The sequence below is a fragment of the Ambystoma mexicanum genome, chromosome 1p, assembly GCF_040938575.1.
Source record: "Ambystoma mexicanum isolate Mex_15411 chromosome 1p, UKY_AmexF1_1, whole genome shotgun sequence".
In the NCBI taxonomy this organism is placed as follows: domain Eukaryota; kingdom Metazoa; phylum Chordata; class Amphibia; order Caudata; family Ambystomatidae; genus Ambystoma; species Ambystoma mexicanum.
In genome coordinates, this window is record NC_090921.1 from 1,340,299,208 (window position 1) to 1,340,371,296 (window position 72,089).

The 72,089-nt window shown below is 47.0% G+C and overlaps 1 protein-coding gene across 1 annotated transcript; it reads right to left on the minus strand.

Annotated features, from left to right (window-relative positions):
* Positions 1–9,445: 9,445 nt before the first annotated feature.
* On the minus strand, positions 9,446–57,414 carry C1PH19orf85 (chromosome 1p C19orf85 homolog). The gene is made up of 3 exons (XM_069649573.1): positions 57,308–57,414; positions 30,818–31,073; positions 9,446–11,401 (listed from the first exon to the last, which is right to left on the minus strand). The coding sequence occupies exons 2-3, from the start codon at positions 31,018–31,020 to the stop codon at positions 10,351–10,353; spliced, it is 1,254 nt and encodes a 417-aa protein (XP_069505674.1). The 5' UTR covers positions 31,021–31,073; positions 57,308–57,414; the 3' UTR covers positions 9,446–10,350.
* Positions 57,415–72,089: the final 14,675 nt, after the last annotated feature.

A 72,089-nucleotide genomic window follows, 5' to 3' on the forward strand; every position in this document is an offset into this window, starting at 1 on the left:
ACATGTGCGTACGTAGAAATGTGCCCATGCCCCCTGACGCAGAACTGCAAGCACCTGAAGATGGTCATGATGAGGGTGGGGATGTGGCAGCACCTCAAGGAGTCTGCGAGGCACAGGAGGGCCGTGAAATTCGTCAGCATCTCATAGATGCATGCTTCTAGCACTCACGCCTGGTGGCTGATACATGGACACGGGACTCGTGGCACTGTGTGTGTCTGGTACATGCACGATATGGACTGTACGCCTATGATGGCCTAGTACACAAAGATCATTGTCCACACATCTCATTGTTTGATCGTGCATTGTTTATGGCATATGTGATATCATGTTGAACACCCTATCGACCCGCCACCCAAGTGAGCCCAACACACCCCCTCCACCCTCCTACCTCCCCCCCGAACACCAGTGTCCAAAGATGCTCATTGTCAGTGGGCAGTCGCTATTGCAAGCCCCCTCTGCGGGTATCAGGGGCACCCCTGCCTGTGGAGCGCAGGTTCCTCCCAGATCTACGTTGGGGGCTGCCCTGGACGGAACTTGCAACGGATGATGTCTCTGCCTGCTCACGTCCATGCATGTCCCTAAGGGTTTGTGAGAGCTCAGTGAGCACACGGCGCACTGCGGCAAGTTCGGCACATACGTCTTTGGACGTCGCATGCAGTTCCCCCCTCAGGCTCTCGGTGCTTCTCTCCATTTGGACTCTCAGGCTCTCGGTGCTACTCTCCATTTGGACTCTCAGGCTCTCGGTGCTACTCTCCATTTGGACTCTCAGGCTCTTGGTGCTACTCTCCATTTGTGCCCTAAGTGTCTCAGTTGATGTTTCTATGTCTGCCTTAGTGCCCCCACATCCATCGGCATGGTCCTTGAGGAGCGTGGCCAGTTGCTGCTGTTGCACGATTAACTGGTCGAGGGACTGTTGCCTCTGCTGGGCCATGGCCATTTGCGGTGGTGTCACAGAGGGGCTGTTCGCCTCATGTTGCCCTGCCACAGGGCTTGTGGGGGATGGCCAGTCGTCGTCTTGTGGGTGCCCCTGCGTGGTATCCTCATGGTGTACGGGATGGAACAGACAGGGGGATTGGGACAGGTCATGGATGGATCTGACTTCGACATCCCCGTCTTCTGTGTCGGAGCATGCTGCCATTAATGGGGTGTCACCTATGGTGCTGCTGCCACCAGAGGCAGTACCTTCTGTGGCATCCATTGGGGGGACCTGTGGTGGTGCTGTTGTGGGCATGCTGGCTGCTGGGGTGCCTGTTGATGTTCCCTCCTGTGTGCTGCCACTTGATATGTGCTGCTGCCGTGTCTTGATGCGTGCAGCTGAGGTGGAGGGTCTTTGGCCGTCGGTCTTGGCTCTCTTTGCAGGTGTGCTGGTAGGGGTGTCCTGGAGCTCGTCGTTTGGATCGGACCCTGTGGTGGAGTAAAGGAGGGCGAGCGTTATTAATGGGTCTGTGGGAATTGGAATGGCAATGTATCACATGCATTGGGGTGGTACCTGAGGGTGATTTGGGTCGGGGCCTTGGAGGTGCTTTCATTTGTGTGTGGAGTGAGGGTGCAGTTGTTTTGCAGCCTGCAGTTAGGGTGTGCCTGCTGCACGTGTAGTGGGTGTTTTTGGGGTTTTTAATTATTTATGTATTTATTGTGGTTTTAAAGTGCGCTATCAGGCCAATGTGTGTGGACGTTCTCCTGGCCATGTGTTGCTGTTGCGCTATGTGGACACATGTGAGTCACATGATTGGACATTGTGGATGTGGCATGGTTTTATTTGGGCCACCTACCTGATTCTCCGGATGTCTGCACTCCTTTCTCCATCCCTCCGACTCCCTCTATGCTCTCCATTCCAATGGTGGAGGCACAGATTTCTTCCCAGGGGGTCAACTTGATGGGTGATTCCGACCCTCCCCCGGTGGCTGTGGCAATGTTGCGGTTGGCAGAAAGTATGCTACGGACGCGTATCCGCAGGTCGTCCCACCGCTTCCTGCATTGCTGTGGGTTGCGGGGTGCGGTCCCCACCGCACTTACCCGCTGTGCCACCAGGGCCCATATGGCCTTCTTGTTCGCTAGTGCCGTCCTGGTCATTTGCGTGGAGAAGACGGCGGCGGCATTCTCCTGGAGGGTCTCTGTGAGTACGGTGAGTTCCTCACGGGAGAAGTGGACCTGCCGCTTGCGGTCGCACGCTTTCTTCGCTACTTTTCCCATTTTTCTTGGTTTCACTAGGGTGGATGACGGGTTGGGATGTGTCTCAGGGTGGTGTTTTTAGTGGTTGTGTGTATTTTGTGGTTTTATAGGTGTACGGGGTGTTGTTTCCCGTTCCGGGCCCATGTTTTTACTTCCGTTTCCGTATATTTACGGTCGCCGTACTTTCCGGTTGGCGCTCACTGCGGTGTCCGCTATGATGGGTGGCGGTATTGCACCTAGGGCGCCGTACGGCGGCGGTGTGGGCCGTTTTGGGGTCATTTCTGCCATCGCAGACTTTGCACTTCCGCCATGGCGTGGTGCTCGTGCCCGATGGGTCGGAATGGGCCGCACTTTGCTCCATCGTGCAATGGCGGAAACGCTATTTACGCTGTGGCGGTCCGGTCAGTCGCTTTCCGCCAGGGTCGTAATGAGGGCCATTGACATTTTGGGAGATGTGATTGATCCTGACTATAGAGGGACTGTTTCGGTACTCTTACATAACACTGGTGCATCTGCAGTACCATTAACCAAATATGACCGAATTGCACAATTGATTTGTGAGCAAGCAGTTGTTCCCCTAGTGGTTGAAAGTAAGCAGGCCCCAGACACTACACTGACGGGGGAAGGAGGCTTCGGTAGCTCGGGAAAAAAGGTGTGGGTTCACCATCCAAACAAAAAACCTGAGGCTGGGGAAGTGTTAAGTCAAGGTGTTGGAAGAACTTGTGTTGTACTTTTGCAAAATTCTGACATGCGTGTTTATATTCCCGCTACTAGGCTCACACCACAAACGTAGAGCAGTATGCAGGGGATGGGATTTACCTTGCTGTGGGTGCTCCTGGCCTGCCAAGCAAACACTTTCTCTGTAAAGAATGGGTTGATGCAAGACGCTACATGGACTCTGAGAATTGCATGCACTACACCTGATGCTCCAGTCCTGCGTGATAACTACAACCGCACCGTAACCTGTGAGAAAAGCGCTACAAATGAGTATCCACATGGAACTGCAAAAGTGATAAATTGGCATATTGTCGGACACCTTTTGTCTCATATGACTGGTGCTTATGAAATCTTAGGCCTAAACGTATCAGTGAATGGATCCAATAATTTGTTTGATGTTTCATATTTCTTCTGTCCCAAGAACTGCAGCGAGTGTACTCGCCAAGATTTTTTGGACTATAACTTGACCAAATGCATTTCATACAATTGTGCGTTGAAACAGCCACTGCCGGATGGTAGTATGGTGTTCATATCTAAAACTGATATTGTATATGGCAGGCTTCCCACTTGGAGAATGGTTTTCTTCAAGTCACACAAAGTAGAAACTGTAAACATGCTAGATTTTCCAATAGTTAGACAACACTTAAACTGCAGACACGTGATGCACGCGTCTATCATGACAGAGGTGCACTTAGACATAGATTTATCACGAGGCAATGTTTCCTTAGTACTACCAAGCTGCTACAAATGGAGTCAATTTCTATGGCCCATCGCCAAATTGCGCGTAGCTAAGGGGTTAGATTCATGGATTGCGGGGGCAGCAGGGGTGGGGACGGGGCTTTAAATGCTTTTGACATAGAAACTGTGCGCAATAAGTTAGCCACTATGGGTACTGATGCCAGCGCCGCTATAAAACTCCTGGCCCAGTGGGGCCCATTGATAAGCCCTACCCTGCGCAACAGTGCTACAAGTATTGGCAACCAATGGAAATGGCAGGATTTTAGCTATGAAGACATTTTTTCTGCCATTGGGCAGGTCAACAAGACTGCTAAAGACACATGATGCATTTTATGGCAAACTTTGTTAAATCAGCAGGTGTTGGCTTTCCGCTCCGAATGGGGGCGACTATCCTTAACCCACTGGCACACAGAGCTACAGTTACCAGCAAACATATGGATTAAACCGCTTGCTTTTGATTGCATGAATAACACATGCCATGCTTTAATGCAAGTTAGTAGAACCGCTTATGCTTTAGAAATATGGTGTCCTTTTATAGTATTGCCTATGAAAATAAATGGTTCTTGATGGGTGCCGCAAATACGAGGGTAATGATTAGACAGCCAAAACCACATCATCCACAGTCACACCTGCATGCCCTGGGATCAGGGGTGGGTGTGTCCCCAAACGGGGAGGATTCCTGACCCATGCATGCATCCCGTAGCAGGGGAGTGCACCTGGATGCACTACCACATTAATGGGACTGACATTTTCCAAATAGATCAGCATAAAGCTTGCGTAGTTACTAATCATTCCTTGCTTATTAACAATTACAGGTTATTAGGGAATCCTCAAGTATTTTGCGTAGATCAGGTTGTGACTATCTTAGACATTGTTACTCATACCTTATATTCATTAACCCAGTGGTCTCACACTACTTTGCATGCCGAGCTCACGTATTTGCTTAACTGGACGCTACCCTATGGGGTGATTACTGCCCGGCTTCAAGCTATTAGACAATTTGCCCAAACTGCTTGGAAAGATTTCCAGACGCTAGCTACCTCAGTTATTTCTGCAGAGTGCAAGCTGATAATAGACAGGGACCAATGAATCAAAACTGCTGACCATCTGAAATCAGTTACTACTCACCACTGGTGGGATGTATTCACTGGATGGTCTCCCTCCTCCACTAAGCTGCTTAATATAATGCTGCATCCATTGCTGTGGCTGCTGATTTCCCTAACATTAATTCTTATCATTTTCATTGGGCTCTTGTGCAGAATGTCCTTCCTTTCTACTAGAATGACTGCGCTAGAAAAACGCTTAATCGGCCTACAGCACACCGTACATGCTTCTAAATCATGGAACTGAGTCAGCATTTTCAGGCCTCACTTCGAAAGGGGTGGAATGTCGTGATAAGCTTCTAGGCGTTTGCAGTAACCTGCACTTGCACTAACCTACTGAGCTATCTTGAGTATACTAGAGCTTATTCGAAGCGTGGAGGAAAATGCTGAAATAAGCCAGGCCTCTCGAACTGGGTGAGCCCACATGCTTGTAAGGGGTTAACTGCGAAGGCCCTTCATGAAGACATAAACATCTAGCCTTTGCAAGAAGCTCTACGCAGCCCTTGGGATCCAGGCACAGCTTTGCACAGCCTTGCTCGTCTTCGCTCTGCGAGTCAGGTGCACTGATAATGCAGGAATGCCAGACCTTCCCCAAAACAACGTGCACGAAGCCTGGGAGCCAAGACTGGCTGTTTCCAGTCTTGTAACTTTCCAGGCGAAAACATGTTTAGTGCCCGAAAGGATGAGCCCAGAAGCTTCTCGAAGAGCTGGTACGTCATAGTAATTGACGTGCAGCCCCTAATTAGAGAACTATACCTGGGCCAGTGAGGGAGGGACTCATCCTGGGCTGTTTGGTGAAATGCGCGCACGAAGAGAAACAGTGCCTGGACGACCAGCCGTGCACTATCTGGGCCGAGAATCCTAGCATCACATCCCCGCTCTGGTGTAGGACTGTGGGGGGCTTGGCCAGTCCTCCCCTCCTCTCTCGAGGAGTGCCGGGCACCTGTAGCGGCGAGGGTCCCGGGTGTGATCTGATCTAATCATCTACATTTTCTAGGAGCGTAAGAGAAATAATTGCATATTCATCTATGACTGACAATTGGTATTATTCAGCTTACACTTTTATTCCCATATTACTGTAAATTGCTGCTTAGTCCTCACTAGACATTATAGAAATAAATGCAAGCATCGTATAGTCTGTGTGATTGGTGTTTCTTCCAGACTGAGTTCATCGTGCTTCGTATAAACTTACTTGTGTGGGAAGGTGATTAGGAGTGATTATAGCACCAAGGGCTGGCCCCTAGGGAGGGTACGGGATTCCCCTTTTAACTAAACCCGCTAAGGACGCCTGGTCTGACCAGGTGTTCCTTAGCGGGTCCCGCAGCAGTCCTCGTAATAGGGCAGCCCGTAATGAACAGTGCCGGTCCTGTACCGGCACCGTTCATTACGTGGCCACCTGCCTCCTAATGAGGCCCACTGTCTTCTCTGGGTGGTAAGGGATCTTGGCCCCGGTCTCTCGAAAATATTCCACCACTCTTCCCAGGTTCCCCTACTCCGTAGTGACTCTAAGGCCCTGTTTGTCTTAAAGGGCATGAATATAGTTACATCTGGAGAGTTTGCAGAGCTTGGTGGCTAGGAGTGTGTTGGCCAGGTTGCCTTTCGCATCGATATGTTGCTTTGTGTGGCGGATTGTCTGGGCCGCTTTCTCAGTCAAAGGACCCTAAAGCACATTTCTTGTTAATCGAAGGTCTCTCAGGGATTTCCTTGAGTTCTTGCATTTATGGGCCTGCTCCAGGCGTCCATCCTCCTTCTCCATGAGGATTCTTTGGGTATTTTTCACCCATAAATATGCTGCTGCCTGACCGCTGATTGCTCCCCTGAGGACTGCCTTCCCCGCATCCCAGACTATGCACTGGTCTAGGCCCTCAGCATAATTCTGAGTGAAATAATTACTCAATGTTTCTGTTATGTGAGCTTTCATTCTTATATCCCTCAGGCAGAAGTCATTCCGCCGCCTGGGTTCTCGCTGTTGGGGCAAGGGCACTCCCAAGTCTAGGGACATCTGTAATGGGGCATGGTCTGAGAGGCCTCTTGGAAGAAACTCTATTTCTGTCACCTTAGGGATAAGGGTATTGGACCCCTATAAACTGCTGAAAAGAATGTGTAGTCCCACTCTCCGGGATGGAAGAATCTCAATGTCTCTATCATGGAGTGATCTTGCAGTATCTTTGCTATGGCTAGGAAGTTGTGCTTAACTATAGCCTTCATGGTAGAATCTACTACACAGTTAAAATCCCCACCTATAATCATATTCCCTTCAGTGAAACACGCCATAACCTGAGAAAAGGTCTCTAGGAAGGGTGTAATGTTTGTTTATGGTTGAAATAAAAGGGGGTCTACGTTGGGGCTCACAAAATTCACCCCTGGTTTCCTGTTGGAGGGGTTAGAGCCAGTAAAGTTAAGAGAACTCAGGTGATAGAACATCTGCTGTTTAAATGGAAGGTTTAAATCATTTTTCTAATTTGCCGGTTGTCTGGGGTCTCTCTTTTTGCAGTTGGTCTCTGGGGAAAGGGCGGTAAGCGGTCCCTCTCTAGCCTGGGGGTAAGGAGCATACACAAACACCAGGACAGGACAAGAACATCAGGGCTACACAATCACCTCCGGCTAGTACCACCTTGTCCTCTTATATCCAAATACCTCCTGATGTTACCACTTCCTCTCTCATCCAAACACTGCATGATGTTACCACTACTGCCTCTTCTCCAACCACCTCCTGATGTTGAGACCACGTCCACCTATGATCTACTACCTCCTCTTCTCCTTCTCCAACCATGACCTAATGTTACTGCCACCTCCTTATTTTTCAATTCGCCTCCACAGTTCGCTCCACCTTCTCTGTGCACCCCCTTCCCAAGCCACTCTACTCCAAACCTCTCATGCCAGTTCCTTCTTGAAACTCCCACACCAACATGTGGAAGCCATGCCTTGGCCAGCTCCTTCATCAGGTCAGGTCACGTTCTGTAGGCAATCAGGAGACAATGATGATAGGCCAAGGGCAATATGGGGGGGGGTCCCTTGTTCACCCTCCCTTGGTCTCCCCAGCTGAGAAGGCTTAACACTCCCTGTAGACTGACCTAAAGTCCCACGAGAAAAAACAAATGTTTTGCTTCATTGACCATTTGGTAAGCAAGAGCGGTTTTCCAGAAACTTTAAAAACTCACCCGGTTTCAGTAAATCAACATCCCACTGCGGCGAAGCACACAATTGAAAAGCCTAGAGAGATGGTACCCTCTCCCTGAGCTCCCCTATGGTATACAATGTGGCTAGTTATTGTTTTTCTGGTAGCCTTACTACCTGCAAACTATGCAAACTTACTTGTCCCTTGTCGTCTGGTTTTCCTTCATGGGAGACACAAACTTGCAATCTCTCTGGGGAGGACAGACACTCCTTTCACATTCATGACTGCTTGGAGGATTGTCAAAGCAATGTTTCCTTCTTGAACAGCATGTTCAAGAAACAAGGAAGAAGGAATGGGTAAAAAATGGCAGACATGTGAATATTGCCCTATGCATTTCGGACACAGAGTCCTTCGTCAGGGCCCTTTGTTCTCGTCGGATCAAAATTAAACATAAGATCTTCTACACAATTGAATTCATCACCTATATTACGATTGTTTCACGTGTGCCATTTGGCCACTTTGATGAATTAAAATATTTGGACGATCTTATGGTTAATTTCGATCATGCAAGAGCAAAGGGCCCTGACGAAGCACTCTGTGTCCGAAATGAATAGGCCAATATTCGCATTTGCTAATAACTTCATTCATTACTAAATAAAACCTTTATTCGTTTTCAACTGGAATAACAATTTATTCAGAGAATAACAACAGTCGCCACAAATCTATGAGATCTTGACGATTAAGACAACAAACCCTTGGCGGGTAATAGGGTGTGTGGCCCACACCAAGGCTAATATGCCTTGGTCTTTCTTTCTTCGACCTATGTGATGAGCCATGCTAAAGGGCTGGGGCGGTGATAGGAGTCCCCACACACCTGCACTGGGCCCCACAACACAGAACGGGCAGAGCCACCTGGTCTTTATGGCTACCCGACCCTCTTAGCGATTTAACAAACAAACACTAACAATAATAATGGCACTAGGCTAAGATAGTGGCGGTTAGGGCAAAGCAAACAGTAGTACCCTCCTCAGTTTCTAGATTTTTTGTAGCATTAGGCGTTTCGGGTCCTTACCAAAACCGGTCAGAGAGCAATGTGCAACACAGCTCTCATTCCACTTCAAGAAAAGGGAGATCTGAACAAGTGAATAAAATGGAACATAAAAAAACTAAATTTAGATGAAACTATACAAATGTTCTGTATTATTTAATTTTCTTTTTTAGCCTCAATGAAGGATCTTAAAGGGAAACCTTAGAGTCAAAATGTGCATGCAGGGAGAATAAATAACCTATAAAGAGAATATATTCCAAGTGAGATTATCTCAAAATTGTTACTACATAAATATTGCTAAATGCCATTATAAAGAATAAAACAAGTTAATTATTATTTTCAGAATCCAAAAATATGATACTGGAGAAATACAGTTACATTTTCATCAATAGTTTTAAGTAAGATAGATAGCTTATGAATCTAGATGAAATGATTGATTTTAAGGTAAAAAGTGAACCAACATAGCAATTAACTAAATGTATTCTATTTGTGGTAAATAGAATCAACAACTTCATTGTTTTTATTTTGGATTTGTGAAATTAACCAGCAGCTTATGTTTGAGAGTATAATTGAAATACAAAAGAAACATTTAAATAATGTGATACCCAGCCTACATGGCTGGAGGAAGCGATTCAGTGGGACACACAAACCAGCGACACAGATGTTGGATGAGTCATACAATAAAGGATATACACATTTTATCTGCTTATTTTACAAGTTGATCAATTAAGGAAACATAATTAATTGAATGTAAAACAGGTTTGCATTTGAATCGTCACTTCGTTGTCAGCAGGGAAACCTAAAAACATTTGAAACAAACCCAGCAATGGAATGTGAGCTATCATGCTGTCCTCATGGTCTTCACATAAAGGAAACATCAGAAAACAGGTTTCGTTAACAATAGATGTTTGTGTGTAAGAGCACAAAATGAATCAGGATTTATGATTGTTCTTGATCTTATAGCTCTCGTCAACAAAAATAACTTTCCACATGCTTTTTATGAAACCCCCTCACTATATCATCTGCCTTTTACTTGCTTTTCCAGAAAGTTAGTTCATAGTGATGCTGCCGTGTCCAATGGTAAGTCATTATGTGATATTGTCTACGTTCCAAATAGTTTTCCTATTTCTTAGGCTACAGATCTTTCTCCACCAATCCAGATGCTAATATGAACTTAATGTATGCTAATCAGACTTCCCTCTATTCCTCATGGTTGTTTTTATGATTACTAACAGGTCCCCCCTTTGTACTTTCAAAAAGACCTAAATATGAAAATATATTTAACATAAAGCGCTGTTTTGGGGCAAAGTACTACATTGAAATGATTGATGTAAATGCTATTTAAATCCCTGTGTAACAGGGTGAAACAAAGCATTAATGAGATTCTTGAAGTTTGACTTTATAGTTCCTATTTAACACCTGCTAGCATAGCCTAATGGATCTATAAAACCTCATCACCATGATCCCACTGAAAGGTAGTCGTCGTAAATCATGCAATTGGAATTCTCTGACCTTGTGGAGTTTGGTATTTCAGGATTCACACTTGCATTATACAAATAAAAACCATTGCTAGCCAACTCATCAGAGCTTCGCCCATTTTCAGCCCTCAGCCCATCAGCCTGTGTTAAGTCACTATTTTGCATGGAGAAGAATTGATCCACTTCTGTGGGATTCGGAGAACCCTGGCAAGCCTGCCAAGAGGAGCTGATAGCCTGGAGGCCACAGTCATTTCTTTTGTGGTGTGCAGGTGAAGGCTCTGAGAGGGTAGACTCTCTGCTCACCTCTTGGTAAAATAATCCCTCTCCTGTGTTCTGGGAGCATGCCTCCACACTGCTGCGAAAGGTGTGAAGATCCAACATCATGCCAGGAAGCAGGGTGTAGGGTAATGGGGTTGTGCAGTTTGGATGCAGGGCGTTTTTGGCTGCGCAACAGTCGGATGCAGTCTCTCTCACAGAACAGGATAGAGGAACCTCTGGCACTTGTAGAATTGCAATGTCATGAACCTCTGGCACCCAAGCCACCAAGCTATCTCTGCAGAGGACAAAGTCTGAGACTTCCTGATGCACGGTATTCTGGGCCATCCCAGACAAACACTGATTTATCGGGGAGAACAATGCACATGCCTGAGGGACAACCAACTCAGAGTCTATGATATCGTCAAAAAGGTTCTCAGCCGTGTCCACCTCATCAGGTCCATCTGCCAAGTTATCTAAGGTGATGCCTATGACAGAACCTGCATCTGGGACATAGTAGGCCTCGGCCACCCCTAGGAAGGTACTGTTTTCAGTCAATGTAGCCAGCTCCATGCTGTTAATTGAATCAGATATCACGCATGGAGGAGGACTCTGCTCCTTCTCCAATGCAACTGAGCAGGCAATGCGGGTCCTGGCGGAGCAAGGCTGTCTCAGGGTTTCACATGCCTCTGGACTTTTGTCAGTTTCAGCCTTCTGGGACAATATGGTGGTTGCAAGCTGCTGTGTGGCGGCCTCGATTTCTGCATACTTCCTACAGGGAGGAGAGAAAATTAGAAAGTGCAAAACATGCTACAATAATAAAACCATTGGAAGACTGGAGCAGCATGAACTTTCTCCTATCAGTGTCCTGTAGCGACAGAACGCGAGTGTGTGAACAACTCTAGAGTGAGATTTTGCAACAGCTAATCACATTTCTGGGAGTATAAAGTAAGTATTTGGCTTTTACTGTTAACAGCTGGTCTAGTGGGCGACTCCTTAATATTCCTTTTTGTTGTTACAAGTCTTAATTCTGAAAATCAAATACTATAATCTCCTCATAATGTCGCAATTCCTCGGAGTTGACGGTATAAAGCCTATGCCGTTAAAGTTGCATTGTATCAGGAAATAACTCTGTGAATCTGCGCCAATTTGTTTTAGTAAGTTTTACTCCTTTTCTTCTGAGCGCTAATTCACTCGCGTTGGGGCCAGCAATGCCAACGCGAGTGAATTAGTGGTCAGAAGAAAAGGAGTATGGGAGCCCAGTATAAGACAAACCAGAGCAACACAATCAGCGGATATATTATGAATCTCTGGAGTATATCAGAGTAGCCCAAATTTGAGAAAGGCTCTATTGAGCCGAAACACGTGTCATACAGGGCGGTTTGATTTAATTTTGACCCAATAAAAAAACCACAAAACTTACTGAAACAAATTGGCGCAAAGGCACAGAGTTATTTCCTGATACAATGCACTTTTATGGGAAAGCAACCAAAAGACAAATGGAAAAATGTAAACATTGAGAACAAGCAGGGTTTATAGATGAAGACATAGAGTCAAAAATAGAGAGTGGGAGCTCGAAAGACATGTACAACTAGATAGAGACAGTAGGAGAAAATAAGAGACAGGAAAATGAACATAAGGAGCAAGAGAGTCTGATTTAGAGAATGGGCCTCATTACGACCCAGGCGGTAAGGGTTTTACGGCAGCGTAAACAGCGCCGACCCTTACCGCCTGATTCCGAGGTCCCTTAGCGCCATGGAGGATTTAACACCTGCTTTTAGCAGGTGTTAAAATCCATGGCGCTAAGGGACCTTGTTGTTAATTACGCCACCGTCATTTACGGTGGCGTAATTAACGCCTTCCCCACTCCCATTATGCCCTATGGGGCAAAAATGGGAATGGGGAAGGGTAAATGGGGATTGGGGACTTACCGCCCGCCAACCTCGGAATGGGGCGGTAAATCCGCCAACCACCATGGCGTAAACGTAGTTTACGCCATGGTGGTAAAGGTACGACCCAGGCGGTAACTTACCGCCTGGGTCGTAATGAGGCCCAATGACAGGGAGGTGCAGACATAGAGGTATCACAGTAGAGACCGAAATTGATGGTAACAATATAGGGTAAGAAACCTAGATTCAGGCAGAAATGCAGGCAGAGAGTATGAGGGAGATAGACATGGAGAAAAGGAGAGAGAGCTTCCTCTGCTTAACAGCACCATCCAAAACAGAAGAAAGAACTGAGACAAACGGCAACAGCAGAGAGAAGGCAGGGCTCTTCAGGGGCCATGTTCACTTATCTCACCCCATAGCCACTCATTATATTTCTATTACATTGTGAGAGGCCTGTGGAGGATCACTTGCTGGGAACACTCCTTCCCACCTAACCAATAAGTGCTAGATTTGGGGCAGGTGAAAGGAAGGAAGCGGACTGAAGCATAGGTGCTGTTCTTCACTATCTACATGTGGCACTTAACACCTGTATTGGGATCCCACCTCTGTGTGCCATCTGCAGCATCCAGCATTTAGGCAACTAGATTTACTGGGGATAATGCTGCATGCGTAACCCTCGGATAAAGGGGGTGTCTTTTCAGGCAAGTAAGGGTGTGGGGCTGAAAGGAGTATGTGAATGCTGCCACATGGACAATAACACAGTATGTGGACATTTGAGATAACATCTGGGTGTATGATACCAGAACATAAGAATATGATGGCAGCACCTTTGCATATGCTGATTGTGGGAATGCCGTAACAGTGAACCTGCCATATGGCTGTGCACATATGGCTTTGCATATGCATATGATGGCTACACAGGTTAATGTTTTGAAATCGAAAATGTAAAGCTTCCTTGAAACCAACAATACGTTTCGTAATCACAAATCCAAAGGTATAGAAACAAACAACAGGGTCGGTTACTGAGGTTAGTATAGGTGGGAGGGGATAGTAAGAATAAGACCAAAAGGTAGCGGGAGAACACCCCTGGTGAAAACAATAGGAAGGGGCAGTGTATTCAGTGCACACAATGCACTGGTGCACACCTGGCGCATGATGGATGCACTCCTGCCAGAACCATAGTTAATGTAGAGTTGGTAGTAGAACAACTATTTTCTCTGCGCTATTAAGACTGTTTGCTATTTTATTCATTTTACACTTATAATATGTTTTGTATTAAATTCCTCTGGGGAGCAGGGGTTCAAGGGGTGAATTGCAGTGGTACTTAGGGTACCACTGTAATTTTGGTGAATTAATGCTTGCACACCCAATCCAAAAACACTGCTACAGGCTGGTGGCTCCCAGGCTCAAGATGCATTTCACAGAGTGGCACTAAATTCACAGCATTGTAAATAATACATGTTGTATTACCCAAATTTGGGCCTCATTGTGACTTTGGTGGATAACAGTAAAACGTGACATTTTGAATACCTATAGCTTTTGAAATACCACCTGATAAATTGGTATGACATAGAAGGGAGGTTTACGACGGTACGGCCCAATGGCGAGGTCTATAAGACTATTAGAACCCATGGGCAAACACGCAAAAGGTTGATGTAAAAATATATATTTTTAAAATATTTGTTTTTTGGGGGGGGCTTAAATATTCTACGTGGAATATTTAAGTTTATAAAAAACATGAAAAACAGCATACATGACAAAAAGCTAATTGAACCCATGGCTAAAGAGAAAAGAGTTCATTTAAAATTATATATTTTTTTACTATTACATAGTGTTTTTGGGGACTTCAATTCTTATTTAAAGTCAATTATTTATTTCATTCATCCTGGAACCTGGAGCTCACGAGAGGTGTGGGGTGGGGGGGCGCGAGAGAGAGGGGGAGTGAGGGGCGACAGTGGGGATTACGTGGGCACAGAAAGAGGTGAGTGAGGTGGTGGGAGATATGATATGATATGATATTTTATTTGTATCACGCTCGTACACAAGTGTTTCAGAGCACGACAAGGCAATGGAGGGAAAAGAGGGGAGAACAAAACAACGATCTTACTAGGCCCTGTGACATTGAGAACGTGCAAGTGCATGGGAAAGGGAAATGGGAAAAGTGCATGGAAGGGGGAGAGTGGAAAGTGCGGAGCAGAGGATAACAGGTAAATAATAATAAATACAAATAAATAGATAATGAAGCAATAACAGGGGTAGTGCGGTCAGCGAGTGGCAAGAGCTGTGTTTACGGCAGCAGAACAATAAGTGCATAAAAGAAGAAAAATGGGGTGTGGGGGACTGTGGGGGTCACAGATACAGTCCCCAGTGCGAGGGGTGGCTGGGAGGCAGTGCAGAAGGGTGGCAGGGTGAGCCAGTACCTGGGCCCGGGGACAGAAGATGGCAAGGTGCACAGTGCCAAGAGAGCTGATCAGCAGGGCAGAGGGGAAGCAAAGGCAGATGCAAAGAGGAAGGTCTTGAGGTGCTTCCGGAACCGGAGATGGTTCTCCTCAAGTTTTACAGTGGCAGGGAGGCTATTCCAGAGAGAGGCCCCAGCCGAAGACAGAGATCTCCCCCAGCTCGTTTCTTTGACAAAAGACTGACCCTGAGGGAGTTAGAGGTACAGGAGCGAAGGGCTCGCGAGGGTAGGTATTTGCGGAGGGATAGCTGAAGGTATTTTGGGCCCAGGCCCCAGAAAGCCTTGTGGACAATGCAGAGGGTTTTAAATGTAATGCTTGCATCCACTGGGAGCCAATGGAGAGATATCAGAGCTGGAGAGATACGATCTGAGGGCTTGAGGCCAAGGACTAGTCTTGCAGTCCTGTTCTGGATTAGTTGAAGAGGGCGAAGAGTAGAGGCAGGTAACGCCTGTTACAATAGTCCAACCTAGAGAGAACCAGAGCTTGGGAGACAGTGAGCTTCTGGGGCAAGGAGAGGAAAGGAAGAGTACCTCTGAGGAGGTGCAGTACGAAGTTTGACTTTTTAGAGACCTCCGAGATGTGGGAGGAGAAGGAAAGTGTGGAGTCAAAGATGACCCCGAGGTTCTTAGCCTCGCAGGTGGGGATGGGAGGAGGGCCAAGCGAGGCTGGCCAGAGAGAGAGAGGGAAAAGGATGGAGAAGGTGTGCCGATGAGGAAGATCTCAGTCTTGCTGGCATTCAGGCAAAGATCATTGGCAGCACACCAATCTTGAATGGCTGTTAGGCAATCCGAGATGAGAGAGGGAGAGGAGGTGGCCGAGGGCAGCCTGAAAATGAGTTGAGTGTCTTCAGCGTAGCACTGGAAATGTGAGCATAGTGTGGCAATGCAGTGGGTGAGAGTTGCCAGGTATTGGTTAAAAAGCCAGGGCGAGAGGTTAGACCCCTGGGGAACACCACAGGTAGAGAGGGGATACAGAGTAAGGAGTGGGTGAGCACAGAGAGGAGCGAGTTAGCGAAGAAGCGAGTCAGGTGATGAGAGAGTGGATACTCAGTGAGTGGGCACACAGAGGGTCAGTAAAAGGGCACCGCAGGGGGTTGATAGCATGTCTGCAGAGTGAGGAGTTAGCAGGTGTGAGTGTGCGACAGAGCACAGAGAGGGGTGACCGGAGGAGTACAGGGGAAGGCAAGCGAGGACCACAGAAGAGTGAGGGATGGCAGAGAAAGGATAGTTGAGGGGGTGGGGGGCGAGTGAGTGCACAGTGAGGTGGGAGGGGACACAGGGAAGGTAAGTGAGGGAGCACAGCCTGAGGTGAGTGCTCGGGCTCACAGAATGGAGGGAGTGAGGGACAAGTAAATGGGTCCCTCTTTGACTTCACTGCGACCCCCAGCCATCATGCATTTGAACACAATGAAAAAGCATGGTATTTGTTGAGAAATGTTATTTTTTTTAAAAGCCACTAGTGGGGGGTGAAGCACTGTTGGTACTCGACTTTCCAAGTTACAAAAAAGCAAAGGCCAAATTTGCGGGCTATAATGAAACGCCGAGCTATACCGGTTCTTATAGCCCGCAAATTAACCAATGGGAAAGGGTTAGTCACCCGCCCACGGTTCTAATAGACATTTCCATCACTGCAGATTCTAGGGCACGTTGCTGGTGTCCAGTCAAAGGATCGAATGAAAAGGATCGAATGACAAAAGGTTTGAGTCAAAAGGACTGAAAAAAAGGTCAAAGGCCTTTTTTTAAATGTATATATTGTTTTGCCTTCCGTATAGGTAAAAAAGTGGTTTTTACACTAAAAACAGGGGAATGGGGACCCCCCCAAAAAAAATACAAAAAAACATTTGACCCTTTTTTTCAGTCCTTTTGACTCAAACCTTTTGTCATTCGATCCTTTTCATTCGATCCTTTAACCTATAACCCACGTTGCTCTGTGCTTGCACTCGTATTTAGCTACTGGACATGTGATCTTTTATGAGAAATCCTAATCCTGACGTGTGACAGAATGCCATCTGCATGTGTAGGCAAACCAAGCTTTTTTGATTTTTGTAACACGAAATGATGCTGGTAAATCTGCCTCAGAAAGTGAGCTCTGCCAAGCAAGCCACACTTTCATAACATTTCATGCTGAAAAAGTATAGTACACACATATATTTCTGCTGGAACTGTCTACTGACAGCCACAGCAGCTGCCATGCAGTTTGGCTCGCAAGCGGTTAGCGCCAGGAAACAAAGCCCAGAGAGGTGCCTTTGTTCCTGGGCTGCTATGGGACTCTGTATGGGGTCGAAAGGCTTTCTTGTACACAGACTGTGCTAGAACCCAAAATTCCAGCAGCCAGAGGAGACTGCTGTTAACTGTGGGCACCCCTGATCCAATTAAATATCACAGTACATTTGCAAGGTATCCTCTACCCCCGTGAAGCTCCCTTTGTTCTCTTTGGGAAGGATTGACAACTTCCCAGGAGGACAGGACATAGCTCCTGGCAGTTAGGTGATAACCAGTGCTTCAAAAGCAACCCTGCCAGTACAATGGGAAACTCACACCAGGGAGTTAATTACTGGAGTCTCTTTGATGCACGGTAGACAGGGCAGGGGGAATTTAGAGCAGCCCAGGATATGAACTGCTGTCAAGAGAGGGTATTCACCATCCCCACTTCCTGCAGACAAGGCACTATGAGGGGGGGCATCTGGCAAGTCTCTCGATAAAGCAGCAAGGATTGGGCCCTCAAAGAAGGCTTACAGTGGACCAATCTGCTTTGGCAGAATGAGTATATAGGAGGGTGCGATTGCCCTGCCCCCCGACCCCCACAGGCAAACCACAACCCACCCCAATGAACCATATGACCCCCCATCCCCTAATGACATATCCAACTGAGTCCGCCCTCCCCCACGGGCAACCCCCAACCCGCCTTCAGGATCACCCCTCACCCATAACCATAAACCAGAGCCACTGCTTTGCTCGGGGCGCTAGAGCCCGACAAAGCCTGCGAGGCCCCACCATCCATAGGTCGTACACACATTTCCAAAGCAACCTGAAGATCAAAGAAGCCAGTGGCGCCCCCTGCCTTATTCAACCAACCTATTTTGCCATTCTACTGCAGCTGCCATGCGCCCCGCCTCTGGGTTCCATCCAGCTCCACCGACCCCGATCCCCAGCGCAATCATGGGGCCTTGGATTACTGCAGGGAGGACGTCCACCACTCCCATCCAAAAAGGAGCTTGCCGCCTCCGGAGAGGTGAAAAATATTGTATTCTCATCAAGCTGAATGAGGAACAACATGGATTATGGGATGCTACAATCGCTAAGGCGTCTTTTCACCCCTGCAAAGGACCGTCTTGAAGCCTGCACTGTTGCTGAGAAATCGGGATAGATCTGGATTTTATCTCTGTCGTACTGAAGATCTCCTTTCAGTCTGGTCAAATAATTGATCGTGTCCTGCTCCCTATAGTTCAGGAGGTGAGCAATGATGGGGCGGGGAGCCGCCCCAGGTATTGGTCGAGCAGCCGGTATATGGTGGGCCCCCTCCACCAAAAACATTCAGAAAGCTTGGATCCTCCAAAGATCTCCTTGCACAGAGTTTCAACAAATTCCTCCATCTTGAGCTGCGCCTGTCGTTCTCTGATGCCCACCAAGCGGATATTGTTCCTGCTGGCTCTTCCTTCCAGGTCCTCATTCTTGGCAGTCACCAATTTCATCTGCACCTCGAGGGTGGACACCCTTGTGTGAAGTGATGCTGATCCATCCTCCAGCCTGAACACTCTCTGTTCAACTTCATCTAGGCGGTCGTTGCGCTTATCCAGCCAGTGCGGTAACAGGTCGACCTTGGAGAAAAGTGAGTCCAATTTGGAGTCCAGCCCTCCAATTCCCACCTTGAGATCTAACAGTATTTCCCTTATGCCCAATTTCTTTCGGCATTCGGGTGGCTCCACCCACCATCGCCTCCATTGGTTCCGGCATCTCCACCTGTTGTTGCGGCCTGGGTGTCCTGGAGGAGGGCCCCCCCCCTCAAAAGTAAGCTTCCGCTGTGTTTTATCGGGTTTAACCATGTTAGGGGAAGCCCACCACAAACCCCCGAAATCTAATGAGGTGTATCCAGTCAGAGATTCCAGCTTCAGAGGGTCAACGGTCCTGCACAGGGCCCCACGTCACTCAGGGTCAATAAAGTAAATCCGAGCAAGAGACAACGCCGACGCTCTACTCAGAGCTCCCACTGCACAATGTGAATCTGCCAAGGTAGACGTGGGACATGATAGGTGGAAACATGAGACCTTGGGGAACTCTGCAATTAATATGGTGTAGTTATGGGGTAAAGGGGGTCCTGTGGTGGAATTGATCCCCCTGCGGGAAAGAAGGTAATTCAGTGTAGCACAACTCCTCTTATTTCAGTGCCTTCTAGTCCCCTTGGGAGGAATTTGTGTCTGATGGTGCCAGGTCCTAGCAAGATGTCTGGGAGGATAAATGGACCCTCTGAGCTATTTGCATTGGCCTTTTAAGTGACCCAGATCAAGCAGAGGCATGCTGGGTCCCATGAAGTAGGCTTGTTGTTTTGCATGATCCCAGAGTATGCGGTATAGGAGTTGTAACAGAACTGCTCCAATAAACAGTATTTTGAAAGTCCACTATCAAGGAACAGTGATCGCACAGTCAGCCGGTTCCTCACACTGGTTGAATCGTGGCCTCCAGTCCCAGCTGAACCAAAACCCGGGCTTTGTACTTCAGGTCTAGACAGTGCCCCAAGCTGCACTAGACCGCTTTGTCTGCCAGTGTGTGTTCTGGGCAGTAACCTCCCACGCAGTCTCATTGCTCATCCATACCCCCCTGAATCACTGATATCCGAGAGGAAAGGGGGCAGGGGGAGAGGGGGACCGCCGCCTCACCTGGTGATCCTTGCTATCCCGTTCTGCGGTCCGGACAATCCGGCAGCTCCAGATGGGGTTTCTGGCACCAGGAGTGGGCTCCGAATTGCCTCCGCCCCTGGGCTCCATGGCACTGCGCGACGGCGCCTCTCCGCTGCTGTCTGCCAGATGATCCTGCTCTTTGTGAAAGAGCCGGCGGGACCACCTGCACGCTCTCCACAGGTACAACCAGAGCGCTCCCCCAGCCCGGGGGTGGCACCACCCTGTCACCCCACGAGTGGGGGAGGTCAGTCACAGGGCCTGCACCTGTAGCGGCCCTCCAACTCCACCGCCCGGCTGAGCTATGGCTGCGTCAACGGATCAGCTGTGCACGTGTTCCTCGGCTACAGAGTTCAGCACAATTCAGGGGGGGGGCGCACCCCACCCTCCACCCTCGCCAGGTCATGCTGCCTCAATGCAGCTATTGTCTAGGATTATTGGAGACCTCGCAGGAGCTAGATAGGAGTCCGCCATCTTGGTTGGGCTCTCTATCACCACCCCAAGAAGGTGTACATAAAGCTGGGGAAGGGAGCTGGGTGCTTGTTAAAAGAACTATTCAACAATCTGTAAAGCTAAGACTGTTGAAGCTGAGAGAGAAGCAGCCTAGAAGCCAAAGCAGATTATATTGGTAGCTGTAAGACAGACAGAAGAGGCAAGGCGGTTGTCCCTTTCTTACGGCATAGGAAGGAAGAGTGCCTTGCCTACATGTGGAGGTTGAAGAGCCTTGTCTTTAAGTTGCCTAATGAATCCCCAAAGTATCAAGTTGCAGCAGAGCAAGCAGAACTGTGGTTGTCTATAATATTGTCAGAGAACATTGTATTGAAGGTGGTTGAAGCAGTAGTACACTGTGAAGAAGCCTGCGTTCAAAGTGCCATTAGCAGAAGGGAGTTGTTCGGAGGAAAGCAACCGCCTTAGTTATACCAAAGACGCTGCAGACGTTACAAAAAGATGCACAGTTCTTGAAGCAGAAGTGGTACTTTTGTTTTGAACTTTGTTGAGTCTATCCTGGAAGAAGGTTATCCAGGATTACCTTTTGACCTGTTTCTATCTGGAAATTGGAAAGGGGACTTTTCAACAAATGGAGAAAGAACTGTTACCAGTGGATTCGTATTTGGGTGAACTTATTTTTCTTTTGGAACTGTACTGATTCAATTATTTACTTTCTTTGTGAGAGGTTGACTTTGGACATTCATGGGAAGGGGATCTACCCAGGACAAGTGCAAGTCATCCAAGTCACTGGTTATTTATGTTGTTTATGATTTACTTTGAATGTTTTGTTGTTTAGTGTGAGGGCCAGTTTGGTGTATGCTATGAGATTTTCCCTTAGAACCTAGATTAGGTAGGGAACTCCCTGGTAGAGTAGGCTTAGTTAGGTTTTCTTTGCATTTTCTTTCATTCATAAAATGTCAAAAACAGAGAAAACTACAAGCAGTTGTCTGCCTCGAATTACAGACCCCTCACAGTGTGGATTGGTCAGCGGCTGTCTACCTATGGACTTACTGTATGTACTTACCTTCCATGTTAATGCTGCACCAGCAGACAATGAAGCTTACTTTTACATTGATTCCTGGGTTCCTGTGTCCTCTGTAACTTCCAAGACCTCATTACGTCACTGGCAATGTGGTGGTTTTCGGTTCTGGAGAGGAAAAGTGCTGAGGTTGGGGGGAGCAGCAAAGATTTGGACAACCACTGCCACCCAAGGAACTGTCTACATCTGCCAGTAAGGGTATTTTTTCTGGTGCACCGAGCATTCATGTTGTGTGTCTATTGGAGACACTCAGGCTCTGAGAAGCGCATTGTGCTGTGTTTTTTGTGTGCTCTCTCAAACAGTGGCTAAGTGAGCTCGGTAGCCTTTGTCAGGATTTCAACCCCCTGCGGCAGTAGCAGCCATGGAAAGAAGTTTTTTTCCAATTCAGGTGTTCCACTTTGGGAGTACGCATTTGGGGTGCCTGGCAGCACATGGAAGAAACCTGTAGCAGCCACAGAATTAGGGTTTTCTCTTATGGTTAGTGCGCCTTGGAAATCCCCAGTTTGGTGCGCCCCATGGCATGCATGGCGGGTCCTGGAGAGGAAGTTGAGTGGCTGGGGACAGATCAGGGAATACTACTCTCACTTTGCAGTGACAGACCGAGGAGGAAATGTACTCCATGGAGTGTTGTGGGCACAAGTGATGACATCACAACCAGTTTCCCGGGTGGGTCACTGTGGTTCAAGAGGAGGAGCATGGAGCGGTTGGCGTGTGGTATAGCATATGATGTGGTCTGGGGTCCTGAATTGACGAGATGCTAGTGCCCAATGAGAGAAGGGGATATGCAAACATTTTCTGGAAGAGTATAGAGAAGCACATCCAGAATTGTATCCTGCATTGAAGAGGGCAATGTCTGTTGGTGCTTTGTATATCGTGGAGACCACATGCGGGGCACGCTTCCTTGTGCACCGCTGTTACTTCAGTCGTCACAGCTCACCAAGTGACGTTAGTTGTGGAAGGAACAGGCAAATGTTCCATTGTTAAAAAGAAGAGTGATGCTGCACTGTTTTGACTTAGTTACGGATGGGGATCACCACAGGGTGCAGGTTTGAGGTGCAGGCTAGACCATTAGGCAACTCTTGACTCTTGGTGGTGCAGGAATCCAGGGCGATGAGGTATCTGACTGGCAGCCGGGCTGTGATGCTATTTCAGTCATGTTACAGGAGTTTGACCCTGAAGTGTTGACAGCTCTACAGAGGATAAAGAGATTAAACATTAAAGAGGGGTGGCAGTGAGTAGTATAATGAGAGCAGCAGTAGGGTGTCTAGTGGCCTGTGCTCTCTTACTATGCTGTTTGTGTTTGAGGTGCCCTCACGTGGGTTAGCTAGTAGCTACCCTTCTACTCTTGTTGGGTGGAGAGGGGTGATGTTTATGTCTGGGGCTGCAATATGTATTCTTTTTATTATTACTATTATTATTAATATTATTATTATTTTTTATGGTAAGTAAAACTCAACCTTTAATAGTAGTTACACCAGAAATATAAAACAATTCAATCAACATTAATTATTATGCATATAAAATAGCATAAAAGAATCAGCATTATACAATGTTACTGTTATTGTTAATATGATTGCATTTTCTGAGTGCAGACCTAGGTTTGGGATGCAATGAAGTGCTTTACAAGTCATAAGGTAAAGTACGCTGCAAGTGAAGCTGATAGCAAGGGATCAATACAAGAGAGCTGGGGCTAACGACACGGGAGGGTGGGCAACTAGGCAACACGGGATTTATAAGCAAACAGGAGAGGAAACTGGGGGGAGTAGATAACGTGGTCTCAGTTTAGGTAGGCAGTGGAAGGTGTGTGGATCTAGGCGTTAGGGAGGAGGGATGACTTGAAGAGGAGGACATTGAGCTTCTTCCTGAAAAGTAGAAGCGAGGGACGAGTTTATGTGTTGATGAGAAGGAGGTTCCAGATTCTGGTGGCATAGACACAGACGACCTGTCTTGTGGTTCTTTCCTTCCTGGACTGTTGAAAATCAAAGCTGCACATGCCCTTGCTTCTGTGGATCAGAGGCTTCCAAAAATGCTGAGCTTCTCAGCAAGATAGCTTGGGGGCATAAGGATGACAGTCTTGTAGATAATGCAGAAGGATTTGAAGGTGATCCTTGCTTGCAGCGCGAGACAGTGCTGTTCGATTAGGATCGGAGGTGATGTGGTCGAATTGCCTTAGTCCTTCTGTGAGTTGTACTGAAGCATGCAGGATACATTTCAGCGGGTTAGAGTCATCACCAGGAAGCTTTCCAGGAGGTTGTATTCTGCTGTTCTCTTTGTTGCCGTAGCCTCATGTGCAGGTTAAGATGGTAGGCCTGGGAGGCCTGAATCATTATTCTGCAGTTTTCTTTGTGCTATGGCCTCATGTTGATGGTAGGATGCGTTAGGTTCCCCCGCTCCATGTATTATCGCTAGTTAAGGTAGTCAGAGGTTAGACATTGAACTTTTGGGTGTGCAGTGGTCCACTGGGTATCATTGTGTTGTGACATTCACTTGAAAGAGACTTTGGAGCCAATGCAGGGGTACATTTATTGTTTGGCGCTGTCTGTTTGGTCTGTCCTCTGGAATGAATTAAATAAAGGGCACCTGGCAGAGCCCTGAAAAACCCAGGAGGGAATTCTTAAATAAACTGAACCAAAATTTCAGGGTGGGAGGTAAAGCAACAATTCCAATCTAATACCAGAAAGAAACAGTTAGTCATACTGCAATCCTTTTTTCACAAAATGTATATTTTTAATAACAAATGGATAGTATTAGTGGGGATAGAGCACCCAAGGCGTATTAAAGACACAACAATACAAAATGAGTATGGTCCAGTATAGACAACTGGATCTCAATGTGATAACACAAATGGTATACTGCTGTTTTAGGTGGATCAAAAACAGTTATGCAGTCACAGAAGTAGAACATAAACCCACATCAATGGACATGTATATACAAAAGACACAAAAACAATGCTTCCAATGTACATTGTTTGAATAGTGATATCGTCGCCACAACAGTGTTTCGGCCTAAAAGGAGCTGTGTAGTGCAGCTATGTGAGCAGGCCTTCATCAGGACGTGTGGTAACCTTGGAGGTAGTCCTGGAGTCTCCATCAAAGATTTATCCAGTTCTATGGTATGCAAGAATATCCATCATAAGTCAAGATATCTGGGGGGCACTAAGTGCGTCATGGAGGAACAGGACTTGAACCTCAACAGGTAAATTGAAAATTCTCTGCGAGTAAAAATGGAAAAACCCACTCTAAACTGTGATTCCTCAGCCAAAGGTGTCCAGATATGGCTAAAAATTGTATGCGCGAGTCAGGGCCGAGCAGAGAGGTGGAGCGTCTCAGTATGCGAGCGCTGTAAGAGTGAAAGCGTCTCCCAGGAGACGTTTGAATACTCGCGGTCTCCTGGGAGATGCTTTCACTCTGACAGCGCTCGCGTACTGAGACGCTTCACCTCTCTGCTCGGCCCTGACTCACGCATACAATTTTTAGCCATATCTGGACACCTTTGGCTGAGGAATCACAGTTTAGAGTGGGATTTTCCACTTTTACTCGCAGAGAATTTTCAACTTACCTGTTGAGGTTCAAGTCCTGTTCCTCCATGACGCACTCAGTGCCCCCCAGATATCTTGACTTATGATGGATATTCTTGCATACCATAGCACTGGATAAATCTTTGATAGAGACTCCAGGACTACCTCCAAGGTTACCACACGTCCTGATTAAGGCCTGCTCAAATAGCTGCACTCACAGCTCCTTTTAGGCCGAAACACTGTTGTGTCGACGATATCACTATTCAAACAATGTACATTGGAAGCATTGTTTTTGTGTCTTTTGTATATACATGTCCACTGATGTGGGTTTATGTTCTACTTCTGTGACTGCATAACTGTTTTTGATCCACCTAAAACAGCAGTATACATTTGTGTTATCACATTGAGATCCAGTTGTCCATACTGGACCATACTCATTTTGTATTGTTGTGTCTTTAATACGCCTTGGGTGCTCTATCCCCACTAATACTATCCATTTGTTATTAAAAATATACATTTTGTGAAAAAAGGATTGCAGTATGACTAACTGTTTCTTTCTGGTATTAGATTGGAATTGTTGCTTTACCTCCCACCCTGAAATTTTGGTTCAGTTTATTTAAGTGTCCTGTGGAATGGCCAGGCAGACTCTCTTTGGGCACGGGATGTGTGGTAAGTCAGAATCAAGAGACTGACACTCTGGATTCTTTGTTGTTAAGTGTTTCAAATCCTATTCTCTTCCTGGTGTGCGTATCTCTACTTTAAAGGAAAGAAGTCTAAAGGGTGCTTGTCAGGATGTCCTACAAAGAAAATTAAGTCTGTTGTCCAGAAAACGTACTCTAGTGTGGATTGTGTACCTACCACTTTGAACACAAGAAAATCCTAAAAAAAGACAATAAGGCTTCTTCCCCAACACAGGAATGGTGACTGACTAATAACCCCCTGATGATTCTTCCTAATTACAGGCAGCATGGTCTCCTGGCCCTTTTTGGAGGTCCAGTCAGTACAAAAAAGCTTCTATTCTCCTTCACTGTATTATAGTCTCTTCTGGATTGCAATTCACCAGATAGTTTGTCTCAGTCTCTGGTGGCTGACCAAGCCTGCATTGCTTTCTAATTCGCTATTTGATGCCAGGTCATTTACCTGTGTTCCCTGCCCTTGAGTCTTGCCCAGCTTCCTCTGGTGATCTTTACAGTTTCCTGCTTTTTTTGGTTCCTCAGCCTTCCTTGGACTTTGGTTTCTTGTATCCAATCTTTGGATTGGGTTACTCTGACCCTATCTTGTTGTTTGATTTCTCATACCCCGCCCTGGGGTTAGGTTTCCGACTCTCTTGTGGCACCCTGCCTTTTGGGTAGGGTTTCTATAGCCTACCTTGGGCTATGTATCCTCTCACCCTGCCTCGGGGTATGCTCAGTCTCACCCCAGCCTGGGGTATGTTTTCTGGCACCCTTCCCCAGTGTGTAGTTTCCTGTGGCACCCTGCCTTGGGGGTTTAGTTTCTGGTGGTCTGCCTTGGGCTATGACCTGTATCAGTCTTGCCTGGGGTATGCTCGTACCCACACTGGCCTGGGGTTTGTTTTCTGGCACTCCGTCCTGCGGTATGGTTTCCTGTAGACCTCTTTGGACTATGGCTTCTCTCACTCCATTCTATGGTTTAGTGGACCTTTCCTACCAACGTCTCCCAGAGCCACTGCGTATCTTGTTTTCCGCTGCGGCCCTCCTTGGGCAGACGTGGAGCTCCGAGCTCAGTGTTGCCAGGGCTCAAGTCGAGGGTACATGCGGGGGTCGAAGTCCCCCCACTTTATTCAGAGGGTGGACTCAGTCCCCCCCCCCTCCCAGTTAAAAGAGAAACATGGATTGAATTTATGAAGACCTCATGGATCAAACCACAGACGTCAGGTTTGTAGGCCGGACACTTTACCACTGCACTATATAGCCTGATTAAAAATAACAAACAACTAAAGGTGAAATATCCCATTTCGGTACTGCAAGTCCCAGGGAAAACATTTGAATTGGTTCTTGGAGTTTAAAACATGCACACATTTTAACGTTTTCAAAATCACTATTAGCAGAAAATATCCTGTCTTGGTTTTTTGTGTGTGCTGATTTTATGAAAGGCAAATGCCATTCGTCCTGTGCAATTTGTGTGGTTATGCAAATCTAATTTAATGAAATGCGCATATTTCACCTTGATATGCTAATTTCTGACGACGTCACATCCGATTGCGTTTGTTGATGAGTCCCTCCCGCTTTAATATTTAGGACTTGACCCCTTGGCTCTGCAACGGCTTCTCTCATCTCGACTGCAGTTAGCATAGGGGCCTCTCTCTCTCGGGCTCATTTCAACTCGGTGGCTGGTGTTACTCAGCCTACTGTTGGTATCTCGGTTCAAGACCCTCTGGGTGTTCCCGGCTTCTTCCGTCAGCGTCTCGCCGTTCCACCTGCCGCTCCATGCAGTCGAACGTTATGCTAAGCATCGGTCTGCATCTGCTGGACACATTTGCCAGGAGAAGGTCTTCCGTCTCTGCCTCAGGTGACTTGCTCCCCTCTTCTCAGTGCAGTTCGCATCTTTTTGTTCCTCACCTAAAGGGGGTGTATTTGTCTTCTGTGTTCTCAATTCAGACACCAGAATAGTTTGCTGCAGTTCCCCTCTTGCGGCGCCCTGTTGGCCGCGGCAAGCAGGGCACAGGGACCTCTTGGCACCGGGATGTTTTGCCACAAGAGAATGCACAATTGTGCAGTTGCTGGCACCTTGTGGATGCCTTTGGAAGTTTGACAAAATAGCATTTACAGTGCCGTGGCACCTCCAATGCCCTGACACCTCCAAATAACATGGCAGATAAGAAGTTTATAGTGCCCTGACACCTTCAAATAACATGGCAGTGAAGAGGTTTACAGTGCCCTGACACCTCCGAATAACATGGCAGATAAGAAGTTTATAGTGCCCTGACACCTCCAAATAACATGGCAGTGAAGAGGTTTACAGTGCCCTGACACCTCCAAATAACATGGCAGTGAAGAGGTTTACAGTGCCCTGACAACTCCAAATAACATGGCAGTGAAGAGGTTTCCAGTGCCCTGACACCTCCAAATAACATGGCAGTGAAAACGTTTACAGTGCCCTGTGCCCTCCAAATAACATGGCAGTGAAAAGGTTTACAGTGCCCTCACCCCTCCAAATAACATGGCGTTGAAGAAGTTTACAGGGCCCTGACACCTCCAAATAACATGGCAGTGAAAACGTTTACAGTGCCATGTCCCCTCCAAATAACATGGCAGTGGAGAGGTTTACAGTGCCCTCACCCCTCCAAATAACATGGCAGTGAAGAAGTTTACAGGGCCCTGACACCTTCAAATAACATGGCAGTGAAGAAGTTTACAGTGCCCTGACCCCTCAAAATGACATTGCAGTGACCGTTTTCTTGTGGTTACGGTATTCGTTTTCTTCGCTTAGAGCCCTATTTTTACATAAAAGTTTGTGAAAAGCTTTTATTATAAGAAGCGTACAGTGCCCTAACACCTCCTGTTAATTATGTTCACACCCGATGCCCTTACACATCCACTCCCATCAGCCCACAGTCCACTTTTCAGCTAATTGCAGTGTCAGCAATGTACAGTGATATTCTATAGCAAGTTCCAGGGACTAGAGAGGGCTTTTGTCTTTATTTTGTTCTTTTTTGGTCCTAACAATGTACTTTTCATGCATTTAGAAGGTGTATATTAGTGCTGCAATGGTAGAATCATCTCCATAGTAAGGCGCTTTGTGCACCAGATCCAGGTTTAGAATTAGAAGCGTATCGCAGCAGAGTTCTTTTCTCTGGACTTCTTGAGCAGTGACTGCAAACTCAGCTCAACATCTGAAACAGTTCTGCGCAGGGATCTAGTGTACTGCTATGCATAAAATAAAAATTCAATATTTGAAGCAATCTTGTTATCTTCTTACGACTGTAAAATATCTGTTTTGTTAATGCTGTAGGGAATGTGCTCTTGGTTAAACTTAACATCCATTTGCTACTATGTGAGCTCCACTGGGCTTGTGTGGGATGTGAATGAACACTACTAATGTTTAGTATAACAAAGTAGTGAAGAAGGGCAGCGGTGAATACATAGAATACATGTGTCCTGTGGGTTATGGTTGGTCATTTGGCATGAGGGCCGTTTGCACATAGCCTGCGATGTCAGCCTCGTCTAAACGACCCTCGCACCAAATGATCGGCACTGAATTGGCTTTTGCGCCACTCTGGCCACGCCAAAAGGGGCTCTGTGGCCATAGTGGTGCACCAAAATGGCCGGCACCAATAAATGTGGAGTGCAGACGGACGATGTCTGAAAGGGGTCAGAAGACAAGTCAACCACTTGTGCATGAAGTTGTAAGTCAGTGCACCAATCACTTCCCATATAACTAACAAAACTGTTGTCTGTTTGGGATAAGGGAGAATAACTAATATCCATATCTTGGGATTGCCTGTCCTTTAAGGGGGCTTGGGGGTTCACCCCCAGTGAGATCCTGCTTGCCATTTTCCCTGGGGCATTAAGCTGCGTGGGCTCGCCTTCCTAGCCCCAAAGGGGGTGGCTCCCCCTTATGGAGAGGGAACAAACTCCCTGGATTTGTCACAGAAGAATTATTACTTGTATTTAGTTCGACCACCATAGTCATCATGGGAAATGGGTCAGGTGGCCGCCGGACCCGTAATTAATTACCGGCGCCTGACTTTCCGGTGCCACCGGGCTATTCCAAGACCAGTGGCCGGGAAGTCAGGCGCCAGTAATTTTGTTGGTCCCCATTCCCATGGAGTGCCATAGGACTCCATGGGAATGGGGACACTGGAGCACCGGCACCGTTAACGTTAATAACGGTGCCGGTGTTCCCTTTGAGAACTCTGCAAGCGGATGCCGTCCCACCCGGCAGGTCTGACCCTAGCACCCGCCTGCAGAGTCGTACTGTGCCGGTCCAGAAGACCGACACAGTCATAATGACGCCCAATATCTCTTATTTTATTGTGGAAGGGTGACTGGTTACAGGGTTTTTGGTGTCCAGCACCCATGTAACGGCTGATAGGGGGGCAGGAATGTTTTCATTTCAGTGTTAGCATGTTATTTGATGTATACAGCTGTGTGCTGAATATTTGTGTCTTTAGGGTGAAGCTGTATGCCACATGGACCACCTGCAGTGGGTGCAGTATGGGTATATTTTAGGATAGAGCTCTTTGCCACATGGGTCACCTGCAGCAGTGTGTTGCACGGTTCGGTTTTAGGGCGTGGCTCTATGCCACATTAGGTTATCTGCCGCTGTGTGCTGCATGGCTCGGTTTCAAGACTGCTTCTACTTTCATTATAATGGACATTGATCGCTGTGTAATGTTTCGTTGTGCTACCCTCGTCATCATTGTCAACTAGAGGCCAAATGGGGCAATGTTCAGGAAATATCTCTAACTCTCTGCCTTATAATCTACCACTTCTGTCTTCTTTTGGTCAGCCTCCCTCTGTGACCAGCACTTTTTATCACACATTGCACTTTATATCTCTGTATGTTAATTCCCTGTGTGAATTTCAAACTATTTAATATTCTCTTAATGAAATTTGACTAAAATAATAAAACTTTATCCTTTTAAAGCTCTTATTGTGGTCTGTATGGGGTGATCTGCGGTGTTGACTGTGGCTTGCTGTTTTCATATTACTGATGGGGCTATGTTTTTCTAAGTGAACTTAGTTTTAAACCCGCTGGCTTGACCATTGTTTACTATTCTTTTGGTCAGAAGTATAGATTTGTGACTCTGTGGACACTTACATAACGCTAAACATATGGTGGGTTTGTTTGACGTTGCTTTTTCGCCATGCAAAGAACAGCCGTAGGAAATTCAAAGTGGAACGGCTATCCACGGGCTGAAGAAGGCAGGCGTGTGTGTACCTGCAAATCTGGTTCTGCAGGAATCGGCGATGGTTGACTTTCCTCTTGGTGGGCCTGGTCTTTTTTGGTCTCTGGAGAGTGCGCATAATGTGCGAGGAGGCCACAGTGACGAAGGTGAAGAGATCTCGGCCACACTCATAGAACGTCACTTCCTGTGAAGGGAAGAGGCCGAGCGCCTGCTGGGAAGAGCCCCGCTGGTGCATCCTGAGATACTAGCCGGTGTCGGACAAAGGCTTATGGTCTTCGTGACCTCGTCCTGCAAATAGAACAAATATGTAAGTAAAAATCAGCACTTTTCTATACACTTAAACACTGGGAGAAGTTTACTGGTAAGCAACAATACAGGACAAGCGGCAAGGATTTAAGTGCCCTAACAATCTTCAAGTAAATGTGACAAGTCAGTGAGGTGAGCAAGAGAAATATCTATATATGTGTCTTCTAGAAACACATTCTATTTCAAAATGTTGTATCTTGTGGCTGAGACTGCATGGCAGTGGATTATTATTTCATAATCAGCTGCTGTGATGTCATGGCACCCAGGTCTAAGCCAGCCTAACCATTTTGGATGGAGGGGGCTGGATGGCAGTTTTGAAAGCTGGTAGTGAGTGGGTCCATTAGACCTTTTGTGCTGTCGACCCCTGCCACCCCCTTCCACTCAGCCCAGGAGGCTGAACAGCTATTACACCAGTGGGGGCTGGCACATTTTTTAACTGGAGGGGTGTAAATATTTGCCACAAATAAGCACGTGCGACTGAGCGTACAGAGGAAACCCAAATCAACAAAGGAGTGTTGGGGGAAGGGCAGTTTCTCCACATGAGAAATGTTTTGAATAGTGGATTAAAATGGTGAATTATACAGCATACTTTCTGTGAAAACTTGGGTAAAAAGCCAGACAGTTTGCAATCGGTTTTTATAGGGTAACGTGTGACAAAATCCCATAGATACAAGTCACCAATAGTACACAAGAGCATTTCTCAACAAATTTTCCTTTATGCCTTTTCCCACAATATATGTCAGTATAAAAACATTTTCACCCTGGCTGTGCCCATACATGTCCATGCTGACTGCATCTATACATGCCAGTACTGCCATGTAAGAATATATTAATGTTTGCTTTGTGCATAATGCCAGCAGTGAATGACACTAGAAATAAACAGGTCCAAGCTAGCTCTGCCAATACATACCAGTACAGGCACATAAGAACATAGTCCTGTTGCCTTTACCCTTAAAAATGCCATGCCACAATAAGTAAACATGTCTGACCCATTTTTATCTATTGTACATGTTTGGCACGGGAGGATAGCTCAGGGGCATCGTGCTCGCTTTGGACGCAAGACGACACAGAGCAACACAAGTTCGATCCCCGGGTCCACGCTTAGAAACTTCTGGGTATTAAGCACGTTATAAATAACCTATCATATCATATCACATAATAAAACACCATGTTTGTTTATAATAAATGCCCAGAAAAAGGTCATGCCTCAGTAAGTACCGGCTACACTGGCTCAACGAAAATGCCAGTCTAGCCTTGTGATAACGCGTATCGTGCTTGCTTTATCATAAATGCAGGGGTGGACTGGCAACCAAACGAGGCCCTGAAAATAATTTTCAAAGTGGCCCTATATTAGACATTTTCAGCACGCCCAGTCCTTTTCCCTTTTCCTATGAGAACATTTGGAAATAAAATAGGTTACCACACAAAAGAGGCCCAGGGTGCAGAGGCCTACCAGGAAATCTCCAGAGTTCCATGTAGGCTAGTGCATGACGGAGTATGCATCTGAGCCCCCCATCTCTCCCCTCAACCCGCTTAGTGTTTGCACCTTCTAGTGTATTTCACAATCTTGGTATTTTCCTCCACAACTTTCCATCCCTCCCAATAAGTTAACGGAAGGCTGGGTGTGTTCATGCTGTACCAGACTAGGGTGTTCCTCTTCTGATGTTGACCCCCTCCTTCCATCCCTCTCTGTTTGTTGTGTGGCTGGGCTGCTTGTGAGTGTGCAGGAGGGAGCATCTTGTGAACAAATGCTCCTGGGATGTGTGGCAAGCCTGCATGGAATGTTGTGAGTGTTGGCAACACTCACAGCATTGTGAGTGGGAGGGTACGTGGGTGAGTGTTCTGTGAGAGTTAGATTCTGCTTTGGAGCTGAATGTGATGGTGTGTTTGGTGGGTGCTCTCTTCTGTATCCTGTAACTTAAGCTCTACCTAAGGAAAGGAACAAAGCAACGTGAAACTTTACCCAAGGCTCCTTTGTCATCCTTAAACCCACCACTACACACACATCTATCATAACCAGTCCAGCTGATGATTGGGTTCAATGTGATCTGATCGAAAAGTTTTAATCAAATTCCTATTTTTAACTGGTTGATCTTGCCGCAAATATATGTGGGGGGAGATCCCCACAGCCCGTCCACCTTACCACCCCTACATTAGTTAGTCGCCCAACTCCCAGATGTAAAAGGAGTGTGCTGACAGCAGGGGCACTGCGCTGTGATATGGACGGAAGGCCTCTGTAGTCTTATCTATACAGCCTCTATCACTCCAAAACACCATCACCGCTACCTAAGCGCCTGCCATTAGAAATCCATAGCTGAGCAGCCACACCGACTGTTATACTGATCCTCTGCTCCAGGGCAGGGGGTGGGCAAATGTACAGTCAGCAAAACAAAATCAGGCATATTCATCCTCAATTCTGCTACGCTGGCAGGCTAGATATTTGGCCCAATTCAACACTTTTGGGCAAATTTCGTTTAAAGATTGTTTTGTCCGAATTTTGGGCCTACTAGGGGTCAAAACATTTTGCATACCCCTAAATGGTTGAAATATCAGGAACATCTGCCCAAAAATGAAATTTCGTATCTGAAAGAACCTGAAATGATCAATTTCGCTCCACTGGCAAACTTGGTGAAGCAGGTCAATTGTGCCCAATATTTGAGAATTTCTCTACGGAGCGAACTCTGACCATTTAAACCACCCCTAGTCTGGGGAACACATACAAATCACATATTCTCCCTCCTCCAATTACAGTTTCTATTTCACAGATTTTTTCACTTTATCACACCTATATCCCCACTGCCAATTGTTTTCCATTGTTCAGTTATAAAGATATGCCAGTGCTCGTGGGGGGGGGGAGGGGCTTGGGGGCATTTCAGTGATGCTTGGTTGGACCTTTTCCTAAAAACAGTCGTGAGGCAGCCATGGTGTGCTTAGATTATAACAGAGACTTAAAGGAATGCAGCGACTGGGTTAATAGCTGTAGATTATCATGGGACAGGCAGCCAATAGGGAGCTGAAACACTAATAATGTCCACTGAAAATTTATTGATCAATCTTTGACAGCTGGGTGCTAATGTAGTTAGAACTGGACGAAAAAAGGCAACGGGGTGATAAGAATACTGCAAAGGGCTGGAGCGAGGTGACAGTTTGAAGTGCCAGCAAAGGCAACCAGTAGTGTGCATGATGGGAACCACACATGTAATGTACTTTTTTAAAGACGTATTTTAGTTTGTCCTAAGACTGCCAACCTGGGGCAGCTGCTCGGGGGCCTCTCTGAGGCCCATTTCAAGAGAGAAAGTTGAAATGCCTTGATGCCGCACCTAAAAATAATGATTCCATTTGTACTATTTGTGCAACAAAAAAGATGCGAAAGAACATAATATCAGAAATGAAGGAATTACAGCAGCAGATCATTTCACAGTAATGATGAGGGTATTGGTATCGCAGAGATCAAATATTAGCAGCCACCACGCAAGCAATACCGTAACCTCTGCATTCCCCAGATTGGCTAGAAAGGCTTGCTCATCGAAACTTCTCTGTCGGCCAATATGCACCTCCTTTTTTGCGTTATATGTCCCATAAAACTTTAACAGGCATAACATCTGAAGCTCTGTTGACAGACAGAGTGTGAACCCCATCTCTCTATGCATGTAGGCATTAAGTGGTTTGCACTTGTGCGGAGAGGTCAAGACCCTAGTGCCCTCAAACGGGAACGTTTCACAAGAGACAAATCCGCATCTTAAAAACAGTCAGAAGCATCTAGAGGCGAATCAGTTCGCAGGTTCTGCTGTATAAAATAATGGAGTGCTTGCTCCAAATGCTGTGTTTCCAGCGGTGTGCAAGAATTGGCATGGCAAACAGAAAAGAGGTAAACAAGAAAAACATCAGCCATCTTCCAATGGGTCGAGTGTTGGCCGCAGGGCCAGGCACCGTGTTTATTTAAGGCTGCAGGACCAGGTTTGGCACATGTTATATTTCGGCGGGGAATACCCCTCTCTCTGAAGTGTGATCTCCGAAGTGCGCCCCCACCCCACCCTGTCCTTGTCACCGTCTCACCTGCCCAAACGCCATGTGAAGATGCCATCATCAGCGTCAGCAGGGCTGCGGCCCGTAGCTCCTCCATGCTGGTGGCTGTCATCAGCACTGAACCTTAGCACTCCATGGGCAGGTCCAGACGCCACCGGCCGCCTTGGAGATTGAGAACCCTTAGCGCAGGTGAATGACGGGCCAGAGCCAACAGAATTCCGCTCACCCTCAGCGACTCCAGCCAGCCAACCTTAAGCACATAACAATATATTCTGTTTCTCTTTAATGACTAACCAGGAACACATCAGATGGTGTGCTCGTAGTTCATGGCCAGAAGTAGAGTGGCCCCTCGATGGAAAGCCTGTAGAGCTGGGGTAGAGTAAGTCACTTACATGAACTTGCCCCCATAAGGAGCCCAAGGAGCCATGTGGCGTCCTTCCCATCCATGATGCTAGTGTGCAGCTGATCAACGTCCTCTGAGGATAGCACCCATGGTGGACCTCCATCAAAACCCCGAGCAGTTTGTGGCCAAATGCCTGTGGATGTTTAAGGCAACAGCATGGGCTTGTTATGCATCAGGTGGGGTCGATGATGCCTCCCAGGCAAGAAAAGGTGCTTTGTAAGGAATGGCCTGATTACCTCAGGCCCCCACAGGGCCGGCCGGCACCGGGGGAGCTCGCAGGTTATAGAAAATGCAGGTTTGTCTAGTCTCTATTTTTGTGCATTGCTCACGGGATTGTAGAACAATAGCGTGACAGTTCAAATTAAAAGTTCCTCATATGATATCTCCTTGTGCATTCACCACAGTAATGACAGAAGGCGTCTGCTTACCTGTTTGAGTCAACATCACATGACAGCCGAAGCCCTCCTCACACCCGCACTTAACTGTCCAGCCGGGCTGCCGCAGCCTGCCCTGGAACTGGCCTGCAATGTGTGTGCAGGTCACGTGCGATTCCCAGGCCCTCATGCGCAAGCAGCCAGCATAGCTACCCATGGCCAGCCCTGCTGGGAAGGAAAAAAAAATGTGCAACGCCTGTCTCGGTCGGTGGTGTCAGCCGGGAGGCTGCCAATTCCAAGCAAACAACCCAGACGGACGTGACGTGTATTCTTCCAAGCCAAAGAGGTCCTATGCGGACAGAGGCCTACCGGGGGACGTCCCGGTGTCCCGGTGGGACAGTCCAGCCCTGCATAAATGCCCAGATAAAAAGTCATGCCACAATAAGAAATGACTAGAAAGGCTGCACGAAAATGCCAGTCTAGACTTGAACTAACACTTATCATGCTTGCTTTATCATAAATGCCCAGAAAAAAATGTCATGCCACAGTGAGAAATTGCTAGACTGACTGCTATCCAGTCTACCCATTTCTTATAGTGGCCAGTGGCTACACCAAAATGGCAGTCTAGCCAGGTAATAAAACTTATCATGATAAGTGTTATGTGTCCAGACTGAACTGCATTGCTGTAGCCAGTCTGGCATTTTTCAGTGGACATCACTGTTAAAGCAAACCACACTGATGCACAGTAAAAAAAAAAATGCTACCTCTCCTCCGCATCCTCAAGTCAGAAGCCCCCACTGAGCGGGACTCTGATTTATGGGTGCAGGGGATGAGGGTGCCAGCAAATCAACAGTGCTCACCGTGCTGGTGAGTGGGCCTCTGATTCATTCCCAAAACAAAGGCCCGCTCACCGCGTTGGTGAGCAGGCCTTTGATTTGGGCAATGAACTGAGCCTAGGCTCTCTTAACAGCATGGTGAGCTGTGCTAACCGAGATGGTGAACAGGCTTCTGATTCATCACAAAATCAAAGGCCCACTTCCAAACACAGTGACTGCGCATCTAATTTGGGCCCCCCTCCGCACATCAAAGGATTTGGAGATGCAGGGAAGGGGGGTACATTGTTCACACACCTACACAGTCACGCACACACCCATGCAAATTCACTCTCACATCCACACAACATACCCTCTTTCGTTCACGCATCCACTGACACATTGCATTTCTTATGTGCTCTGCCTCGGTCCAGAATCCGCTTTGAATGGTCACACAACACTCTTCGGCTCCTGCTTGGCATGAATAGGAACCAGAAAGCGCTTCCTGTTTTCACATGCACATGCATGCAGGACCCTGAGAGTCCCCTGGAGGACACTTCGACAGTTCTGAATGTGCAGGGATGTGCAGGAGCGTCCCCTCACACACTCAGAGCTGCAGTACTCAGAGACGCATTTACAATAAGGCCGACTAGGTCCTGGCCTAGGGCAGTAGATTGCCACAAGAGCGTCATTTTATAGCAGTTTATTTTCAATGTTATCAATGTGTTAAATATAAAGTTCGTTTTGTTTCACAGAGTCTGACTGAGCCACAACAATGCTTGAGGGATTTCGAGCTGTTAGCAGTCATTCCACTGTGACAGCTAAAGTCTTTGCTGGCCCAACTTGTATGCATGCTTGAAATGTACAAAAACGTCATTGTTAGGGTGACTTATGTTTAAAAGAAAAAAAAGAAAATGCGTACCAAGCACACCGTGTATTAGGTATTTAGTGATGCAATCATACAACTCTCACAGACATATATGACAGATATAAAGCTCTTTTGTTATTCTTATGTTTCCAAAATGCTCTTTGATATCTAAAACAGCCAGAAATTCATTGTTGTTTATGGTGCAACCCCCCATTATCATCAGAGTCCTTTCTACTCAACACACACACATACACTGTGTTTGGAAATCACTTTTATGTACAAGTAAACATGACATGCACTTTTTAAAGCAATGCAAAAATGAGTGTTTTCCCAACAGAAAAGTAAAGGGTAAAAATGATGCATCTTTTTCCAATATTATGTTATTCTTAAGTTAAGCACAGCATTCCCACTGACGGGCACTAAGATGATGTTCAGATGCAAACACTACTTTCCCTCCACGACCCCAACTTTCGGAGATATGTAGCTGCCCAAAAGTTGCAAGCATGAAATAGATTGTACAGGAGTCAAAATGGCAGAGTAAATCTAAATGCGCAAGTGCGTCAAGAAACCTGTGAAAGGATAGCCATAGAAGGGTGATAGCAAGAACCGTGTGCCAAAGGTAAACCCTGATTCACAGCTGTAAAGAAGAAAGCTCTGTGGAGTACATCAAGATAAGCATTCAGCCCTCTTTTCAGAAGCTGACCAGTACTCAGCAAGCAAATGGCATCCCTGCTGGGTTTATCATGTATCTTTGATGGCATCCAGCTGTGCGCTCAGCGCTACCTGTAGAACCAACTGCGAAGTATGCTTCACAATGCATAATAGTTACATGAATTAGATTTTAAATATATAGTTGGAGTTTTACTGTGAAACAGTACCTGAAACACCAGCAGGAAATCTATATCTATAATCCACACATCTCGAAATATTCCTATGTACTATACAGTCCAACCAACTCTAAGGAGTTGACAAGCAACTGAGAAAGCGCTTAGTGGCGGCTCGTGCCCAATGTGTGGCTCGACGCCCCGTCTCCCATTATGGACAAGCTGCCACTGTATTGCGCTTTCCTTTGGCACATTAGATGCACCTTTTACCCAAATCCAAGGGCTGTTTTGTTCACAAAGATGCTAACCATTGGAGGCGTGGGCCAGTGGCGTAAAAGGCCCATAAAAACTGGGGGGGACAGGGGACACCTTGGGACTTTGCTCTTTTTATTTATGAATTGTGGTTTCAGTGCCCGAACCTCCGTGGTTACGTGGGGACTTTCAATTGCCCAACATTATATTTTGCCATAACCTTACCCAATTTAAGCTCAATATATGTATTTTGAAGCCCCCATGCACAGCACCCACATACGATCCCAAAGGGGCCTATAACACAGAAATGTGCGGCACGGAGACCGCTTCCCAGAGCAATTTTATGGCCTGTGACCACAACCTCCCCTCCCCCCTCTTCTACTGGCTGCTCATTGTGTGCAAAGGAACCATTTGTGCTCTTCCGTGGATAAAGGTGTTTGCCCAAAGCTGAACGCATGTGGCCATTTGTCCTAAAGAAACGAAAAATGACCACACGCCCTACCAATTAACGACCCCCCCCATCCCTATGACGAACTAAAACTCCTTCCTCTTATATTCACCTCCTGTACTTTGACCATGACATAACGCTCCTTCCTTGCTGGAAACTGAATCCCTCGGTCACTCGAACACTGAAACTTGAGGATACCGGAACCCTTCCAGCACTCCTAACACCTGATTATTAAAGAGGAATTGCATCCATTGCCACAATAGGAGATACCATCCTACTACCCGCAGGCTCACCCATCGTGCTCCTTCCATTACTTTCTGTTATTATACTGCACATATAATTGATAATAGCCCCCCCCCAGCACGACCATACCCATTCCATTCAATTCAGGTCCCCCTAACCTCTTGTCCTCTGCAAAATGCAGTGCGCGCCTCTCCCTTGAGCGTGAACTACAACTCCCATAATGCCCCTGAAAACATGCCCGAACCCCTTATCCACGTGCACCCCATGTAATCCTTTCATTGTAATATGTTCTACCCATTAGGTGACATGTGGCAAAACCTGAAGCTACATTGCATTTGGCTAAAACCACTTTGCGTGTCTTACCGAATCACCTTGTCCTTCAACCCCTTTATTCAGACTAGGAACGGGGCAGGCATACACATTACCTGCAACTATTTGAAACTTTCCCAATCATGCTAAACTCCCCCTCACCCCCCACCACAGCTGTATCACAAGCAAGGGCATGTACCTCCAAATCCACTTGTCCTATGTGGCAGCCAGCAAGCCTGGGGCCGTTTAGTAGTGGAGGGGCAGCATTTTGTCAGCCCATCCAGGTTGTTTCTTTTGTTGAAAGGCAGGATCAAAATGTATTCATTTTCAATGGAAGTAAAAACCAGTTCGTGTTGAGAGGTTCAACGAGGAAAACCTAGCTCCAAAACAAACCTAAATGCTCAAAATGCTTTGAAAATGTCATAATTCAAGAACCAGCCTCTAAACGCAAGGCAGGATCAAAATGTATTGAAAGATTCATTGGGTGGAAAAAAACAGCTCCAGAGCAAGACCTACTGCTCAAAATGCATTCAAAGAGTCATCAGTGAAAAACTAGCCTTTAGACGCATAGAAGGAGAGAGGGACAAACTAGCTCCAAAAAACACATACACGCTCAAAATGCATTAAAAATGTCATCATTCAAAATCCAGCCTGAAAACTACAAGGGAGTATGCGCACGTGTTGAATAGATTAACGGATGGTAAATACAAGCTCCAAAACACTCAGAAAAGCTTAAAATGCATTGAAGATTTCATCAGTGAAAAAACCTGTAAACAGCAGTACATTTTGATCCTGCCTTATGGGAGAAGAGTTGTTAAATAGATCAGGATTCGAAGTAACAAAGCATGGAAACCCAATACAAAATGGGAATCCACCTGAATTTGCATTTACCAAAACGCGACGGAAGGGTGTATTTTGAAGCTGTTTTTGTTGGTCTTCGGAATGTTTCAATCCGTTTTGTTCCTCACTAGTAGTTTACAGGCTGTATGTTGAATAATTGATTTTTCAATGCATTCTGTGCACTTATGCGTTTTTTGGAGCTCATTTTTTCATCTCTTGGCCTATCAAGAGGTGGTAATCCTTCCTTCTAGTTTACGGGCTGGATTTTGACTTTTGAATGCATTTTGAGCATTTCGGAGTGTTTTCTACCTGTTTTTTTCCTTTTGTTTCAATACATTTTGATCCTGCCTTATGTGTTTCTAACAACAGGAAGTGTTAGAAATACATCAGGATTCGAATTTCCAAAAAGCACAGAAACTAAATGCATAATGTGGCTGTAGAGTTGTTAGAAACCTTCCAGAATTATTTACCAAAACCGAGGCGATGACATGAAGGAAGAAGGCAGCGGGAAGAGAGAAGGCAGGTGAGAGGAAGGGAAAGGACACAGGATCACTAGCGTTTAAACCAGAGAGCAGGGAAGCAAGTGGTTGCAACACAAGGCGGTTCAGTGAGCAGGGATAGTTAGAAAGGAAGAATACCTCTGTGCAGCTGGTAGTTTCAGGTGGTGATTTAGAGTTGTAAGAAACCATCCAGAATTATTTACCATCTAAAAGCTGAGCACAGCAGTTAAGCCTTTGGCTTCATCGTAGGGTAGCTATTGATATGGTTTGGGCAGGCTTTTGTCCTCTGCCACTATGCCTTTGCTGTTGCTGCCATCATGTTAGTGATTGTAAGTAATTTCACTGCTCTCCCATCCAAGGTGAGAAATTTGATTGGCTCTAGCCCTATCCGGGCCACGGGCTGGCTGTCACAGCAGAGTGATGCTGTCTACCTCAAAGTGGGAGGGCTTCAGCCCACCCAAGACAGGGGCTAGCACCGACCATGCATCGCAAGTGGTGCAGCATTTACCTCTGCCTCCCCGGGTTTCCTGTGACTCTTGTAAAGCAAAGGAAGTGGGCAAAACATTGCCTGTCTATAACAGTTAGTGAAAGATGCAGCTACCGCGCTGACATGGGTTGCTCTGCTGCCATTCTCAGCTCGGAAGCTGCAGGTCTGACAAACTGTCCGATGTGCGGTCCGTGCTTTGCCAGGGAGCCGAGTTGAGATAGAGAGTAGTGAGGGATGTGGGTGAGGGTCGCAGGAAGATAGGTAATATTTTTTTTTCTTGATGGGGATAACGATGGCGCAATAAACAATGAGGGTCCTTCGGGGGTTGCAGGGTACCATGCAATTGTTTTGTTTGGCGAGAAAGGGGGTAGGTTACCACAAGGGTGGTGGAGAGGTTGACTGGGCATCAGGTACATTTTTATTTCATTTCTGGGGTCAAGTAGAGATAAGAGGACACTTGAGGGAGGTAGGGAGAGTGGGGGATGATAGGTATATTGTTTCTTTTTTGGGGTGATGCAGAGACTTGAGGGCACATGAGGGAGGGTGGGAGAGTGGGGGATGATACGTATAGTTTCTCTTTTTTGGGGTGATGCAGAGACAAGAAGACACAAAGTCCAAAGCATCTTTGTCCATCGGCAAAGCTTTATAAAAGATGGCTTGAATTGTGTACTTTTCAAGCCATTATTTGTAAACATATGATAGTTATGATAGTTTATTTATATGGCGCCTATACACAATGGGCCTCATTACGACCCTGGCGGTAAGGGGTTAACGCCAGCGTTAGCTGCGCCGACCCCTTACCGCCAACTACGAGGTCCCTTAGCGCCATGGCGCTTTTAACACCTGCTTTTAGCAGGTGTTAAAATCCATGGCGCTAAGGGACCATGGAGTTAATTACGCCACCGTAATTTACGGTGGCGTAATTAACGCCTTCCCCACTCCCATTATGCCCTATGGGGCAAAAATGGGAATGGGGAAGGGTAAATGGGGATTGGGGACTTACCGCCCCGCCGACCTCGGAATGGGGCGGTAAGTCCGCCAACCACCATGGCGTAAACGTAGTTTACGCCATGGTGGTAAAGTCACGGCCCAGGCGGTAACTTACCGCCTGGGTCGTAATGAGGCCCAATGTGTTTCAAAGCGCTTCAAGGAAAGGGAGGGAACAAGTGAAAATACAATGACATTCTTACAGGCCATGAACAGTAAGGATGTGAAATTAACTATCATACTCGGCCTGACGACATTTCAGATAGTGCAAGAGCTAAGACATAGATAAGGAAGGGAGGGGGAGAGTGGGAAGGAAATAGAAACAGACAGGCGACTACTGTACTAGGCCTGATGACATTTCTGGTAGAGCCGGAGAAAAACAAGCGGTGAGGGAGAGGTGAGGGAGAGGGGTGCAGAAAGGTAGGGGAGGAACAAAGCAAGCGACTATCATACTAGGCCTGACGACATTTCAGATAGCGCCGGAGAGGGGGTGGGGAGGAAAAAAACACTAAGGGGAGGGGGAGGAGACAGACGAGGTTGCTATCATACTAGGTCCAGGGACAAATCTGATAAAGTGCATAGAAGAAAGTAAAGGGAGGAGAAAGGGAAAGGAAGGAGGGAAAGGAGGAGAGAACAGAGTTAGCAGTCAAAAGAGTGGAGAAGCAAGGGGAGAGTGAATACAATTGCAGGAGTCAGTAGTAACACATAATGTTGCAAGCCAGGATACAAGATGAAGATGGGAACAGCATGATTCAGGGCCATCAAGAGTACAAGATGCAAAGGAAGTCCAGCATGAGAGTTAAGAAAGGGTGACACACCGTGAATGAATAAAGTCCATAAAAGTCAAATCCAGCATTGGCCACAAGACGGTGATGGTGAAACCAGAATTTATCACGACAGACTCCTGCAGAAGTAGGCTTGAGGAGGGTGAGGGGGGAGCAGGGTAGAAGAATCAAGCTAAACAGGCAACACCTGTGTGCGAGAATGGTGGGGGCACAAGGGAACATCACGGGGGACCAGAGGGGGTGGGGATGGCCTATGGGGACAGAGGGAGTAAGACTTGTTGGTGCATGCTTACCTGCTGTCTGAGCAGGGGGTCGGGCCCTGGATCCTCCTGGTCCGAACAGGTCCAAACAGGAATTGCTCTTTTCTTCATCTGCCCTTCACTTCAGACGCCCGGGCGAGAGACACCCTTGATCTAATAGTTAAGAGCAGGAAGGAAGAGGCAGGGCTAAGAAGGTGGGTGGTGCTCAGGCGAGGTGACCTAGATCCACTTGCACCTGCTCCACATCTGCCAAAGAAAAGAGGCTGGAGGGCTCCTTAAGTAGGGAAAAAGAGCAGCAAGCAGGAAGGCACCCGGTGGGCGGGGCTTGCTAAGTGGTGAAAAAGAGCGGCAGGCAGGAAGGCACCAGGTGGGCGGAGCTTGCTAAGTGGTGAAAAAGAGCAGCAGGCAGGAAGGCACCAGGTGGGCGATGCTTGCTAAGTGGTGAAAAAGAGCAGCAGGCAGGAAGGCACCAGGTGGGCGGGGCTTAGGCCAGGTGACCTAGATCCACTTGCACCTGCTCCCCATCTGCAAAAGAAAAGAGGCTGGAGGGCTCCTTGAGTAGGGAAAAAGAGCGGCAAGCAGGAATGCACCAGGTGGGCGGGGCTTGCTAAGTGGTGAAAAAGAGCGGCAGGCAGGAAGGCACCAGGTGGGTGGGCTTTGCTAAGTGGTGAAAAAGAGCGGCAGGCAGGAAGGCACCAGGTGGGCGGGGCTTAGGCCAGCTGACCTAGATCCACTTGCACCTGCTCCCCATCTGCAAAGGAAAAGAGGCTGGAGGGCTCCTTAAGTAGGGAAAAAGAGCAACAAACAGGAAGGTACCAGGTGGGCGGGGCTTGCTAAGTGTTGAAAAAGAGCGGCAGGCAGGAAGGCACCAGGTGGGCGTGGCTTAGGCCAGGTGACCTAGATCCACTTGCACCTGCTCCCCATCTGCAAAGGAAAAGAGGCTGGAGGGCTCCTTAAGTAGGGAAAAAGAGCAGCAAGCAGGAAGGCACCCGGTGGGCGGGGCTTGCTAAGTGGCGAAAAAGAGCGGCAGGCAGGAAGGCACCAGGTGGGCGGGGCTTAAAGCCAGATGACCTAGATCCACTAGCACCTGCTCCCCATATGCAAAGGAAAAGAGGATGGAGGGCTCCTTAAGTAGAGAAAAAAAGCGGCAAGCAGGAAGGCACCAGGTGGGCGGGGCTGCTAAGTGGTGAAAAAGAGCGGCAGGCAGGAAGGCACCAGGTGGGCGGGGCTTGCTAAGTGGTGAAAAAGAGCGGCAGGCAGGAAGGCACCAGGTGGGCTTGGCTTAGGCCAGGTGACCTAGATCCACTTGCACCTGCTCCCCACCTGCAAAGGAAAAGAGGCTGTAGGGCTCCTTAAGTAGGGAAAAAGAGCGGCAAGCAGGAAGGCACCAGGTGGGCAGGGCTTGCTAAGTGGTGAAAAAGCGCGGCAGGCAGGAAGGCACCAGGTGGGCGTGGCTTAGGCTAGGTGACCTAGATCCACTTGCACCTGCTCCCCATAGAAATTAGCACAGAGTCCCCAGGTTCGCTGAGGGTCAAAGACGTCTGATGGACGTGGCGAGGGGGCGGGCAAACAAAAGGACAGTAACTTTCTCAGTGACCCCTTGCTCGTGGGGTCACAAGAGGAAGTTACAGTGACTGACAGAAGTGCCAGCCAGCCACTGCAGTGGCTGGCTGGCACTTTTCTGTCAGCTTGCCTGACTTGTAAATTGTGGGTGCATCTCCAGTCGCAGCCAGGAGCAGGATCATGTGTCCCACCAATGTTGTGGTGGGATCGGGGGGCCTCGGCTCAGCCCCAGCTCAGCCCCACTTTTTGGAAACTGCTGCAGCCCGGCCACGGCTGGCCCGTGGCCCACTTAAAGCACTGCCTATATCCTTTTATCTGTATTTGGATAGTAAAGATATGCTCTAGATTTGAATGGGCTTTTATTTAGCCATAGGATTTTACTGAAGACAAAGGTCACTTGTGCATACATTCTCGAATTGGTTGGGTAACTGAAACCTTGAGAATGAACCAGTTAATTCTACTTTTATCTGTTATTGTAGGAAGACAGTTCTGTCTCACCTGAAGAAGGATATTGTGTCAGAAATGCGTTGTTATAGGAAGAAAAGAGTTATATGATAATGGATCAGATATTTTTTCAGCAAGGACTGTTGATACACTATATCAGGAACTTCATTGCAACAAAGTTTTGTTAAGTGTTCAAATTATTGATTTTAGTCATGTGAAGTACCAATTTACTGGTTCCTTCGATGTGATGGTATTTACCCTATTTTAGTTCATGGTTATTGTTTTGCTTGAATGAACTGTATAGATATTATTGTAAATATATAAATACATGATTATTTGTTTTGTGAAATACATTATTTTTCTTTAAACACCTTTTATTTAACAAAATATAACAAACTCGTTTTGAATTGTTTTAACATTGTTTTTGATTGATTGATTTAATCATTATTGGGATTTTCCAGTTGACGTGCCTTGGGCTTCCCATTCAGGTTCTGTAGCCGAGGATTAATCCAGGACACCTGAGGTTTTCTTGAATTATGACAGTTGGTAGATTATTTATTGAAAATTGATTAATTGTGTCGTTCATCCCCACATATCAATTCACTCTTTTTTCCGGAGTTCACATCTGTATTGTGACAATTTTTCAAGCCTAGATCTATCACACAATAAAGACACATTTGATATAGTCCTAAGAAAGCTGGCTGCAGAGATGAGTTTGCAAATCAAAGGTCACACTTACAGTAGCTAAAGGAAACTTCTCGTCAAAATCAACTTCCCTAACATGTGGTGTACCACAGGGATCTTGTTTATCCCCTCTACTTTTCAGTATCTTCTCAAAGCTCCTGTGTGACATGCTTAAAACACTGGGTGTCTGGTTTACCAACTACGCCGACGACACTGAGGTGGTTTTCGAGCTGTCAGGAATATATGAAGCTGATGTCCAAAAAGTAAATGCTGTGTTCGTCGCAATTCAAAAATGGATGGCAGCGAATTCCTTAGCATTAAACGAAGAGAAAACTGAGCTATTAATTGGAAACCCCACAAAAAGTTTAAAATACTGGATGATCGGTACATTAGCTTTAAAATAAATAACAACGAAATTCTAGTATCAGAATACGTAAAAACCCTTGGAGTCTTTTTTGACTCCCACTTATTGTTCAAGAGACATACCTCGTACCTGAAATCTACATGTGCCTTTTATTCGAATCTGCTCTGGCAGAGTCACCCATATCTGACAGAACAGAATATAGCTATGATTGCCGGTGCGATCATAAATGCAAAATTAGATTATTGCAATAGCCTTTTGATGGGCACCTCTAAAACCAATATTAAGAAATTGCAAACAATACACAACGGAGCAGTTCAGGCTGTTTTTGGATTCAGTTAGCGTTCCAAGATTTCGTCAGCTAGGAGAAAGCTGCAATGGCTTCCCGTCGAACAGAGAATCAAATTTAAAAGCGCAGTATTGGTGTTTAAATGCTTATCAGGAAATATGCCTAATTATCTTAGCAGCAAGATGAACAAAGCCTCAGTGAGAAGAACCCTTCTCTCTAATGGAAATCAAATGCTGTATCAGCCACGACTGACTCTAAAAAAAGATTGGTGGAACCAACTTCAATTTTTGTGCTCCTAGTATATGGAAAACTCTCCCGTTTGACCTCAAGAACAGTACGTCTACTACCATTTTTTTAAAAACCACTGAAGAAATGGTTGTTCGATGGAGGGACTGCCTAGCCATCTAACTTAAACTCTACCGAGTACACCAGACCTACACTGTTTTATGGTCAATGTACCTGTCTCTGTACATGTGAGCGCCTTGAAGCCCACGGGCAAATGGCGCTATACAAAAAATAACAGAGATAGATAAATAGGTTTTAATGCCTGCAGGAATGACTCAGCCTTTCATCCTTATGAGCTGACTGGCAAAGGTATCATTACGTTGAGTGACAATTCCGCCTTTATTTTTCAGACGTGCCGGCAAATACTGTAGAAAGCTGGTCTTCTTGGTGTCTATGACTGACCATAGATTTTGTGATGCGACTTGCTTGAATTAACCTTGCTCAAACCTACTATAGTATGGGAGCATTACTACATGTTGGCAATGAGGAAAGGGTCTTTCGCAATATTTGGTAGGTACAACAACCCCTCTGTTATTGACCCTGACCAGAGCTCTTGGCAGTGTACACTATACAAGTGGTGCCACCCACTCACTCACCCACTCAATCGCTATGGCACCATCCTTGGCAGCCAAAGGAGGTATTTGATTAACACGCTTAAACCTGTATAGTTAGCAAATCTTCACACGTTCAATAACTTCCTATCCTCGATCAATATTGTCGGATTAGACTCTTCCATTAGACTAAGTCTCTCACTAAACCTTTGGGCTCACTGTCGGAATTCACCCGGTCGCCTATAGCTGTGTGAGTGGTCATATCTGGTCATACATTCTCTTGTGTTTTGCTGGAAGTTGCTGTAGGTTGTTATCCAGGGTCGATGCAGTGGCTTTTGCCGGTTTAGGTAAAAAAAATCTGTCTGCTGCTGCTCCCCATCCCAACCGTTACATCCTGCCATGAAGTTTTCATCACGTACCCTTTACCACCTGTGCAATGCAGACAAACTATCCAGTAAACTATCTCTTTTCCCCCATGTATTAAACTCTATTTTCTCACACCATCTTGCTCACATTTTGGCTGGATTAAACACAGTTGACCACAGGGCTTTAAGTGGGTGGGGGTCAGCCTGAATCAAGCCTCAGCAGTGTCCAGATAGGGCTCCTGAACCGGGGCCCGACCCGAATAGCCCCAGCCATGACACCTGGAGCAGCCGTGTATCCAAAGCGCTGCAGTTCCATGACTGCCTGCAGGTGTCAGCACTTCGGAAGTACTAACATCTGCAGACAGCCAGTGTAACTGTGGCTTCCTTCGGCTACACGACTGCCAGATGACTCTGAACTCCCAAACAGGAGGAGGGTTGGAGGGCCCAGTCTCTGCTTTTGTTTCTGAGTAAAGAGTCATCATACAGCCTGAAGCCTTTTAAACGAGGCTTCATGGTGCGTGATGACTCTACTCGGAAATAAAAGGAGAGACTCGGCCCTCAGTCCAGACCGTCTCCGGTTTCGGAGTACAGAGTGATCATACAGCAGGGAGCCCTTTAATTCAAGGTGCCTGCGGATTTTAATCACGCTGCGTCTTGACTGAAAGTGCTGCCTTCTGCGTGTGAGAGCTGGGGTGTACTGGTGTCAAAGGGCTGGGAGCAACAAAGGTAGTAATGACAGTGCGCCCTAGCTCCCCTACTTTTACCAGACCCCCTAACCCCATTGACGAGGGGGCTCTCATTAGGGGGGCGTGGCCTACATCCACACATACATAGGCCCCGCCCCCTAATGAGCGCGCCTCCACCCCCCTCGATTTAGCATCCCACTTAATCCACTGGTTGACCACTATGCACACCTCTACAGACATACACATACTCACACGAACACAGGCACACACAGTAAAACATGCAAGGGCATGCACTGGGAGAGACAAATGCATCCCACAGAGACACATACAGACTACATAGAACACAACGCAGTATGTTTCCTTCATACAAGTGAAGAGGTATGTAACAGGTCTAAGCTGTGGAAGGCCCCTCCTCTCATACACAGAAGAGAAAGCATAGAGAGCAAGCTTCCCTCACACCGAGAATGCAGCTGACGACGGGAATAAAAAACAAAGAAAATGGAGGAGGCAGCACGGTAACCGCTGCAGGGGCCTCCTCTAACCTTCCCCACTTCCCCCTGGGTAAGGGGACGGTGCGGGGGGCGGAACGGCGCCAAAAGCACCCCAAAGCCCACGAAGGGCAAACAAAGGAAAGGGGCGGGGTAAGCACCTTTATAACGAGCAGGGTCCTACAGCAGTTTGGCATCCAGCACCTTCAGTAGGACACCTGCCTACCCGCAGTGGAAGAAGGATTTCATTTGGAGAAGGTTTTTGTTTGTCCTAGAGTTCGTTGCTGGGAGGACTTGAGGACTGCCCAGCCGAGAAGGACTGCCCAAGGACTGCCCAGCTGAGAAGGAGTGCGAGGACCCGGAATGACTGCCGTGCTTCCTGAGCCGGAGCACAGAACCAGGAAGTGGCCGTGCCGTAGCAGGTTTGCCAGGACTGCGGGGCTGGAGCCTGGGGCCACGCGGTAGCGAGGAGCAGACGATCGAGCCCGTCAGGCAGAGGAAGCAGGCGTCTTCAGCGGCCACGGTGAGCGGCACCATACCTGCGGGTCGAGCAGGGCAGCTGAAGCAGAGGAAGGCGGGGCAGGAGCCCAGGAGCGGGTAAGCCAACGCGCGCAAACCCGGAAGCAGCGGAAGGAGGGGCTGGAGCCCAGAAGCGCGGCTGCATAGGACAGGAGAAGGCCCAGGGGCGACGCGGCTACTGCGAGGTGAAACAGAGGCAGCACGGACGCAGAAGAAGATGGCGGAAGGGCCTGTGAGCAAGCAGTAAAGGTACAGTGCAGGTGATGGGGGTACAGCCAGGACACGCAGCTAGGTCTGCCAGAGGATCTGCTGCTCATACATGACCCGGGCTGCTCAAGGGTGAAATCTGTTGTGAGGCGGCCAGTAAAGGGGCAACCAGACGGTATAGAGGGTTTAAAGCGGAGAGAGCAAAACTCCACCGTAGGCTCCCGGGCAAGGAAGCAAAAGACCCGGGCTGCTCAAGGGTGAAATTTGTTGTGAGGCGGCCAGTAAGGGAGCAACCAGACCGCATAGAGGGTCTAAAGCGGAGAGAGCAAAACCCTGCCCTACGCTTCCGGGCAGGGAAGCCAAAGCATGCAGCACACGGAGTGTGCAAGGAACCCTGGAAATCAGGGGAAAGACGGCGGGAGCCTTGGTTTGTGTTTAGTACCTGTGCGTGGACAACAAAGCTACAAAGGGCTATCAGCAGGACAACAGACTTTTGGAAAGAAAAGCCCAGAGCTCAAGCAGACCTTTCTTGCTGCAGCAAAGTGACCTTTTTTGCGAACTACATTAGAATGGAGCTGGAGGCATTTTTGGAGATGGCGAGATTGGCGGCATCAACGCACGGACCCGACTGGATGAGCTCCATGGTGGCGCAGGCTGAACAGGAAACACCAGGGCCCAGCCAGGAGAATAGCCCGCCACTTATGTTTCAGGACAGCGCCAGTGAGGGGACGCTGGTGGAGGTAGAAACATACGGTGTGGAAGAAGAGGAAGAGGTCCAGGAAAAGAAGAGAAAGAGGACAATGACAGCAAAGGCCAGGGCGAGCAAGGAGCAGGACAACACCACCAAGAAACCACGAGGGAAAGGGAGGGCGCAGGGGGATGCAGCCTTACCGGCTCCTACACCTGCTGAGGCTCCAGGGAACCATGGGGGCCCACCCAGCACTCCTGCAACCAGACCTGTCGATGTAGCTGTGGGAGGACCCACATCCCTTGAGATGGTCAAAGGTACGTTCATGGAGTGCATGCAAGTGTGGGGCAAAAATGGGCAAGTGCCAAATGTATGCACTAATGACAATATGCTGGGTGTTATGGGGAATGGTAATGGTGCATTATTTCAGCAAGGGATGACTCAGGATCAAGGGGGCCTGTGGGGGAATGGTTCAGACCTGGTCCCCAGTGGGAGAGAATGGTCTTCCACTTCAAAGGGGTGGGATTCCACCTGGGGGATTTTTGTCGGTCGGTTCACCTAGCACAGGTCCAACCGGGGCTCTCAATGTCAGGGGGGAGGACCAGCAGTCTGCAGCCTGCACCAATGGCCTCAAAGGGAGCACTGGTGGGACAGGAGTGGTGGGGGCAGAGGCCCGGGGCTTCCAATGTAGGAGGGGAGAACCAGGCACAGCTTCCACCAGTGGGCCCAACCAACTTGGGGGCAGGGGGTTCCTGGGGGCAGGTGACCCAATATGGAAGGCCGATGCCAGGGTTTGCACCAGTGAGAGCAGCAGTCAACTCGCTGGTGTGGCACATTCCATGGGCCATCAAGGAGAAGCTGTGGAGGAAGGAATTTGTGGATATCTTTGACTTGTTGGGGATTGTGCCGCTGGGGGGAGGTCTGAAGGAATTGTCAGAAAAAGAGAAGGAGAAAAGGGATAGGGAAAGTTCCAAGGTGGAGCACACTATTCACAACTGGCTCAAAGTGTTTAGGATGTACATGTCAGTGATGCAAGAGAAATATCTGCAGGATGCCTTAGCAATGGTAGCATATGAACAATATATTCATGATCTATACCTGAAATATGGCGGTGAAGGTTGGCTGGATTATGATCAGGGTTTCAGACTAAAAATGCAAGTGTGGCCGGCAATGTTGTGGGATGAAGTTGATGTCGGGGGTACATTGATAAGATGATTCCTGCCAGGGAACCCGAGGACAAGCAGCAAGGGGAGAAGTCCCGGGTTTGGAGAGGCAGAGGGGGCTATGCGCAGCATGGAAAGGGCTCCTTTTGCGGGTCCTCATCCTGGGTGTTATCAGGCAGCAACCCACCAGGGGGAGCGAGAAGATTGTTGGAGGTTCACAGAGGGAGATTGCCCCTATGGTAAAGCATGTAAATTCAGGCACCCAAGGTGGGGAGTGCTAGGGCATGCAGCTCCACTTCAGGCAAAGCAAAACACAAGAGCAGCAGCAAACCTAAAGAAAAGGCGAAGAGAGAGCAAGGTATTAACAAAGAGAGACATTATTGACAAACCTGTGAAAAACATGATTATAATTAAAAGGAACTTACCCACACCAGTTAACCTCCTTGCCATGACTCCTTTTCTTAACAAATACCACAACAAGGTTGATGCAAAGTTGTTGTGGCAAGGGTTCAGGTGGCGTTTTAAGATCCCAGGGGCAACAAACCAAGGGTTTAAGGAGGCAACTAACTTACGGTCAGCACCGGAAAGGCCAGAGGTGGTGGAGCGGAAAGTGGGGAAAGAGATCAAGCTAGGGAGGATGGCGGGCCCCTTCGCTTCCCCTCCCATGGACAATTTAGTGGTATCACCACTGGGGTTGGTGCCCAAAAAAGAAGAAGGCCAGTTCCGCTTGATCCACCACCTCTCCTTCCCAGAGGGCCAATCAGTGAATGACGGCATACCAGAGGAATTGTGTAGGGTGCAGTATGCCTCCCTGGATGATGCTATTCAAATGGTGAAAGCAGCAGGTAGGGGTGCCCTACTGGGTAAATCAGACATTGAGTCAATGGGGCAAGGAGTACTTTTATGACAAATGTTTGCCAATGGGCTGTGCCATTTCATGCGCTTATTTCGAAGCATTCAGTACCTTCTTGGAATTCACGGTGAGGGAAAAAATGAAGGAGGTTGGAATGTTACATTATCTGGATGATTTTCTGTTCATTGGCAAGAAGGGGACCGAGGAGTGCAGGACACTCACGGAGGCGTTTCAGGGGTTGATCTCACACAAGGGGGTCCCGCTGGCTCCTGGGAAAACAGTGGGTCCAGCCACCACTCTGACATTCTTGGGGATTGAGATAGATTCAGTAAAGGGCGAATGCAGGCTCCCTCAGGATAAGGTACACAAATTGAAGGGCATGATACAAGGCTTGAAGGGGAAGAGCAAAGCGACTCTTAGGGAGCTGCAGTCACTGGCGGGTAACCTTAATTTTGCGTGGAGAGTGATACCTTCGGGAAAAGTGTTTGCCAGAAGTGTAGAACTGAAGACTGTAGGGCTACAGCATGCCTCTCAACACGTCAGGTTGGGTTCCGAAGTGAAAGAGGATCTCCGGATGTGGGAAAAATTTCTGTCAGAGTCAAACGGGGTCTCCATCTGGAGGGAGGACTGGGCAAGCAGCGAGAGGCTCAAACTATTCACTGATTCATCAGGATCCCTCGGTTTTGGGGCGATCCTGGGGAACAGGTGGTGCGGCAAAGCGTGGCCGACCAGGTGGCACAGGAAAGGAATCACAAAGGACATCAAGATGTTGGAACTGTTCCTCATTGTGATAGCATTTAAGTTGTGGGGGGAACTCCTTGAGCTACCGGGCATTTTGGGAGCGTTTTGTTACATTTCAAAGAGAGGTGCTACCAGAGGGTCAGAAAGAGGCTGCAGTGCAGGCCTTTGTGGGCTGGTGCTGGAGGACGGGTAAAACCAGAGCATGGATGACGTATCATTTGGCGGCGATAGCATATTATGCCAAAATAAAGGGGTGAAAAGGACCCCGCCAAGGAGCATTACATCAGACTGGCCATGAGAGGTTGGGCCAAGCAAGCGGTAATGATGCCCGACGAGAGGCGGCCCATCGATATTATAAAACTGCATGGTTTGATTAAATGCCTTAACACAGTATGTAATTGCGAAGCAGAGAGGGTGCTATTTACTGCTGCCTTCACAGTAGTATTCTTTGGGGCACTCATGGTCAGCGAGCTGCTGCCCGAGAACGAAAGGGGCAAAGGGAACAGCTTTTTGCATTTAATGGATGTGCAAGTGAGCAGCACTCAGGCGGTCATTTATGTGCGGAGGTCAAAGACCGACCAAAAGGGGAAGGGGGTGGCACTGACACTTCAGACCATTCAAATGAGCCTAGTGTGCCATGTGGCCGCATTGGCCAACATTCTCCAGCAACGGCAGCCGTCAAAGGCAGGGGCACCATTGCTTCTGCATAGGGACGGCTCCGCCTTGAGCCGCTTCCAGTTACAAAAAGTGATGGAGCTGGCTCTGGCAAAAATGGGGTTAACTGAGGGTCGGTTCGGGACCCATTCGTTCCGGATAGGGGCCGCAACTTCCGCAGCACCCGGGGGTTTGGGGGCGGAGGACATCAAGAAATTGGGGAGATGGTCTTCAGGGTGTTTCAAACGGTATATCAGACCGGAGAAAATGTGATTTAACATGCCATCTCCTCTACTTCTCATTACCAGCTTTGCAAAGAAGGAGGAAGCGCATCGTTTGAGTAGTGGGGCATTCATTTATTTCAAGGGCCAAGGCAAGCTGGACACCGCAGCAAGAGGAGCTGACGGCCGGCGACTTCTGAATCCAGTGACATGGGGTGCCAGGGATGAAATGGGCACAGCTACAGGGGCTGCTGCAAAAATTGCTGGGTAAGCAGCAAAGGGCAGATGTGCTGGTCATCCACTTGGGTGGGAACGACTTGATCAACTTAGGGAGGGGGGTCTTGTTAAGGGATATGATGCTCTCATTGCAGGAGATATCAGCACAACTGGGTGAAACAGAGATCGTGTGGTCAGAGGTGATTCCCAGGGCGGAATGGAGGGGGGCCGAGAACCACTCAGCAGTTGAAAGATCGAGGAAAAAACGGAATGGAGCCATGGCAAAGTTCTGCAAGGGCAGAGGCTTCCAACACACCAGACATGGCCTGATCAACTTAAAAAACCTGAGTATTTTTTAAGGGATGGGGTGCATCTGTCAGCAATGGGAATGGAACTTTTCTACTGGAACATATGTACTAAATTATTGGAGCTGTAAAAAGGAGCAGGGGAAAGGGGGAGCCACGGTGGGCAGTAACCCACCTAGTGGCGTGGCAGTGTTTGGGCGACCAAGCACAAAAGACAGACTCCGGATGAGCCAGAAGGAAGCCGGAAGGGTTTTTGCTCTTCTCAGACCAGCACCTCTTGGGAGCCTAACGGCAGGGGCGTCTGGTGGTAACAACAAGGGTTCAGCTTCCCCCAAAAAGAAACGGTGCTCTCCCCACCCACGGGCACCTGCATGGGCAGGATAGGCACAGGCACAAAGGGTTGGGAGAGTTGGGCCTACTATGGACACTATACAAAGGTATAGGGGGAAGCAGGTGATGTCGGACACAGAGCAAGCGCCACACTTACAGACTGGATTTCACGAAATGTGTGCAGTGATTCTTTTGTTGTGGAAATAAAACTTTGGCCAATTTTGCCATTTGAAACTACTGTCTCATTCCAATTCATTTTCTTGTAAGAAAACAAGGTGCAGCAAAAGAATGAGCTAATAATGGCTAATTGGCTATGGGTACAAATGGACAAATGCAGGGGTTATGCAGCTGCCGATTGGAATAACCCAAAGAAAATGGAGGAGGCGGCCCGGTAACCGCTACAGGGGCCTCCTCTAACCTTTCTCCCCTCCCCCTGGGTAAGGGTAGGGTCCGGGGGGGCGGAACGGCGGCAAAACCACCCCAAAGCCCGCGAAGGGCAAACAAAGGAAAGGGGCGGGGTAAGCCCCTTTATAACGAGCAGGGTCCTACAGCAGGAAGCATCCAGCACCTGCAGTAGGACACTTGCCTACCCGCCGTGGAAGAAGGATTTCGTTTTCCACCCACCCCACAAAAAGAAATGGAAGGAAGGTGACACCTGGACGTCGCTGTCGCAGGACGGTCAGGCTGGTGTAAGGCTGTGTTTGGGCGACCAAGCACAAAAGACAGACTCCGGATGAGCCAGAAGGAAGCCGGAAGGGTCTTCGCTCTTCTCGGACCAGCGCCTCTTGGGAGGCTAACGGCAGGGGCGTCTGGTGGTAACAACAAGGGCTCAGCTTCCCCCAAAAAGAAACGGCGCTCTCCCCGCCCACGGACACCTGCATGGGCAGGATAGGCACAGGCACAAAGGGTTGGGAGAGTTGGGCCTACTATGTACACTATACAAAGGTATAGGGGGAAGCAGGTGATGTCGGACACAGAGCAAGCGCCACACTTACAGACTGGAGTTCACAAAATGTGTGCAGTGATTCTTTTGCTGTGGAAATAAAACTGCGCCCAAGTTTGCCATTTGAAACTACTGTCTCATTCCAATCCATTTTCTTGTAAGAAAACAAGGTGCAGCGAAGGAATGAGCTAATCATGGCTAATTGGCTAATGGTGCAAATGGACAAATGCAGGGGTTATAGCCACAGCATGGCTACTGTAGAGCAAGCTTCCCTCACACCGAGAACAGGCACAGCATGGCTACTGTAGCAAGTGCAAGCCTCGCACAAGCAGAAAAGGTGTAGTGTTTGGGAAGCAAAAGTGCGAGGTTTCCTGACACACTGCAGAGGAACAAGATAGGCAGAAGCTTCTCACAACCATTGGCACTGCATGGCAGGATGAGTGCACATATTTTCACATGTTTCCTCACAGAGGCAAATTGTGGGCTTGGCACTGCAACCTTCCATTACACAAACTAGTCCCATGATGATTAGAAGCAGTGCACGCACCCCTTGCGTAGAGAACATGCGCAGTATATGCAGGTTACTGCATACTTCCCTTTCAAACGTCATCTAAAAAGGACGAGCAGCAAGAGCTTCCCGGTAAAGGAGAACAGACACAGCATGGAAAACACTACTGCACGTTTTCCTCACACAGAGACCAGACAGAGCAAGACAGGGCCAGTGTGGGGTTGTCATGCTTCCCTAACAGTGAGAGTAGATACAGCATAGACATTGGAAGCTACTGTAGCATACATAGCAGGTACAGCATGAGTGGTGCAAGATTTACTCGCATGCATAAAAGTGCAAGCTTCTCTCACACGCAGGAGAGGTGTGTCAGGGAAGTGCAAGCCTCTCATACAGAACATATACAGGATGGAAAGAGCATAGCAAGCCAGCTTCCCTCACATATAGAAGGGACACAGCAGGGGCAGTGCAAGCTTCCCTTCCATGAAGAATGGGTACAGTGCAGTCAGCAGTCCTGCAAGCTTCTCCAGCCCACCGACTAGCTATTGCACAGGCCGGCCAGTGGAACTGTGACAAGCTTCCCTCACAGATAAGGCAGTGTTTCAGCCCTGGGCAGGGCTCGGATATGCTGGGACCTCATATACAACAGGCAGGCAGAGCTTGGGCAATGATAGTGCAGGTGCTATTCACTTGCAAACAGTGAACATCAGGGCCATGCAGAATGGATATGGGCTTACCAGCCGCAGACGAGCTACAGCACAGCAAGCAGCAGCAGTGCAAGCTTCCCTCACATGATCCGCTTCAGAGACAGGACGCTGGACACAGGCTCCAAGCCCTTTCCACCTTTAAAACAGAACAATTCAGATATGCCCAAAAACGAGAACCTTTGCAAATGATAGGAGAATTAAATTCGTATTGTTTCCAACTACAAATTCAGGTTTTTTAAATTTCATAAGCAGGTCTCCACTGAGGGTGAAGTGCTGCGCCCCCGCCCACACAGTTTACAAATCACACACTGACAATCACAGTAAACAAGAGGCCCATTTCAAAATAAATCCTGGCTTCTTTATGTTAATACATCAATGGATCCTTTATTTAAATAACTGAAAGACACTGGTCAAAATAGGCACATTTTATAAGGCAGCAAAAATCACATCAGATAATAATGAACCTTTATGCCATTTTGCTGCCTTGTTGCTCAACATATGTTGTTTTTTATGCATACTGCGGAGGCAAGGGTGGTGAGTAAGAGTGCAATTTTAAGCATGTGACCAGTACTGCAACCTGCTGCTCTGCAGATGTTTTGTTCTATGACTCACGTTATCCCTCCTCATTGACTGTTAGCACTCGGGGTAGGGGATGCAGCCAATCAGGTTCTGCGGATCGTGGGCAGAAATCACTGATCTCAGCCGGGTTCCACGGAGCCCACAGGCTGCCTCCCCAACACAGGTCGCCATCTTCCCTCCACCCTCCTGTTTTTAAAAAAACGATTCCTCAACCCCATCTCCTGTCCCACGTACCTGATTGCCACCGCAGCAGCTTCCCTACCACTCGCTTTTCCAGGCCACCATGGTAATGGAAGAGGGACTTCCACAACCATGGTGGCCATCTTAGAAAAGGATTTTCATTCATTGATAGGACCTGAGCAGCATCCCGTTCAATGAATGAAAATCCTTTTTTTCCAGCATATGTGAAGGCCTCATGAAGTAGACACAGACAACAGATTCAAGATTAGTTCGCAATAGTTTTATTATCTTAAAAAGCAGGATGGCGTAAGGCCTAACTTGCCCTATACTAAGGTTGGATTTTCCTACCCAAAGAAACAAAGGATAGTCTGTGTCAGGAAGTCCAAATCAAATATCTGTCCAAAACCTATACTTGCCCTCACAACTCAATGTATACAATGTTTAGGAATGTCATCATAAAAATGAATACTGTTCAAAAGAAAGTTCAGAGCTTCTTCCAGCTCTTGGCTTATGCCCAGCTTCCCCTTCCCCAAGTTCAAAACAGTTCACAATATATCAGGATTCCCTTCCCCAAGAGTTCAAATCGTCCAGCTTTCAAAATAACACAGTTCTTTGGAACACTTCCCAGCTCCTTTGATATCAGTACTCTTAACCAATTCACACAGGCAGTTCTGTCTCTTGACTTCAAAGGTTGTTGAAGAACGCAAGCTTCTTTATGGATACTTTCATTGGCTTTCCACACAGGGGCTCTCTGTCTCGGCGCAGTTATCGGACCACATGGTCCACCCATTACAGGTCACACAACCAACCCCTTCTTGACTGCTTCCATTAACAATAGCCACTGCTTCCATTTGCCAGTGATGTTTTGTTGATTCCCCATTGTCACACTCTTCTGATACTGGCCTGGGGCTTGGTTGGCCCCTATGCACTTTGTTACACCTTTCTATATTCCTCTGGCACTTGCCAACACATACTTCCTCCTAGCCTGCAATTGATGGAGCCCTTTTAGCTTTTGGGCCATTACTTTGTTTCTTGATTCATACCCTTCTTGGTATTCTCTTGACTTTGACAATACTTGTGTTTCATTCAATAAGTTCTGTGGTATCTGCCACGTGAATCACTCTTCTTTCACTCCGTTCACGAGTGCTCAATTGTCTTTTTACTCTGTGCGGCATCCAGAAACGCTTACAGGACTTTGTTACAAGTTCCCAGAGCACCCCGGTAACAGAGCTTCCCTGGTTTACACTCACCGGTCGAACACGGCAGCTCCCTTCACCTTGGTGTCCTTCATGATGGGCCTCTCAACGCTCCTTCAGCTTTCCGGCTTCCCCACGCTTTGCCTCTCCCTTGCGGTCACCACAGAGAACTCTCCTGCTTTCCCGCGGCAGCTGGGGTTCATGGGAGTTCCACAGCCCCTGCTGCGTGGAGCCACTCAGGGCCATCCTCTGCGTTTCTCTTGCCTACCACAGCTCCCGGCACCTGGGTCTGCAGCTCCCTTCTCTCCAGCCCCCCTTCCTGTCTTTCAGCCAGCTTTATATCTATTGGGAGTGTTAAATGACGCCATGTGTGGGTCATTAAATCTATTTGTCTGACTGTGGCAGAATTCATTAGGTGGACATGCCTGGTTGTTCCACCTGTATACCTCCGTAGCCCCCTTCTTTGTCTCAGTACCAGAGTGGTGTTTGGGAATGTTTGATTTAATAAAAGAAGTATGTATATCTCTGTTCTGTCTTTGATATGTATTTGTATCAATTAAATGATGTGTCTTCCTAGTTGGTCTCTTCCTAGCCCCAGTATTGAGATGATGTTTCTGAGGGACAATTTGGAGGGAGGAAAATGGAAAGGGCTGTCAATAGCCTACAAAGTCGTGAGGGCTAGGGGGTTAATTGTGAAAAGGCAAAGGGGAATACCATGTCTCACCTCAGGACGTCCTCTCCCCAGTCCCAAGTTCCCTCAACCCAGGTGATCCTCCCTCACATATCCACCCCCAGGGTCAGGATCCAAAAGCGATGGCCTTTCCATGGCCACCTGAGAGGAGGGTCCAGGGGGAAAAGAAGTGAGGACTCGTTTGGTAATCCAGCGTGCTAATGACATTAGTACTCCGTTCCAAGGGCTGGAACGGGGGGTCACGTTCCGGTTCCCTCGTTATAGGCCCTTATAAGCTCTGGCCTATAACGAGGGCTCCCGGGCAGTTACCCGCCCTCCCCCCGGTTCCAGCCCTTGCAACGGGATGCAAACACTATATTCTGGGCTGATGGGAACTGTGACCCAATACATATGGAGAGCCAAAGGTTGTGGACACATGCTGTAAACATTACTGGGGAATACATTGAGTGTAAAGGGGGAAGGGCATGATATTATGGCAGATCTCGTCATTTGGCCCATAATATGTGTGATAGCTCATTCACTTCAGGGTTTTACAATTCATTTTGGAAATTGTAGTCCTGCATTTAGACCTTTGAAAAGCAAAACTATAAAAAAACAGAATGAAAAGAGAAGGAACTGAACTGTGTGGTTTATTCATGGGACAACTTCAGAGATATGAATAGGGCAATTGAAGCACACAGTTATTTAAAGCTCTTATTAATTACACATTTGTGTGTATGCGTGTGTGTAACTGGGGAAGGGCATGCCAAATATCTGCACATATAGCATTTGTCAAGGGAATTTGCAATATCATCCAACATGCAACGTACACTTTGCTGAGAAATTATACTTTGTAGCTGCGATCCACCGCCAACACATTTATATGCCAGAACTTAAAAAAGCAAACCAATTGCATCTTGCCACTAGCTTCACAGTGTGACGCTTAACACAAACCATATTGCCCAGGCATAAGGTTTTTGCCATACCCAACATTTGAGATCTACTTTTCTGGCCATGCCCAACATATCACAATACCTACTGCACCGAAAGCTAAAAAAGGACCCCCCCATTTTGAGCTGGGTTCAAACCTCTCTGTCAGTGATTTTCTTTATGTAAACAGTAATGACCTAAAATGGCTGAAAATGTCCCTTACAATTAAAACAACATAATAATAAAAATAAAACAAAATAGTAATCATAACATGAACAGTTGTACTGTCAGAAAAACCAGGTGCAATCTTCAATTTCAGGTGATAACAGAGCCATTACCTTTATATTACCTTTATAGATCATTCGTCACCTTTGTATGATGAGGATTTATTAGAGAAGATTAGGACTGAGGCTGAATATTTTGTGATAGAGAATCAATCGGATGAACTCAGCAAGAAAATTACATGGGAGGCGTTCAAATGTAATATGAGGGGTCTTGTTTTGGGTTTATCCAGTAGCAAAAGAAAGAAATTGGATAAAGTGTGATCTGAAACTGATGCTCATATTGTTGAGGTAACAAGTGACCTGGTGTGTAATCCAAATGACACTGATAAAAAAAGGGAATTAAAAAAATTGAAGAAGGAAATGAATGATATTTTAAGAGCGAGAGTTGAAAGAGAATATAGGATCAAATGTGCATACTTCGAACGGGGAGAAAAGTGTGACAGGTGGCTTGCCTACAGGCTAAGACAACAGCTCTCAGAAGGGGCTATAACTTCAATAATGGGAGGGAATGGAGTGGCCACTTTTAGTCCTTGTGAGATTAATACGGTTTTCAAGGAATTCTATACGGCTCTATACAAGAAGGAGTCAGGTATTACAGGTCTTGGTGAACATTTCTTAGACAACCTGGATGTTCCAAAAATTACAAATAAAGAAAGGGATGATCTTAACAGGGTAGTGACTACTGATGAGATCAGGTTTGCCATTAGCAAATTGAATGCTGGGAAGACACCTGGGCCTGATGGATTACCGGTCAAATTTTACAAGATTCTACCAGAGGCGGCATTAGGGCTTTTGAGAGATCTGTACATTGAATCTAAGGAAGTAGGTTTGTTACCGGTAACTAGAACCCATGCTACTATATCAGTCTTTCTGAAAAAGGGTAAAGACAGTAATCTACCTTCTCTAGTTACTGCCCGATAAGTTTGATAAATACTGACAATAAAATCCTAGCTAAAGTACTTGCATTACATATTGAACACTTGATGCAAAAACTTGTACACACAGATCAATCAGGCTTTGTTAAAGATCGTAGAACTTCTAGCAACATGTCATGATGCCTACCCCCGGGGAACCAGACCAGGTCTAGCAACCCCGGAAGCAGGCATCAAGTTATTTTGAGCAAGCCCAAAAAAAACCTGCTAGGGGCTGTTTGGGTGCGGTCCTTCCCACCACTCATATGGAGAGTCAGTCCTGGTGCCACAGGTGCCAGGCTCATAGAGTAGAACTTACCTGACGCAGACCATGCTGCAAGCTTACCTGATGCAGACCATGCTGCAGAGCTCAAAGCCAAAGGAGGCTTGGAAGGGACTATTTTACCTAGGAACTATTTTTTACTCGGGTGGGGCTGGGGAGGAAAACTTACCTGGGACTACTTTGGAGGCTATTTAAACCACGCCCGAAGAGCAGCACACGCTTCGCGTTATACTGCATCCAGCAGCGTAACACTCACCGTGTCTGCAAGCCTGCATCCAGTCTTCTGCCACGCCCGCCTCGAGTCTGCAGCTCCTAGAAAAAGGGAGGAACAGAAGGAGAAGAGGTTAGAATAAGAGCAAAACCTTCGATCCTTACCTGAATTCCGGATCCACCGCGCCTTCGAGCTCGAAGACAGAAGCATTTTACGCGTGCTGCCTCGCCTGCTGCAGCGCCGTGCTGAACTCACCGGCCTTCGCAGCATCCTCACGATCCACCGCATCCTTCTACACTTTCCCGCCGCACTCTGGCACCTAAGGGAAAGACAAGAACAGCAAGGTGAGCCAAGGGAATAAACAGAGGCAATAGTAACTACCCCCATAGACTTACCTGATTACCGCCAGGGGTACTATTCCTCTTCACGGGTCGGTGCAGTCTCCATTGCATCCTCGCCGTACCCCGGCCCCTAAGGGGAACAAAAGGACAACAAGGTGAGACGAAGGGACAAACAAGGAGAACTCTTCTCACCACAATAGACTTACCTAATTTTACCGCCGGAGACGTTATTCCCTGAACTTCATATTTTCTCTCCACACCTGAATAAGGGAGCAAGCCACAGGTTACATTCTGGCCTTATTTTATTGAACTGTGTAGGATAAGCCAAACCCTTACCTGAACTTCGTCAGCTACCACGAGGAACTCTTCGCTGGGGTCAAGCTGCAAACTGCAAGGAATCGGACAAGAGTGAAAGTCAGACATGTGAACTCTTACGAACTACATACTTTTCGGAGTCAATATTGTTCTGGAACTCACCAATTCCTTCGAGCCAGTGAAGCAACTGGTTATCAACACGCCCCTGCGCTCAATGCAGGATGGAGAGCTCATCTTTTCAAACCATCAGGTGAGACTATAAGAGGGGACATCAAAGGTGATCTGTGGGGAGAACAGCGGGGGTGGGGGGATTTATGCTCAACCCCACGGGTGGTTAATTCCCTTTCTCCATTTACAGAAGAATATTCCTACGGGCCAAGCAAACCAAGCTAGGTGGGCCAGTCCAGTCCGTCATCTCGGCCCTACGCGTCACATTGGTGGAGACCACAGCTGTCCAGTTCAGATCGACGCCTCTGTGGGAGCCAGGTGAGCGTAACACAACATCCGGAATATGTTGATGACTTTGTCGCAAGCCCGGGATTCTGATGAGGATGTAGCGGTATTCTCTCTTGACGCTGAAAAGAGGCTTGACCGAGTATATTGGCAATATTTGTTTTCGGTCTTACGTGCAATGAATTTAGGAGATGAATATATTTTGTGGGTTGTCCTTTTGTATGCCCATCCCACAGCAGATGTTAAGACAAATGGTTTGTCATCAGAATCTTTTAGCTTACAGAGAGGTACTAGGCAAGGCTGCCCACTCTCGCCATTGTTAATTGTATTGGCCATTGCGCCTCTTGCTATTGCTTTGCGATGTGATTTGAGCTTAAAAGGTGTATCCTTTAGAGGAGTTGAGCAAATAATATGGTTTTATGCAGATGGTCTTTTGCTGGTATTACGGGATCTGGAAGTGTCATTGCCAGCACTGATACACTTGATCGATTTCATGAAGTGGCTGGGTATAAAACCAATTGATCAAAGTCTGACGTTATGCCAGTTACTCCACGTTGTGATAAATCTTTGGTGACTAACTATGGATTTCAATGGTGCGTGAATAAAATAAAATATTTGGGTGTTTGGTTAACTCCGGTTGTTGGTGATATGGTGGAGGAAAATATGGGGGAGGTCTGCAGGCAACTGAAATTGAGTACCCAGATGTGGTCTGTGATGCATTTATCACTGTGGGGCAAGGTGAATGCTTTGAAGATGAATACCGCGCCAAATGTCAATTACATGTTGAGTATGATTCCCATGAAAATAAGTCAATATTATTGGAGATTGATTGACGGCCTATTACAATCTTTCATTTGTGATGGGAAGCCTCCGAAACGTAAGTTGTGGAAGCTCCAACTGCCTACTGAGAAGAGGGTCTCTGGGTGCCAAATTTTAAGGCATATAATTTGGTGTTCTCATGCCAATTTTTCCTTCCTTTTCTTGGGGATTCCCCTGGTAAATGGGCTGTGGCTGAGGCAAGCTTGATGGGCCATCTTGCCCTAAGGGCGGTTCTTACAACGATCAATAGACATGGTAAGAGATTTCCCATGACTGAATTCCTAAGGGATGTGTGGAAAAATATATATGACATGTGTGGCTCGGTGGCTCTCAAGTCGCCTGATGCCTCTATCTGGTTGAATCCAGCTATTACGGACAGTGGCAAGACTTTGTTATGGCTGGAGTGGTTTCTTGGTGGAATTAATTGGATTAGTGACATTTACAAGGATGAGAAATGGATTAACTTTGAAGAGTTGCACGCAAAATATAGTATTGATGATTTTTCTGTTGCAGATTACAGGAAATTGAAAAGATGTATTGGAGAGGTTGATTGGAATGGGATTGTAAGTTTGGAACTATTCACTACAGATAAAGTTGTGGGCAAACAATCTGTCGCTAGCAGGGTGTATCATCAAATTGTGGCAAATTATAAAGAGAATTCAGATCTAATGAATGAATGGAGTAGAAGATTGGGATGTGAAATCACTTCTGGTGTGTGGCTTGAGATGTTTGCAAATGTGAAGCTTTGCTCGATCAGTTTGAGTGAACGCTCAAGACAAATTAAAATTAAAATTCTCAACAGGGTTTACTGGTGCCCAGAAAGACTTAAAAGGAGGGGTATGTTGGATTCTGATGTTTGCTGGTGTTGCGGAAACGAGGTGGGCAGTATGGAACATTTGCTCTGGGATTGTGTTGGAGTCTGGGGTTTTTGGCAAGATGTATGTACTACGTGTCTACGTGTCCTGAATCAAAATATTGATTTGGATTTCAGAACAATGGTTTTAGGAAGTCATGATTTACCTGAAGACCTTTCTTTATCGGGGAAAAAGTTTTTATTCACGGGCGCTGCAAAAAACTTATTTTGAGGGGTTGGGAATCCCAAATTCTGCCAAATTCTGAGGACTGGATTGAAGAAATGAATTGCTTGGCGAGTATGGGAAAGGTTATTTACAGAAGGTTGGGGAAATTAAATTTACATTCAAAGGTCTGGGATGTTTTCTTGAGTATGTACTAGTTCTTGAACATATGTATATTATAAAAAAATATTTTTTAAAATCTTTTTTCTTCTTTTTTTCTTAGCTTTATCTTTTGTATAATGCAATGTATGTTATCGTCTAATGTTCGGTTAATATGTAAATAAAAGATTTTAAAACAAAGATCACTTATCACCTGATAGAATTGAAACCTAAGAACATTCTAGAAGCATTCACTCGGCCTTCCAGCAAACTCATCCCACCTTCCACCAAATACAATAAACTCTTTCATGACTTTACAGTTCCTTTTTGGTGTCTGCTTCCAGTGCCCACATAATATGATGACTTCCGGTGTACCGATTCCAGATGAGGGGCATTGGGCATCCACCCCCATCATGACTCTAGTTCACTCATGAGCAGTCCCATTGTCTGTTGTAATTTAGGTTGGTTGAGGCCATCAGGCGAGTTCTTTCGGCCTTAGCATACATTCTAGCTGACCAGCACTTTTCAGTAAATCCCAGCATGCATACTAAATCAGGCCCATGGGAAACAAGTGGTGGTAAAGTCAATGTTTAAAAGGTCTGTGACGTAAAAGGGATGTGGCAAACCTTTATTCTGTTTGTCCATATTGTTCATCAGTAATTTCATTTAACTTCATCAACATTTGTTTATTCATTTTCCTGTTGTTTTCCCCCAACAACTCCCCTCTTTTGTATCTTAGTTCAACCCAAAACAAGTAAAAGCAACTTTATTTAAAATAATTTTAGACCCTAACCCTGTTGCAAAAAGTTGGGTTTCATGGGAGCTGGGACAACACAGAGAGGACTCTAATACTCACCTAAATTACAATGACTAATCCCCCTCACCAGCGTGAGAAGGCGGTTTAGATTCTATTAAAGACAAGGAGGCGAGTATTATGCATTACAATCTTTACTCTGAAACCACAGCAACAAAGAAAACATTTTACAAACAGAAAAGTTTCAATAACAGAACTAAATAGAGTTCAATGACAATGTATGGGAAACTCCCCAATCCATCATGGAGGACAGGTCATGTCCTGCCAAGAACCAATGAGCAGGGACCCTCTTCTATATAAGTCCTTTACTCCAAAACCATCTCCTCTTTCTGTAGCTGTCTTAAATCAGACGTCCACTGCACAGACTAGATGATAAAGTATGGACACAAAATCCAGCGAAGCTCCCGGATAACGCACTCTCCACCACTTATAGCTATGACTCATGTTCCTGAACAGAACCTCTCAGCTCGAAGCTGTAATAATAACAAACAAAGAAGGGTGGGTGGTTGGGAATAATAACAAACCAAAGAAGGGTGGGTAGGTGGGTGGGAAGAACAACAAACCAAAATATGTTCTCACTTGAAACACCCGTGTATAGGCACGTTATAAATGCTATATCATATCCCATCAAGGGTGGGTGGGATAATACTCTCCTCCTTGTCTTTAATACAATCTAAACCCCCTTCTCACGCTAGTGAGTGGGATTAGTCATTCTATGGCAAGACAAGAGGCTGCTATTATGCAAGTTTGAAGCCCTTGCATCACATTAATTACAACATGACAAATACTTGTGATTAAATAAACTATTCCCATGATTATTCCCAGGACCAATCAGCTGCTTTGATAATATTTCCCACCACAGAAGAACGTCCTAACCACCATAGTATCATTAACTGAAGAACCAAAAGGGGTAATTAACTCCCTCTTTCCTCATAACGAATTATCGAGACATTGGCAATCTCCCCACTACCTGAGAGGTTGTCATTAGCCGATGCACTGGTCACCAGAGTTTAAATGGAGGATAAGGGGAGCCATGAGAAAGCATGTTAAAGGCGAGGACTGGAGGAGTATGGAACCTTTATGCCAGTCAGACCCAGATCAGGACAGAGCCGCAAAAGGGGAGAATATGCAAGCCGAGCGCTTCAATTCAGGATAGAGATGCAAATTAACTAACCCTACTAACAATTTTCCCTTTCTGCATACACCTCTCAAACTCCAAACCAAACACAACCAAAACCTACAGCACAACAAACCGCACAAACTTCACTATATTGCAACAACAAAACAAAAACACACATAGCCTTGCACAACAGTACACGACGACTACCGGCCGCAAACACCCCAGGCCCAGCCAACGGACCCACCGGGCTGAGGCCGCCAACAGCACATCACTGCTCTCTTGCACTTTTCCTGCTTCCTCCCACTAACTCAACCTCCCCTCCTCTTTCAGAGCTGCCAGAGCGCCAAGGGACCACTATGGTGGTGATAGTGTGCGGTACAAATGTCCTTTAACATTAACATTAACATTAACATAACTTACTTAATCCATTTGGTCAAAGGGGCAAAAGACCCCGCAAAAGTGTTCCGCAAGGAAAGCAGCTGAGAGGTATTAGGAGACTAAGAGCCTCTTTATTGCAATGAAACATTCTAAAATGCTTTAAAAAAAAACTCATACATAAAAATGTTCTGGAAACTTGGGTAATGGAAGGAGGAAACCCCACGCTATCCCTTCTGGCAATACAGAAAAATGACCCTCCCCATCGAGGAGGACATTAAACTGTCCCTATCTAATGGACTTATTTTGGAAAAAACATTTTAACAGGAAGAAATAAACCACCTGGAAAACTTGGAAAAACAGTTGTAGCCCAGACAACCTTCCCATAGAAACAAAACACACTAATCCCATATGATGTAAACGTCCCCTAGAAGAAAAAACACCTAGCTTAGGTGGGCCATCAATGCCAAAGGACCTTGAAGGCTCTGCAGACCTAGCACTGCTTATCCACTGTTTACCCCTTTAATGACCCCATGTCACATTGAGATAGTGGCAGTTAATGCCTTCATCGACATGTAATGTTACTCTTTCTAAACAGCTCCACTAGAAGATACCTATTTCTACTGCAAGGGAGAAACAGAACTGAAAAATTGAGCCACACACCTGCTAACCCAGCGGCTGCAAGCTGAAAGGTGCCCTGACTTATTAAAGGCTGCCCCGAAGTCCTTTATTACACAGATAGAGTCCTGCGAAAGCCCTCGGAAGCACCAGGAAGATGAAAAACATTCTAATAAATATTAGAGGAGTCCCTGAAGGACCCGCTCATATGAGAATGTCGCTACAGAGATAGGCCACAGGTGGAGAGGGACGATACTAGTAATATCCACCGACAATACCTATAGGGCTAGGGGCTGAACCAGAAACTCTTGCTATCATGGCAAAAGAGGAAAACACATACCAAAAAGGAACCGACCAGTCCTGGAGGAAATAGTCTGAAAGGAGTGCACTGGTATTCATAATCTACCTGTAGAGCCAGGAACCCTAGCATAGACGGCACAAGGGAAAGAGAACCACTAAATCGGAACCCAAAAGTACAAGATCTTGGCAAAGAGAGAGTCATGTCTAACAATATGTTGCTCCTGTCCTGGAGATGTCTGGCACTGATCCTAGAGAAAGGCTCTTGACTGCAAAAGAGCTTGCTAACAACTCCAGAAGACTGACATGCAGCTTCTTCACTAAAGTGGGCCACCTCTTCCTGTGAAAACCTCCTATCCTGGCCCCCTAAATCCAGTCTGCTGGTATCTGACCCCGGAAGACACTCAAAGAGGGAAAGGAAAAAAGAGCAGTGCCATTCCAGGCACTCATAAGCCTGAGCTACTGAAGGAGCTCCAATGTGACTTCGGGGAGCAGGAACCTAACGGTGAGGAAAAACTGATTCTTGCGAAGATGTTTGGAATGATGACTCAGATGGAACTGACCATCTGCCTATCCAGGTTAGCCATCAGAGTGAAAATCTCCCTTTCAAGGGGAAGTGATTACTTCCTTACGAAGGAGAGTCTGTCTTCCGAAGGATAAAGATATGGAGCTTAATCTCTTGTATTTATAACAAAAAACCAACCCCATGATTGTAGAAGGGACACCGCTAACTCCACCATATTCTAAGTAGACTGAGACCTAGAAGTTAAAACCAAGAAAGAATGTCAAAGAGATACTATCCAAAACCCCTAGGACCTAATGCGAGCTAGCACCCTTTCCATTAACTCTGTGAAGCATGGAAAAAATGGGCAAACCAAAGGGAAGGACATTGGCCAGTGCAAGCTCCACAATGGAGCTGAGACAAAAAACTCTTGACAAAGAGGAGAAACAGGAACCGTCCGGCACTCATCCTTGAGGTCTAACTTGATCATACAATCTGCCAGGAGAAGGGAGTCAACGAGCAGATGAATCTCTTCCATTTTGTAGTGATGAAAGACTACGAATAGAAGCTAGAACTTGTAAGATAATAATCAGTTGAAAAAATCACCCCCCTTCAGGCAATGGGACCGTATCTATTGTGCTCAAACTGTGAAGGATGCAGGTACCACCTTTCCTTCGAACAAGAGGTCACTGACCTCCACCACTATTAATCCTGCTTGACATTATCAGACACTAAGGGGAGAGGCAAGGAGGAAAATGAAAATGACCCCCTTTTTATTCACTGCAACCCCCGAAAATCTAAATGTGAACCTACTGGAGGTAAACTAGGCCTAGCAGCACCCTCACCGGTATGACCTCCCTAATGGAGCCACAACCCTTACAAGGGTAAAACTGGGTTTATGCCCCTCGAGCAGAGGAGTAAATGTGCGCACCCCCTGATGCGCCTTGCCTGGAATGGTTAGAGCCCTAGAAGAAACAGCCAAAGGAGCGTGCTCTATTCCCCTGAGGGGCAAAGGTCTTAAACAGTAGTCCTCCCTAATGACAATTTGGGATGGAGATATATGAGAAGGAACCTACGCCATCCTCCGGAAATGTCGCTAGTGATGCCGTGCAGGCAAATATTTACCCAAAATCCAGCCCTGCAGTACCTGTACAACAACAACAACAGGCAAACAGCCAATCCGAAGTCTGGGTGACCTGAGCCAACATGTCTAAAAACTCTCCTTGACACTCCTCAAGTACCTATATACCCCCTTTAACTTGGGGTCTGTCACTTTGTACGGGACCAAAACTTGGAGACAAAAACTACCTTTAAGAACGAAAGATGAAATATTGTATACCCCCCCAACAAGAAGAAATTGACCCATTTTATGGAGAAAAAATGGGGTCTAATAGCTCTTGTGCCCTACTGGAGGCTAATCCCAGACTGGGCTATAAGTAGAAGAACAAAGGGATTGCGGGAGGCAACTACCAGATCCAAGGAGGAACAGTCCGTACTTCTCCTATTCACTTTACACTTACCATGGAGGGTGCGGGGGAGCAGGGGGAAAGGGGAGGACTTAGTTGTCCTGTACCTGTATTGGATACACTAACTCAGGATGAGAGTCAGAGAACTCCTTTTGTAGGTCTAAAAAATGTACCAATGGTTGGCTAGGCAGGGGAAACCCTTTACAGGCCTAAAACAAACTTTTCCCTAAAATCTCACTTTTGTTAGAAGAAAAAATCAAATGTAATCTTTATTTGTATGTAATAATCGCAAACCCAACAGGTAAAGGTTAAACTCTTAAAACACGGCTCATATTATCGCTGCCACAGAGAAAAACAAAATGCGCAAGCGCACAATCAAGAAGCTCACCCTAGCAGGGTGTGGCCCTCAGCAGCACATGAGGGGTAACCTCGCCCTATAAATCAGGCTAAGCCTGAAGACGAGCCGGCCGTGATATGCCTATAGCAAGGTGAACCAGGTGTGTCAATATTTCCCAGAAAAAATGCTATAATATTATAAATCCTCAGGCTCGCCCCCGTGTGCAACACCTGAAGCAACAGCTTCTAAAAGGCTTGCACCTGGGGCAGGGGTGGGCGGAAAAAATAAAACATATTAATCAATAACATAAAACAAAATAAATTAAAATAAATTAAAACATATTATACCCTGTAATAAAATAGAACACACCCAACAGGTGTGTTCACCCTAGCAGCACCCGAGAACTAAGTTCTCAGAAGAAGACAGGCAGCGCCTAAACCAAGCAGGAAGACACACACTAGAAGCATAAGGGAAAAAAACAGAGGCCATAAATGCATTAATGCCTGGCAAACCCATGCAAGCAGAGTGAGAATTTTAGAAAAAGGTGCCTTAATAACATGGAATCCACGCGAGCAGCGTGAACACATTAGGCTATAACAAACCCTGCTCGCAAGCAGCTTGAGCAATTCAGGGCATAAAAAGGCTGCAAATGTAATGAAACCCCCACGCGAGCAGCGTGTCATAAAGGGTTAATCTGCCGTGCCGCAGGCGGACCTGAAGCAAAAGCTTCTTAGAAGGCTGCGTCACGGCTAATGAGGCAAAGGAAAAAATAAACAAAGCAACACGCAGGCCGAACGGGGCAGGTCTGCATGAGTAGCTGAAAGGAATTTCGAATGGACACAAACAACAAGGCCCTCACACGACAGCCTGAGCAAGGCTCTCACAGCAGGTCTAAGATAAGGAGCCCTGAAGGGAAAGGGGTGTAGCGTAACAGGA

What these genes read in the sequence shown, in the direction of transcription:
- C1PH19orf85 (XM_069649573.1), bottom strand. Translation starts at nt 31,020, where the DNA reads ATGCACCAGCGGGGCTCTTCCCAGCAGGCGCTCGGCCTCTTCCCTTCA. An exon ending in CTGCAGAACCAGATTTGCAG is followed by an intron (nt 11,402 to 30,817) that starts GTACACACACGC and finishes TCCTCCCTGTAG; the next exon opens with GAAGTATGCAGAAATCGAGG.